The sequence below is a fragment of the Lampetra planeri genome, unplaced genomic scaffold, assembly GCF_965212315.1.
Source record: "Lampetra planeri unplaced genomic scaffold, kcLamPlan1.2.h2 scaffold_189, whole genome shotgun sequence".
Taxonomy (NCBI): Eukaryota; Metazoa; Chordata; class Hyperoartia; order Petromyzontiformes; family Petromyzontidae; genus Lampetra; species Lampetra planeri.
Window position 1 is genome coordinate 1 of NW_027614638.1, and position 57,500 is coordinate 57,500.

Below are 57,500 nucleotides of genomic sequence, written 5' to 3' on the forward strand. Positions count from 1 at the left end.
GCGAGGCCCCCCAACACGAGGGGTGCGGGTACTCCGGGATTACGGGGCCTTCGAGTGACGGGGTTCTCTCTCGCCGGGGCCGCTTTCCACGGTTTTAAGCGGCGGACGTTGACCACCGTCTCTCGATCCCTCTCCCCGCCATAAATTAGTACCGTCCAGGGGGAGATCTGTCGCACCACGGTCCAGGGTCCCCGCCAGTAGGTCGTCAGTTTCCCCACCTGCCCGGCCCCGACGCGAGGGGTGTGTAGCCACACCTTAGCGCCTGTCAGGAATAAGGGGGGTTCCATGCGGGGTCGGGTGCCCTGTTCCTGCCGCCGATGCGCGGCTTCCCCTTGCGGGTATGCTCGACCTCGGGCTTCTCGCAGGGTCTCCAACAGGTGTTCCACGGGGCGGCTTCCTTCCTCCGGCTGGGGGGAAGGGACGCCGAATAGCAGATCTGCGGGTAAACGAGACTCACGGCCGAACATCATTAAAAACGGGGTTTGTCCCGTCGACGTGTGTACGGTGGTGGCGTAGGCGAAAAGGGCGTAGGGGAGGTGTTCGTCCCAATCCCGTTGATTTGCGGCCGCCATACGTTTGAGTTTCCCCGCTAGGGTCTGATTCATGCGCTCCACCATACCGTTCGCTTGGGGGTGGTACGCTGTGGTTCGGTCCTTCTGGATTCCGAACTCTCGGCACAGTGCCTGGAACAACTCGGCCTCGAACTCGCTACCCTGGTCGGTGAGGACTCGTTCTGGGATCCCGTGCTTAAGTACGTAGTGTTCCACGAATGCCCGGGCCACCACCAAGGCCGTTTTATCAGGGATGGCCACTGCCACGGGGTAGCGGGTGAAATACTCTACTGCGACTAGGATATATCGGTTGCCTCGATGGGATCGCGGGAATGGCCCCTGTAGGTCAATCCCGACCAGCTGATTCGTGCGGCTGACGCGGAACGGCCTTAGGGGTACCTGGTATCGTGCCGGTTTCGGCCCGCACTGCTGACAGGCGCGGCAGCCCTGTACCCAGGCCGCCACGTCTTGTGCCAATTTGGGCCAGAGATACTGGCGACGCAGGGTCTCTCGAGTGCGTCGTTCCCCATCGTGGCCCCCGAGTGGGTGGTCATGCACCAGCCGAAGCAGCTGGGGTCGCACCTGGGCAGGAACACAGATGCACCCCGGCTGGCCGGCCTCGGTTAACTCCCGTACCACTCCGTTCTGCACACACAACCGGGCATACAAACCGCTCCAGGGTCCTGGCAGGGCGCTCTTTTCCTCCCGCAGTGCCGCCTCCACTGCCGCCAGATCGGGATCTCGCTGCTGGGTCTGTCTCAGCTGCTCGTCGTTCAGGCCCGGGAAGGCGCAGCCGACGTCCTCCTGGATCCGTCCGATCGGGTCCCGAGCCGCGGGTCCCGCGCTTGCCGGGCGGTCGACGGGATCCTCGGTGCCACCTGTGAGGGCCTCTGTGGCGCACACTGCACTCTCTCTCGCTGGGGGGGGGTCAGTGGCCGCGGCCGCTCGGGGGTCCGTTGCCTGCCGGCAGCGTCCCCCCGTGAAACACGGGCAGGCCTCCTCCGCCCTTGTCTCAGCGTCCACCGTGGGTCGCCTCGACAAGGCGTCCGCGTTTGCATGCGTCCGGCCAGCCCGATACTCGATTTGCAGGTTGTACTCCTGCAACTGCGCCAACCACCGGGCCATCTGCCCCCGCGGCTCCTTGAATGTGAGAAGGAACTGCAGAGCATAATGGTCAGTGCGTACGCGACATTTCCTGCCGTACAAATACGGCCGGAACTGCTTACATGCGAAAATCACGGCGTACAACTCTTGGCGGGTCACGCAATAGTTCAGCTCGGCCCCACTCAAGGTCCGGCTGGCGTACGCGATGACTCGTTCCGTCCCATCCTGTACCTGTGACAACACCGCGCCCAGCCCGCTGCTGCAGGCGTCGGTGTCCAAAATAAAATCGGTGGTAAAATCGGGGAAAGCGAGGGTGGGGGCGTGGGTGAGGTGGTCTTTGAGAGTGGTGAAGGCCGTCTGGCAGGCCCCCGTCCACTGGTAGGGGTGCTTAGGGGAGGTGAGTTGGGTGAGGGGGCGTGCAATCTCGCTGAATCCCTTTACAAATCGACGATAATAGGTGGCGAGCCCCAAAAATGATCTGATCTCCGTCAGATTCCTTGGCCGTGGCCACTCCACTACGGCGCGTACCTTCTCCGGATCAGTGTGCACGCCTGCCTCGCTGACGCGATGCCCGAGGTACCCCACCTCGCGTTGTGCGATGTAACACTTACGTGGCTTGAGCTTGAGATGAGCCGCTCGCAATCGCTGGAACACCTCTCGTAGCCTGGACCAATGCTCAGACAAAGATCTACTGAACACTATCACATCGTCCAAGTAAATCAGGCACTGTTCCCATTGCAAGCCCCGCATCACCAACTCCATCAGCCGCTGGAACGTCGCAGGCGCATTGGTGAGTCCGAACGGGAGTACTCGAAACTCGAATAGTCCCATCGGGGTGGTGAATGCGGTTTTCGGCCGATCCTCCTCCGCCATCTCCACCTGCCAGTACCCGGACGCGAGATCGAGGGTGGAAAAATATCGCGCTCCGGCGAGGCTGTCGAAGGTGTCATCGATGCGGGGTATGGGGAAGGCATCGCCGAGCGTGACTGCATTTAGTTTACGGTAATCGACGCAGAACCGGGTTGACCCATCCTTTTTCGTAACTAGTACCACTGGGGCTGACCAGGGGCTCGCCGAGGGCTGAATTATGTTATCGCGAAGCATGTCCCCAACTGCCTCTTTGATTTGGGCGCGTTCGGGTGCGCCCACTCGGTACGAAGGGAGTTTGATGGGTCGGGCTGCACCGGTGTCAATTTGGTGCTTAACAAGATCGGTCCGACCCACGTCCGAGTCGTGCTCACTGAATACGTCGGCATACTCCCGCAGTAACTCGCGCAGCCGATCGGCCTCTCCCTTAGGTAAATCCGCCCATGGTACATGTAACGCGTCGAGCAGGGGAATGACCTCGGCTCGGGGAGTCGGGCCGACTCGCCAGGCCAGGTCCTGGTCACCCTCAGGACGACCGGGGTCTTCAGCCCAGAGTGCGAACACCGAGTCGTTAGAGTGGCGTGCGTGCAGGGGGTGTACAGTGGCTATCGGGGTGCGCCGCCGCAGTATCGCTGGGGTACTGTGGGGGTTAAACATCCGCATAAACAATCGGCCCCCATCTGCGTTTACCAACGTGGCGGATCCCACAACCCCATACCGTTTTGCCAACTCCGGGTGAGGAGTTAGCATTACCTCCCCTGATGGTCGGAGCGCGGGGTCGGTGGGGAATGTTGCCACCGGCACCAGCATTTCGGTGAGCGGGCCGATGGTGACTGCCGTCGCCAGGATAGCGGCCACAGGTGCGAAGCGGAGGCGCGTCGGTTCTCGTCCCAAGAACGGTATCCGCTCGCCGTTGCTCTCCATGGTGGCGCATCGCTGGCGGGGTTGCACGTTGAGTCCCAGCCGTTCTAAGAGGTCGGTACCTGCGATACACTCGTGACACAACGCACTCGACACGTAGAACTCCTGGGTGCACACCTGACTGCCTATGCGGACCTCTAGGGTGGCTCTCCCCAGCAGCCCCATTCCGGCTCCGCTCGCCGTGTGCAGCGCGCGGTCCGGTGCCTGCAGGTGACGCACGTCGACCCCGATCGCGCTGCAGTGCGCTGCGCTCACGAGCGAGGCCACCGCCCCCGTGTCCAGCAGAATTCGGGTACGCACTCCGTTTACCTCCCCTTCCACCAGCGACGTGGCCCCCGTGATCCCCGCCACCAGCTCCCGCAGCCAGTCGTCAGGAGTCACCGTTTCCGTTGGCATTGTTGCTGGAACCTCTGTGGAGATCACTCGCTCGCCATTATTCTCACAGCTTGTTTGTGTCGGGGCTACGTCGATTTGACCCCCCGGTGGTCCCCTCTCTAGGGGGGCCTTAGTGTTTGACCTTAGCTCTTGTCTAGCTCGGGCGACCTGCGGACAGTCCCTCCTGAGATGCCCTCGCCGATCGCACACATAACACGCCCGGGGAGGGGTGGCGGTTCCGTAGCGGGTCCCCTGTCCGCTCCCTCTCCCTCCCCCAGTACGCAGTTGCCCCACATCGGACTCTAATTGGGACACCCTCCCGGCTAGTCCCCCTACTGTCGAGCGTAGTTCACCCATCTCAGACTGGAGGGTCTTCATATTTTTATTTGCTTCCTCGCGTACCTGGGTTACCCTCTCACCTACGTGGGTTACCTTACCGTCCATTCGGTCTACCCGGCCAGCAATATCTCCAATGCCGGTCTGTAACCCGGCTACCCACCCCGGGGTAGTCTCGCTGGGTCTCTGGGGCTCCCTTGCCCGTCCCCTTACTGCAATGGCGAGCTCTTCCTCCTCGTCGGAGAGTAGGCTCGCTACGGCGCACTCTCGTCCCCTCCCTCGAGGCTGCGCGCGCTCACCCGAGAGTTTCTCGCATTTACGCGCGCGCTCGACGAGGGTGCTAAAGGAGAGGCGTGCACCGTCTACATTTGGCTGCCACCACGGGGTGCGTGCCAAATATCGCTGGATTTTACCGGCGGCGAGGCCCTCAATTATTTTTGCCTCGTACTCTGGGTACGCGAGCTGGGTCAACATGCGCACATCCTCGGCGTAATCTCGTAGATCTTCGCCGGGTTGGCGGCGGCGTGCCTCTAAGGCCGCCTGCGCATCCTCCTCGTCATAGGCGCCGAAGCGCCGTTCGAGTTCGCACATTAATTTTTCCCACTGAGTTTGTACGCTTGCGGGCAAAGCTTCCACAAAGTCAGCTGCCCGTCCATCTAAATGTAGCTCTAACTGCTGCAACGCCTCCTCATCTGACCACCCATTAACCTTTTTCGCCCCCCTGATGCTGCGGGCAAACGATTTCCATGTTGGAATTCCTTTGCCCGTAAATGTGCATTTGATTTTAATCTGGGTTGGGGGGCCTCTTTCCCTTGGGGGTGCGGGGGATCGTCCCGTTTCTGACACCAATATGTGGGGGTCGCTAGCCCCCGAGATCCCTCCCTCGGTACCCCTAACGGCCGGGTTAACCTCATTACTCGCCCCCTCGCTGCTAGGCGAACCGCTGCTGCGTTCTTCACCCATGGGGTGAGAGCCGTCGCTCCAGGATTCTCCTCCCCCGCGGGTCCGCGTAGTAGGCATGTTTAATTACGTACGCGCACACCCACACACAGCTCCGCGCGGCACTCACTCAACCCTGACCACTCACGCTAGGATCGCGCACCTGTATTATACACGTCGTGAACGTGCGCGCACACACGCCTACAGCTCCACACGCGATACCCACTCTTGCGCCGCTCTGCGCCGCGCTCGCCGCTCACGTTATGATCGCGCACCTGGAGTACGCTGATTACGCACGCCGCGAGCTTACGCATACACAGTACCACACGCGTTCACACTTATAACACGAGATCACACGAGGCCACGATCAGCTATTAATGATTTATTATCCGCTACCTGGAACTAGATGTTAAATCAGTGAGTCGACGAGGCTGGCCTACGCTGGTACCTCTATACCTATTCCCGATTTATCTGCTATGATTCTAATTCACCTTCTTACTCACTGTTAAGGGTCCACGGCGGTCCGCTGATCCTTGTGCTAACAGCGTACCTCGGTGCGTCGCACGGACGTCCGGGTCGCTGGCTGGAGCTGTGTCTCGTCGCCTTGCGCTGGAGTAAGAGCTATTTCCCCTTTTTGCCCCACTATTTATCCTCTCTACATCAAAGGGAGGCTGCGCTGAACAATGGGCTCGTGCACCTCGAGCCCGCGCACGGCGGTTCCGGCGCTTTTGATATGCTAATCAGTGAGCGGCGTTGGCGGCGTACATCCTAATTACTCCCTTACCCTTCCTAACAATGGGGCCTGTGCGCTCAAGCATAATGTTCCCAACCCTCCATGACTATGCGCAAGAGTCCATGCGGTCCCGCTATTCATGCTGTCCCCTCCCTCCTCCGCCTGTCTCGTCGACCCGTGGGGGTGTGTGTGGGGGGAAAATGCGCCTCCACCGCGGTGGCCGAATGCCCCATGCCGCGACCCCACCATATTAAGGCTGGTCGCAGCGCCGCGGCGCCACGTAGCACGGGGGAGGTCGTCCAATTCCCTGATCGCCGGAAACCGTGAAAGTTTAATCCCGATAAGGGCTTCTCGGATAAAAACCGGTCGGCCAGGTGACCTCCCCACGAGCTCTATGGGGGGGGGGGGGAATGCGTGCGGGTGTGTCCGTGCGAGGTGAGGTGAGGGGGACACGGGGTCGGCTCCGTCGCTTGGTGGTGGCGAGGTCTTAGATGGGGCGCCTGCTGAACGGCTTCGTGGCGGCGGCATGACACCTGTTCTTCATTTGAGGACAGCTGCTTGCGTTGTGGCCGAAACGTCGTGAGAATTATTATGTTTTATTTTTATTATTTCCATTCTACGTGACTTTACCGAAAGAACCAAGAAGATGAGTACATGTAGCCGTAAGATGCACCTAGCCTGGCACAAGCGCTGTGGTGACGTCACCACCACTGAGTGGCGAACGGCAGCTCTCTTGGAAATCAATTGTCGTCGGCTTCGAATCGATTCAAGTGTTGTTAATCGATGTCTCCCCACTCGCGTCATCACGCCGAGATGGCGTGCAAGCGGTTGTTTTCCGCCTCCGGGACAAAAAATGAAGTGATCTTGTCATACGCTCAAATGTTTTTAAAGGACGTTCTCAGAGTTTGAAAATATTCAGTTGAGTCAAATCGAATTACAATTTACGTTAACTCCAAAGTCGCATTCAATGTTACAAAAGTAGTGCGCACAACCTGCTGGGGTGGGGGTGTGGCAAGGCGCTGTGTGAGGCGCCGCTCGCCCATTGATCGGGACTCGATGCGTGACGTCGCCGCGCGGTTGGTTGCCGGAGAGACGCGGGGCGAGTGGAGACAGCGGTGCAGGTAACAGTCAACTAAAACTATTCAAAACTATATTCAGTATGTTTTATATTTTACCAGCTAAGGCTCCACACAATTATAGCTCTTTTTCAGAATCGACCTGACTACCACATTATACCTCAACGGAAGTGGCGTATCATCGCGTGTAAATTTATAGCAGCCAAACGCGCGTTGATTCTTAATGTGGAGGGGAAAACCCGGAAAAAAATCCACGCGAACACGGGGAGAGAGAGAGACACGCAAACTCAAAATATACAGCCGAAGTCGGGGTTGGGATAGAACCGACGACCTCATGTATACCAAGCGACGTAGCTACCATCTCGCCAGCGCGTCCACACGCGGTGCGACACGAGAACACCACGGGCAGTGAGCGTCCCGCATCAGTCAGAGCCAGAATTGTGTGTGCGTGGGGAGGAGTAGCGTCGTGGTTAGCGGTCCTGGGCCTCTCCTAGGTCGACTCGGTTTCAATGTAAGAACCTGGTACGGTGTGTAGAAACATCGCCACTGGGAGACAAACGCGGTCGCGCGTGGTGTTGGCCGCCCCCTCGTGTGGCCTTCGTGGGTGCTGCTCGCTACCAGCACTTGCCCCGACAGTCTGTTAAGGCGACATGGAGGATCTTTTTTGCGTGCTACCAGATGTTGATTGGCGAATGGACGCTCTGTTCGAATCGGGTCAACCTCGACACCTGTAAATACGCGACACACAAATGAGCACTCGTCGACAGTGGAAATTGCTACTAACCATTTAGAAAGTTTCAGCTGTGGTTTCTTCCAAATCGGACTGCTGATGGAGACACTGAATGTCAAAACCGGTCCAGAGTTTGCTTGCGTTGAACCCATGCTGTCTGAGATGCGCTCCCAAAAGGCCGATATACATAGTTGTTTTGTACGTAGAGGGACATATATATGTGGAGGAGGCGTGTAATGTCTTTTGTTACAGCAGAAATCCAATAATTCGCGATGTGGTAATCTACAAATCCCTGTAATTCGGGGATTTGTGATTCGCGATTTGCTTCCGTAATCCAGCAATGTCGTCTTTTGGGTTTGTATCAGTATAGACTAGCTGTGCTCACGCGATCTGTTAGGAAGTATTTAGCATGTATTTACTTGGATATCAAGTATCATAAATACAACACCGGTACAGTATAACATAACGGTGGTCACTCTTTGGTTCTTTCGGTAAAGTCACGTATAAAGATAAAATAATAAATTAAATAATAACATACAGGTATAAATGAGAACCTCATTTGCCAGTAAAAATATGATAATTGGTTTTTTACCCTTCTATCTGGCAACAAAACTGACACCTTTTTATCAACTTCAAGGACAGTGCACATTATCAGAGTTATGTCTTTTGTTTGTATTATGACTGCAGGTATTGCGGTCTATGCAAACATGACTCCTTGTAAAAAGGTGTCAGTTTTGTTGCCAGATAGAAGGGTAAAAAACCAATTATCAGGTATAAATGAAATAGCAACAAAAATCTAATCAGAAAACTATAGACAGACATATAAGCAGACAGATATAACCAAGATACATAGAGAGAGAGTAACACATAGGCACAGAGAGGAAAGTAATTGTTGGAGGCAGTACAGAAAGTAGGCTTCCATCCTCTGTGAATGCTTCTCAGGCTCATGCTCTGCACCCTGCCTCGTCAGAATCTACGTTCACTTAGCTGCCCTAGGTAAACTCGGCCAAAAATGTATACTTTATACAGTCGGGTGTGTCAACATTAGAAAGACATTGTTTTGCAACAGCAACCCAATAAACATTCTGCCAGCCTTCAGGGTTGCTCGCCTAGAATACCCCCCCCACCAGCCAGAAGGCTATATGGCTTAAAGGTGGATCTTATTATCCCTTTTATGATTTAGCATTATCCCTGCTGGGTCCACCATCGGAGATCCATCGCTCTCATTTACAGGCACGCCGAGCCGGGCTGGCCGGTCGGCATGGTGCGGTGAAGTCGCTTCGTGAACCAGCCACGTGCGGGAGAATATGGCGAAGGCACGAACACTTATTGACCCGTAGTGGGATGTTTTTGTTTGTTTTATACCGGGTCACTGGGGTTGTCTGCCGCTTTTATCACAAAGAGCCACGGGGTCTTCTTTAATGTCCACGTGGGTAGACGCGAGATCGGTTGAAACGTCTCGCGTGAAGGATGGCTCCGCTGACTCTGCGCACACACGGGTTGTTCGAGTCCAGGCCAGGGGGGAGAGACACCAACCGACTACCGATGATGTCATGGCACAGGGCGATGGGCGATCGTGCGCGTGGTGGGCGCGTGTCCACTGTTGGCTGTGGTGGTGGACGCGGTAGCGTGCGACTTGGCGATTGTTTCAACGATCTGGGCGGCGTCTGTGTAGAAGTATGGCGGATTTTGCACTGCGCGACAAATCCGTTGACCTGATTCCCGCTCACGGCCAACATTGGTGGCAAATATTTCCACCGGTGCTGAACTCCCCCGCCCCCCCCATATATACTCAAAGTGAAATGAGTTCCTGGTGTGGTGTGTAATATCACTAGATAAATGTGTCCAAAACACCCCATTTTATGCCGTGTTGGCGTTCATAGGTGTTCAATAACAGCACTTGCCCCTGCGGTCTGTTGAGGCTATGCAGGGATCTTTTGTCTTTGTTACATTCTGCCCGACTGAAATGCCCATATACCGTAGCAGTCATTGGAATCAACATGAATGTCAGAATATTATAGCTTAATGAAACCGGTTGTGTGATTTTTTTTATATTCTAGGAATACCTGTTTTAAATACAACAGGATGTTTCACAGATAAAGTTACGTTAGTAATGATGATGTTGATGGTAGTGATAGCATTGTGAGTGATGATTGTATTTATTTTGGTAGGGGTAATGATGTTGATGATGGTGGTTGTTGTTTGGGGTAGTTATGATGGTGTTGGTAATGGTGACAATCGTTCATGATTTACATGATTATGATAGTCACAATAATGATTATGACGTTCATGATCACGATGATAATGGCGGTGATGACTATGATGATGTTGATTGTTGGAGGAGGTTATGAGGATGCCGACAATGGGGGAGATGATAATGATGTCATTGTAATGACAACAATAGTCATGCTGTTGGTATTGGTATTGCATTGTTATGGTAATCATGATGATTTTCCCACGTGTACACGTGCAGCCCTTTGATCAATCCACAGCTGAATGAGTGCTTTCCCACACCATACAGATTATGGGGACTATTTGACGATCGTCTCTGTGGCAAGGCCTTAAATAGACAGAGGGGGCGGAGAGAGGGAGGGGTTAGAGAAACGTCGTATGCTAGTATTTAATTTATTATTTTATCTTTATACGTGACTTTACCGAAAGAACCTAAGAGTAATTCCTGTAGTCACGAAAGCTCCAAATTAAGATAACGGTGGTCCTCATGAAGCAGTCTGACGATGTCGCTGTTGCCCCTTGAGTGAGCTGCAGAACTCTCCATCACAAGGTGCACTTAGATTCAGTGGCTACTTTCCCCATTCGAACATGTGATGACACCCCGAGTCCTATAATATTTTAATACCACCGTCCGACGAGCAATGATTCCGGAAATTATTCGAAGAACCGTCCGACCAAGTCTAGGGCACGAGGAGTCAAATCTTGCCTTTGGAACACGGAGCCAGTCAATCGCAATCAGACTGGGTGCTGCTATACGGCAACAGACTGTGAAGCTTTGTGTTCAGCTGCTCATAACATTGGTCTTCCGATTGATTTTGACGCACAGACGCAATATTTTCTGACCGGGGTTGTGAATTGCGGGAAAATAAAAATGTATTCCAATTTTTTTGTTATGATACTGTACCGCGCACCAGCGGTGTACCGCCAATACGGTGTAATGCAAGGACATCTTCTAATATAGACCCACATGAAACATTTAACACGTAGGCTTTCGCGACCAATATAATTCATAATAGAGGTTTTTGGGAAACGTCGTACTCAGATTGTCAACGTTGTGGCTTGGCTCTCCAACAAACTGGTGTGATGTACTCGTGACGTATTGGCATGTTCTGTTTACGTGACAACCCTTACTACTTTGCTGTGTCGGGTGGTGGCGGGTTTAACGACACATTTCTGTATTTACGTGATCTAACCCAAAAAACCTCTATTATGCACATGGAAGATGTTGCACCATTTGGGTGTTAGAAAACGCGTAATAAAAAAATCAGTGATTTTATTTCATGTAATGAATGCAACTGTGCAGTTAATTCATCCCATAATCCATAGCATACGTCAGCGTAAACATGTTTTCACGGGGATTGTTTAACGACTCTCCACGGTGTACCGCAGGTTATAGGACCCACGATTTGATCCCCCACAGGAACGCGGATTATTGGATTATTATTGGACTTACATTTTTCACAATGACGATACAGTATTAATTATTTTATTTAGTATACTATATAATATTGTATATGTGTACAGCTAATTATCATACTCCACATGTACATTACTACTAATATAGCACTATATAGCACTTTATAAGTGGCTCTACATGTGGAGAATGTTATGCATGCCAGACAAAATTATTTGTAGCATCGTTGTGCAGAATATAAGTACAGTAATAATAAATAAGCAATGTTTCCTTCAAATATCTGTCCCTCTACGTAATTTTATTTTTTATATTAACCAAGTGTACTGATGTACCAATGAGCTCAAACAACAATAATTAGCACGTTAAATGCTTGTGGACATGACAATTCACCTTTTTGGAGAGTCTTATGACATAATCTTGGCTAGTTTGTTATGTAGTCTAACCAAAATAACTATTGTAAATAACCACCCAGGAATGTCTGTCCTTAACGCTCGTGACCTCACACCACATCGACCAGCCCGCCTCATTAATATTCATGAGCAGGTGACGTCCTCCAAATGGACCCCCCACCCCTCCTCACTGGCGGAGCTAGTGGGGGGTGGGGTGGCACGTGCCCCCCCAATGATCCGATCTAAATCCCTAATTTCGATCGGATCATTGGGGTTTATTAGTAATAAATCGGCATTTTGCGACCCCCACTGCCACTGTATAGCATACTATTATGTGCCAGGGACTCTATGAGATGATATGACAATAGTCTGAGTCCATAATTGGCAATAAGTAACGTCAAAGCAGTTATAAGTGACTCACAGAATTGTGCGCAGTTGCGTATACAGTACACGACATCCCTGAAGGCATATCTTAAGTGAGCGCGATGCCGATCACACACAGTTCGAATTCGACCCTCGATTGATGGCTGCACACATCGCCGCACACGCGTCAAATAAAAAGCAAGGGACAAGTCCTTACTTACTAACAACTATCATTTTTCATTGCTGGAGGAGTTGCCACCCCTACCTGAAAATCCTGGCTCCGCCATTTCCCCTCATTAATAATCCAAAACGGGTAACTTCACTCAATATGGAGTACTCCCCCTGCCCCTTACTAATAACACTGTAAGAAAAATTGTCCCTGGGTCGTAAGTATTATTTTCTAATTGCGTATGCCTCAAAAGTACAGAAAATGGCTATTCCCCCCAAAAACTTCGCTTTTGTGACCAGGACAGTGATATTTTTAAATGTACCTATTTTCATTGAGCATTCCAGATAGATTCAGTGCGGAGTAAACTTGGAGTAACTTCGAGAACATTCTAGAACTTTCCAGTAATATAAATACTAGTATAAATACAGGGGCCTTAAGCCCACCAGTTCAGTTTGGTTCCAGCTGCCGAAGTGGATATATATCTGCATTTTTCTGAGATGGCATTAAGCGGCTGCAAGCATCCGGCAGACGCATTTTGCTATGTCTGCGGCCAATTTATCAATACAAGAGCGAAAAAGTACCTGTTGAAGCATCTGCTAAGATGTGTGAGGCCCACAAGGCATATTTACGATATTTCGGCATGCCTGTCGGGGATCAAGACAAACCCTGGGCACCTCATTTCACCTGCCAGCAATGCAAAAAAACTATGGAATGTAAGATGGACAATTGTTGCTCGGAATTTTATATTATAAAATATAAAAAATTGTAAAACTTTTTTATTTTAAAATGTTTTACAATTTTCAATGCAAGTCAGAGAGCGAGGAAGATGTAGATCCAGATGACATTTTCAGAGGTGGAGCCGAGGAGAGAAACCAAAAAGACCTCAACGACTTGATCAGAGATCTTGGTCTCACCAAGTCCAATGCTGAGCTTTTGATGTCTCGGCTCAAGCAGTGAAACTGGTTGAATGCAAGTGTGCAAGTCGCAGATCAGAGGAAGCGTCACCAACCTTTTTGCAGCTTCTTCACCCGTCAAGATGGGCTCTGCTTCTGCCACAATGTGACCAGTCTGTTCGAGGCAATCGGAATCGCCTGTAACCAGAATGAGTGGCGCCTCTTCATTGACAGCTCATCCAGGAGCCTCAAAGCCGTGCTGCTCCGTAATGGTAATAAGTACCCGTCTCTTCCCCTGGCTCGCTCGGTGCACCTCAAAGAGGATTACAACAGCATCAAGACCTTGCTGGATGTCTTGAAGTATGATGAGTATGGCAGGGAGGTCATCGTAAACTTAAAAATGGTGGCATTCCTGAAAGGTCTCCAAGGCGGTTTTACCAAGTTTCCCTGCTATTTTTGCCTTTGGGACAACAGGGACACCAAGGCGCACTACCACAGGTGGGACTGACCACAGCGGACCGAGTTCTCTGTGGGGAGGAACAACGTCAAGTGGGAGCCACTGGTGGACCCCCGGAAGGTGCTGATGCCACCACGGCACATCAAAGTGGGCCTTATGGAACAATTTGTCAGAGCTGTAGATAAGGAGTCGGCAGCCTTCAAGTACCTTCAAGACTACAGTGGAACCTCGGTATACGTCGTTAATTCGTTCCAGAAGGTAGGACTTATACCGAAAATGACGTATACCAAACGATTTTTTCCCATAAGAAATAAAGGGAAAGGAAATAATCCGTTCCAGAGGAAAATAAATGATATTTTATATGGCATATTATACATTAATGGGTTGTATAAAATAATTTAGACACTAATTACGAAAATGCTTACAGAAGCCACGTGACCGCGCTGCTGGCAGCTGCGCTGGCCACGTGGCGTGTCTCAACCCCGCAAGTAGCACGCGCCTCGACCTGGGGCCCTCCATGGGGGCAGCCCTCCACGTCCCCCGCCCCTCTCCTCTACGTCCCCCGCCCCTCTCCACCACGCTACCCTGCCCCTTTTCCCCACATCCCCCGCCCCTCTCCCCCACTCCACGCCACCCCGCCCCTCCCCCCCCACGTCCCCCGCCTCCCCCCGCTACCCCACCACTCTCGCTTTGTTTCAGTCGTGAACGGGGCATACGCGGGTACTGTACGCGGTGACTCATCCCGACCCACACAAGTTTTAGCAAAGGCGTCGTATCCCAAGCAAGACGTCGTATCCCAAGATATATTTTTTATACGTATACGACGTATACCAAATTCGACGTATTCCAAAGCGGTTGTATACCGAGGTTCCACTGTACTTCCCGAAGCTGTCTGAGGCAAAGGTGAAAGCTGGTGTTTTCGTCGAATCACAGATAAAGAAGATCCTGGAGTGCAATGAATTCCCCAAGAAGCTCACAAGTAAGGAGAAAGCGGCTTGGAACAGCTTTGTCGCAGTCGTTCGGGGCTTCCTGGGAAATCACAAGGCCGAAAACTATGTGGAGCTGGTTGAGACTGGTGAAGAACGATGGCACAATGGGCTGTAGGATGTCCCTCAAAGTCCATTTCCTTTATGCTCATCTTGATAAATTCAAGGAGAATATGGCAGCGCACTCGGAGGAAATGGGCGAGCGCTTCCACCAGGATATACTGGACTTTGAACGCCGCTACCAAGGACAGTATAATGAGAACATGATGGGAGGCTAACATTTGGGGGCTGATTCATGAAAGTAATTTACAGTATAATTGTAAATCTTCAAAAACTACTCACTTCTAAATCTTTTGTAATAATTTTTGTATTACTTTAGTATAAATACATGTTAATTTCGATTCATATGTTTTTTTTCTGACTTTATGTGAACGAAAAGACACAAATTCGCCCGTTTTCTCATTGAAAATAGGTACATTTCTAAATATCACTGTCCTGGTCACAAAACCAAAGTTTGTGGGGAATAATAGCCATTTTCTATACTTTTTAGGCAGAAGCAATTAAAAAATAACACTTACTACCCAGGAACAAAAATTGTGTTACACATAGTGTAGTCATGCGTAAGTGATGTCACTCCACATCGAACAGCCCCCCTCATTAATAATCATGAGCAGATGACATCACTCCACATGGAGCACGCACCCCCATAATTAATAATCATGAGCAGGTGACGTCACTCCACATCGAACAGCCCCCCTAATTAATAATCATAAGGTGACGTCCTCCAAATGGACACCTCCCCCCATTCATAATAATTAGCGGCTGACGTCACTCCACATGGGGGGCCGAGGTGCCTCCTCCCCCCTCCTCAGCGTTAACTTACAAACCTCACTACAAAGGCAAAACCCTCAAGTCAAGCAATCTCCGTAATGCTATTGAGACATCAAAGTAAAAAGGACGTCATGATGAACAAGGGATTATAACCTTAAAATGAAATAGGTCTGTGTCACTGCGCCCTTACAGATTGCACACGCATTGATGCAATGAATATCACGTCGCGGTCTGCTTTTCACTTGCAAGTTTCAGATTAACTGCAATACACCCGTCCTTGGACGGGCTAAAGGCTAGTTGTAAATAATTGAGCAGTTTTACATACAGTGAGGGAAAAAAGTATTTGATCCCCTGCTGATTTTGTACGTTTGCCCACTGACAAAGAAATGATCAGTCTATAATTTTTATGGTAGGTTTATTTGAACAGTGAGAGACAGAATAACAACAACAAAATCCAGAAAAAACGCATGTCAAAAATGTTATAAATTGATTTGCATTTCAATGAGGGAAATAAGTATTTGACCCCTCTGAAAAACATGACTTAGTACTTGGTGGCAAAACCCTTGTTGGCAATCACAGTGGTCAGACGTTTCTTGTAGTTGACCACCAGGTTTGCACACATCTCAAGAGGGATTTTGTCCCACTCCTCTTTGCAGATCTTCTCCAAGTCATTAAGGTTTCGAGGCTGACGTTTGGCAACTCGAACCTTCAGCTCCCTCCACAGATTTTCTATTGGATTAAGGTCTGGAGACTGACTAGGCCACTCCAGGACCTGAATGTGCTTCTTCTTGAGCCACTCCTTTGTTACCTTGGCCGTGTGTTTTGGGTCATTGTCATGCTGGAATACCCATCCACGACCCATTTTCAATGCCCTGGCTGAGGGAAGGAGGTTCTCACCCAAGATTTGACGGTACATGGCCCCGTCCATCGTCCCTTTGATGCGGTGAAGTTGTCCTGTCCCCTTAGCAGAAAAACACCCCCAAAGCATAATGTTTCCACCTCCATGTTTGACGGTGGGGATGGTGTTCTTGGGGTCATAGGCAGCATTCCTCCTCCTCCAAACACGGGAGTTGAGTTGATGCCAAAGAGCTCCATTTTGGTCTCATCTGACCACAACACTTTCACCCAGTTGTCCTCTGAATCATTGACAAACTTCAGACGGGCATGTATGTGTGCTTTCTTGAGCAGAGGGATCTTGCGGGCGCTGCAGGATTTCAGTCCTTTACGGCGTACTGTGTTGCCAACTGTTTTCTTGGTGTCTATGGTCCCAGTTGCCTTGAGATCATTGACAAGATTCTCCCGTGTATTTCTGGGCGGATTCCTCACCGTTCTCATGATCATTGCAACTCCACGAGGTGAGATCTTGCATGGAGCCCCAGGCCGAGGGAGATTGACAGTTCTTTTGTGTTTCTTACATTTGCGAATAATCGCACCAACTGTTGTCACCTTCTCACCAAGCTGCTTGGCGATGGACTTGTAGCCCATTCCAGCCTTGTGTAGGTCTACAATCTTGTCCCTGACATTCTTGGAGAGCTCTTTGGTCTTGGCCATGGTGGAGAGTTTGGAATCTGATTGATTGATTGGTTCTGTGAACAGGTGTCTTTTATACAGGTAACAAGCTCAGATTAGGAGCACTCCCTTTAAGAGTGTGCTCCTAATCTCAGCTTGTTACCTGTATAAAAGACACCTGGGATCCAGAAATCTTTCTGATTGAGAGGGGGTCAAATACTTATTTCCCTCATTGAAATGCAAATCAATTTATAACATTTTTGACATGCGTTTTTTCTGGATTTTGTTGTTGTTATTCTGTCTCTCACTGTTCAAATAAACCTACCATTAAAATTATAGACTGATCATTTCTTTGTCAGTGGGCAAACATACAAAATCAGCAGGGGATCAAATACTTTGTTCCCTCACTGTATATAAATTGCATTGGCATATGTGGTCATTGACACGGTAAAACTAGTCAAGATGGTGTGGTGATGTTGCAGTGTCAAGAAAAGTGCTTCATGGTGTCTTAAACTCTCTTCTCATTTGACAGCAATTGGAGAGTACAGCCATGTCTTTAGCTGCATGCAGTGAGGCATGGGGCGTCTGCGAGAATGCCGGCAATTCACGGAGCAAGACCAGAGGTCGAGCCATGCTGCCCACGTCTAGAGAGGTATTTGTATGCTTGAATAATAATAGTGAAAATTATTGTACAGGCAGACCTCGCTTAGCGCTCAAAATGTGTATGCTGGAGAAGTGGCCACTAATCAAATCGGCGCATAAAGGAGTTCATTAGACAATTGTATATATGGGGATGCATTCCCAACAGCTTTAATTCTTACATGTGTAATGCGAGCGTAGGCTGGGGCTTCGCCGCCCCAGCCCCTAAGCCATCAAGGCGACACGAGCCATCGGGTAAAGGGTTCAAGGGTGGAGCCCGCGGGCGCTAGGGGGTGGTATTATCTGGAAAGTTCTTAAGGGTCTGGGTGACGCGGGAAGGGGATATAATGGAGAGCCGGAAGGGGCTCGAGGTCAGTTGGTGAGAGCTGGAAGCTGGACCACGTCGCGGGTCTCCGTGAGCCATCGGCCACGTGGCGACGCGGAGACGGCTCCCAGCGCGCCGTCTGCCAGCGGTGCGCGGGAGCGGGGAAGCGGGACGCCAGCTCACGCGACGCGCCGTGAGCGAGAGAATGGCGTGAGAGCGGGACGCCAGCTCACGCGACGCGCCGCGGAACGTCCGAGAGAGCGGAACGCGAGCTGTCCATATAACGAAGAAATAAACAGACGGAGACACAGTCGCTTCTTCTTGGTTCTTTCGGTAAAGTCACGTAGAAGGGAAATAATAAAATAATAAAAATAAAACATAATAAAATACAATTTTCACGACGTTTCGGCCACAACGCAAGCAGCCGTCCTCAGGTGAAGAACAGGTCTGTCGGAAAGACAGCGTCTGAATGAACACAGTCGCTTGTCATCGACCTGTATTATTGCACATGTATGAGCAATATATGAGGGCTTCATTGAGGTATTGGTAACAGCACTAATAATACAGATGCTAAAACTTCTTTTGAATAAGTAATATTTTAAAATACTTTTTTTTAAACACGCTTTAATGAAATGTACCGTATGAGTAATGGCAGAACTCCACAACTCCAGGAAGTGGCCCCGAGGCTTGCCATAATATAAGGGACCGTGGTCAATTACAGCCTACGTAAGTTGAGCGTTGACAACTAGACCCAAGCCGAAACATAACATATAAAAAAAGATTGTTTCAAAATATATTTTTTATTTTTTTTGATAGAATATAGTATTGTCATTGATACGGCTATTTTAATACACACAATGGACTGGAAGGACAAGATTAAAGGGCTCGTATAATGCACATGCATAATGTACGTTGACTCATTAATCGCCCCCCCCTCCACTTTGCGCAAGAGCGTGAAGTGTGGTCACCACATCTACGCCTCTATATAAGGAACAAAACAGGTGGACTTCTCCACAAATCTGTCTGTCGCCTGATGAAGCTAGTTGTAATACTGGCAAAACATCGTACTCAGATTGTAAATGTTGTGGCTTGGCTCTCCAACACACCAGTGTGCTGTACTAGTGACAAATTGGCATGTTCTGTTTACATTACAACCCTTACTAGTTGGCTGTGTCGGGTGGTGGTGGATTTTAACGACACATATATTTACACGATCTAACAAAACAAACCTCTTATGGATGATATTCGTCGTGAAAGCCTACGTGTTAAACGGGATATTCGATGTCCCCTGTGAAGCCGATGGCGTTTATTTTACGGCTCGTACATCTTAGTATTAACCAGGACGGCCTGTCGGAATAGAACCGCAAACCTCTGCAACAAGTGGCAAATGCACTACCGCTGAGCCACGTCAATTATTTTATTCATAAACTTAGGTTTCCACGGCCAGCGTTATGATGCATAGTTGATTTGTGGGCTTAATTGAGGAGTGTGTATGTTCTCCACCTGCTGTACATGGACGACTCGTAGACTGAACTCTTAGTAAGGGCTTGCGCCAGTTTATTAACACAGAGGTAACAAAACACACCAGAGGTAGGTGTCCCTACACTCAGTCCTTGACGCGGACGTCAGGCTCTATCTATTCCTAGCCTGGGCTATCTCTTGGCCTCTCACTCGAGTTGGGATGGGGGCTTATCCAACACCACCCGACTGAGGAGAGCAGCACCCCACGTAATATTAACCGGCTCTTGCAGACTTCTCTGAGCCCTACCCCTGGCTGTATCTTCGGCTCTCCTACTCGTAGAACCCGGACGGGGGATCAGCCAACACCGTCCGGTCACGAGCAGGAGAGACCTTCTTAAGACGCTCACCATCCCGGGCTCCCACAACGACCCCGCTTTCGCCACGGGGTCCCCCTTAAGTATTTCCCGTGACATGACGTCATTGCGCCTCACAGCGCTTATGATGTCATGTCGTCATACTACTCTACACATGTGTAGTGAGTGACATTGGGGATGTCACTGTATGGTGCCGGACAGCATCGTGTGTGTTGCAGAGTGATGCCGGCTCTAGCAGAGCATGGCGTGCGATGCACTGTGTTGCCTCTGAAGAAGAACTTCTGCAACTCAGTTGGACTCACTACACATGGATTTCCTCCCAGAAAATAAAAAACCCCTTCCAATTGAACATGTATTGCTCATCTATCCCAATGCTGGAAATTACTTGCAAAATTACTGAATTCGGATGACACATGCAATCATCATCCCCTCCTGCTGCCAAAAAAATGGCATGACCCTCGTTAAAAATATTCTTGAGACTTAGGATTTTCTGGGTCAGGAAGTGTAACAATAATAAAAATGTCCTTGTCCCTAACTCTTGTTTCTGTCCTCCTGACAGGTGGAGGTGAATGTGAGTGTGCGCCACATGTACCTGTACAGCCGCGAGGTGCGTGGGGTGGTGGCACGTCTCCGCGCCGAGTGTGGGTCACTGTCCGTGCACGCAGTTGCCTTGGCCCACACTCAAGGTGATCTGAACAAGGCCTTGGGACACGTTCGTAATGAGAAACAGGCAAATGTGCAAGCTTCTAGCATGCGATCGCGACGACCTACACGTGAGGTGGTAAGTCTTGAATAATAATAATTTAGTTGACAGTAATACCCCGGTTTATGTCGGGGATGCTTTGCTTAAATGTGCGACAACGAATACCGAAACGACGTAAATCAACGCAATTTTGCCACGAGGACTAAACAATGCTGAAGCCGTGTTAATGCGTGCATCTTCATCCTAGACGTATCCGCAACATTACATTCAATTACTAAAAATACTACACTCAATACTAGTTTCGGCAGTAAACGTTAAAACATTATTAGCAGTACATTATGAAAATAAAATCACTAAAATATCATGCATAATTACTATATTGTACTCCACAGTACAGAACATTTCTTTATGCGCGATACAAAGTAGTTTGTGTACAGGGTTAGGTGGAGGTGAAGGTTGAGAGGCGACGGTTACGAGAAAGGGCAGACGATGCTGTCAGCGACATGAGTGTGGGTTGAGGCAACGCTAGTCGGGTAGCGGTGGTGTTGATAATGAAGTGACAACGTATTTTCTAAACGATATAAAAGGGGGAGGTGTAAAATTGCAAGGCTTACAGCGCAAGGCTATCACGAAGGCGCAGTACAGCACATACAGTAGTCTGCAGTAGCTACATGTTGTGATGTTGCTTTGTGGAATGCCAATTGAGGAATTTGTCGGTCATTTGTGAATTTGGAAAATTTGAACCGTGACAGCAACACACATTGGCCTACTCTTATCAAAATAGCTTCTTTGCCCTTCCTAGGACGGAAGCTGTAATATTTACGAAAAAAATTAGCAGAGTATAATTGTATCTTGTGTTAATTGAATGGCAGTGAATCTTGCACGAAATTATGTCATAAAACACTTCACTGCATTTCACTGTAGCACTGTATATAACTGACCTTCAATTTGTTCTAATTCACTGCTCTGATACTTTATTATTTTCTGCTTTCGGCCGCTGGGGTGCAAATAAATTGGATTGCAATACAATATCTGGAAAATCACCGAGAAATGTCTATTTAACCAAAATGTAGAAGCATAAATTAGACTTATCTTAGGAATAAATATAGACCCCAAATCCAATTTGTTGCCGTGTAGAATTATTTATTAGATTCATTTTAAATAAAGAATCGTGAAACTTAAAGCGAATTTGCAACAAATAATAATTCTGCTCTACCTTAATGACGGGGGTGCGGCATGTGGAGTGACGTCACGCGCGGGACACAAACTCCCTAATTAATAATCATGAGCGGATGACGTCACTGATGTGGACCACGCCACCCACCCCCTCATTAATAATCAAGAGTGGATGATGTCATTCCACATGGAGTTCCCCCCCCTGATCAATAATCATGAGCGGATTCCATCACTCCACATGGAGCTCCCCCCCTTCATCAATAATCATGGCATGATGACGTCACTCATGTGGACCCTGGCCCCACCCCCTCATTAATAATCATGAGCGGGTCTTTATTTTCGATTGAATATTTCAGATTAACTGCAATACACCCGTCCTTGGACGGGCTATAGGCTACTTTTATAATAATTTAGAAGCAAAAATTAGACTTACCTTTTGTTTCAAGTGCTGAAGAAATAAATAAAGACACCAAATACACTTTGTTGCTGCGTAGAAATATTGATTTGATTACATTTCAATAAAGAAACGTCAAATTTAAAGTTAATTTGCGTAAAACAAATTATTTCCAATCAACCTGCGGGAATGTAAAAATCCACCCGCTCATGATTATGAATGAGGGGGGGGGTGTCTCTTTTGCAGTGACGTCACGTACGGATTTAGCACTGCTGCGTATATTTATTTTTTACTTTCTGTAAAGAAACGTCATATTTGAAGCAACTTTGCGAAAAAACTATCTTTCCACTCGGCCTTCCGCGTGAGTGTAAAAATCCACCCGCTCATGATTATTTTATTATTAATGATGGGGGAGGGGGTATGTGGAGTGACGTCACGTGCATTACACACATTTCTGGGCTATTATAGTAGTAATGCCATCAGCGGGAATTGTAACGTCCACTGTGAAGCGTCACTTTCATGTAAATTGCATCATCAGAATCGCTGATTTAGATCTCTGTGTCGCGAGAAGAAAGCTCAAAGTGGTCCATGGGCGACCGGGATTTTGCTTCGGTGGCCATTGGACTTTGGAACTCTCTGTCAAAGTTGGTCAGGGAGTCTAGTTCAGTTTGGGCCTTCAGGTCCCCCCTAAAAATATTTATCTTTTAAGAAAGCATCTCGAATTTTAACTTAGCCACTTCTTACCCCCCCCCATTGTAAGGCACCTTGATGTTTTATGCATGGGGTCAGTAAAAGAGAAGAAGCAGAAAGAGAAGTGTTGTGAGCTGCGGTCGTGAGTGAATGTGTGTACAGGTGAGCGTGTAGCTCGGTGAGTGAGCGTGTGGGTGATTTGCCACAGTGTAATGGTTAGCACACTGGATTTGCGATGATCCTAAGGTCACCAATTTGTTTCTATGGCAGTTGAAACAACGGTGCAAGTCTCTCGAATTCCCCCCCCCCCCCTCCACTTGTGTAAGAACTCATCATTCATTCATCGAAAATGTAAAAAAACAATTCAGGACCTGACTGTGACTCAGTGTGGATCTCCTGGAGTAAGTCTATTTTATTATTATAAAGAGTTAAAGGGGCTGTTTGATGACACGACTAGAGAGCTGGCTTGCACTGCAGGGAACTTAATATTCAACTTGGATTCCGCAACCCTCAATGGCCTTTTTAAGTTAAATTTGTGCATGTAAGACTCGCACAAACAACCATACCCAGAAACCCATAGACTCCAACAGAGACTCATACATTACTACAGACACTCAGACTCACACAGCGACCCCATACTCACAGAGACCGATAGACATGCACAGAGACCCATAGCCTCACACAGAGATCCATACACTCAAAGGCCCAAAAACTCACAGAAATCCATAGATTCGCACAGATGTCAATAGAATTTTAATTTGAATATTTATTTATACTGGATGAATCTGATGAGCTATAACGATGTTTTCACAGACGTCCAATCGGGTGGGTCAGAAAATAACAACAAAAATACAATACAAAAACATCACAGGAAAAGTAAACAAATTGTTTCGAAATATACAAATTAAATTGAACTCTTTTTATCTTACCATTGACTCATACAAACATGTTGGACTCGCACAGAGACCTTAACCACTAAACCTCGAACAATTAAAACCCTCTAAACCCCTAACTATCTAAATCCATAACCATCTAAACCGCTAACCCTCTCAACCCATTTACCCTTACAACCCTAATCTTTAAACCCCTCGCCCTCTAAAAGCTTAAACTCTAAACCACCAAAACACTAACCATCTCAACCCCTAACCCTCTAAATTCCTATACCCCTAACCCTCAACCCCTTTACCCTTAAAACCCTAACCCACCAAAACCCTCACTCTCTAAACCCCTTATTCTTTTAACCCTAACCGTCTAAGCCATTAAAAACCAAAACTTCTAAACCCTCTGAATCCCTAACCCTCTAAACCTTGAAACCCTAACCTTCTAAAACCCTAAATCCTTAACATTCTAAATACCAACCAATCTAAACCACTACCCTCTAAAGAACTAACCCTCTAGACCCCTAACCCTCTGAACTCATAACCTCCTAAATCCTCAACCTCTAAAACCCTAACCCTCAAACCCCTAACGTTCTAAAACCCTAAATCTGTAACCTAATCTCAATACGTTTAAACCCCAACCCTCTAAAGAACGAACCCTCTAGACACCTAACCCTTAAAACACCTATGCCCTAAAATGCTAACCCTCTAAACACATAATCCACTACTCCCGGAACCCTCTAAACCCATAAAGGTTTTTTTTGTTAGATTATGTAAATATAAACGTATCGTTAAACCAACCACCACCTGAAACAGCCAATTAGTAAAATTTGTCACATCAACAAAAAGTGCCATTTAGTGTTGGAGACTAAACCAAAAAAATACTTTATTATGGACAATATTAGTTGTGAAAGTCTACGTGTTAAACCCTCAACTCTCAAACCACTAAACCCCTAACACTGTAAATCACTAACCCTTGAAACCCCGATACCTCTAAACCCCTAAACACATACCCTTATAACCTCAACTACTAACCATCTAAACCATTCAACATCCAACAATCGAAACACAAAAACCTCTAAACACGTAACTCTCTAAACCCCTAACCCTCTAAAACCCATAAACCTCTAAACACGTAACTCTCTAAACCCTCTAAACTCAAAACGTTCTAAACTCTAACCCTCTAAACACCAAATCCTCTGAAGGACTTTCCCCTTAAGACCCCAACCGTCTAAACACCTCACCCTATTAAACCGCAACCCATAAACCCCCAACACTCTTAACTGCCTAAACCCTTAACCTTATAAACCCCAAACCGTCTAAACCCCTCAACCTGTAAAACCGTAACCCACTAAACCCCTCACCTTATAAACCCCTAATCCCCTAAATATCAAAACCTCTAAACCCATAACCTTCTAAAACTCTTCTGTGAACAGGTGTCTTTTATACAGGTAACAAGCCGAGATTAGGAGCACTCCCTTTAAGAGTGTGCTCCTAATCTCAGCTCGTTACCTGTGAAGTATTGGAAAATGACGGCAGGAAACTCCTTGACGGGAACACACTTCTTTTATTAAATCTTGACTTGTAACGATACAACGCGTGGCCTCTCTTCTTCACAATGCGGTCACCATACAACGGTACAACTCGTGACCTCTTCTCTCCGCCCTACGCTTCTCTTGACTCTCTTAGATTCTGTGCTGCTGGCTCTCTGTGCCTCGTGTAGACTCCGCGCCTCGGCTACACTCTTCTCTCGTCTCGTGTAGACTCTGCGCCTCTGCTACACTCTCCACTCGCCTCGTGTAGACTTTGCATCTCTCTCTGGCTACACCGTATGCATACTCGGCTCGTGTAGACCTTTCTCTCTCTCTGGCTACACCGTATGCATACTCGGCTCGTGTAGACCTTCCTCTCTCTCTGGCTACACACTATACATCACTCAGCTCGTGTAGACCGTTCTCTCTCTCTGGCTACACACTATACATTACTCAGCTCGTGTAGACCGTTCTCTCTCTCTGGCTACACACTATACATTACTCAGCTCGTGTAGACCGTTCTCTCTCTCTGGCTACACACTATACATTACTCAGCTCGTGTAGACCGTTCTCTCTCTCTGGCTACACACCTATACCTTACTCTCCTCTGCTCTCCATTACTCTCCTCTCCGGGCTCTATCTCTGCACCTTCGTCTTCATTCTTAGATGGTTCCACTTCTGCCCCCCTACTCCTCTGTGCATCACCTTATATATCTCTTCTTCCCGGGAGACGGAGCGGATGCGGACCTCAACGTCGGCACCGCTCCTCAGTTACCCAATCACCACGCGCTATCTCTACGATCCGGTTCCGCCCAGCGCGTGTTTCCACTCCCCGACCAATCACACCGCGCTGCCACCCGATCACTCCCTCTCAGCGCGTCACCGGCACACAGCCAATCAGCAGCACTACCCCCACCCGCGCACTGACGCCTGCTCCTCCCCGTCAGCGCGCGTCACCACACACACACCCGTACATACGCGCTGGCACACGACGTATACACCCAGCGCGTATCACCACTACATCACCCCCTCCCACATAGCTCGCAGCCGGCCCGGCTGCTAACAACAACCAACCGCGACGATAAGACGACAACCAACAAAAAAAACCCGTAACCCCCCGAGTGTGCCCCGTAACATAACAACAACAACAACAAGAATAACTATGTACAGATTGACAATGAAAACGAAAAGTCAACAATAACACGATACAAGCAAATTCCAAAAAACGAACGCGCCCCACGTCCCTGCGACTACACGCAGTGACGAGGCGCTCCAACTGCCCCGACTCCTCACGAGGCAGGTCATGCAAAGTAGCACGACCTGGCGCGAGTCCGTCTGGCTGGTCCGTCGTATGGGGCGGGACACTGACGACCGTCCGGCGGTTCCGGCTGCTCCAGACGGCGCGGAACGGGCCTGAAAGGGCCGGCCCCGCCGCGGAGATCCGGCCGCCGGTGATCGGCAGCTGTCAGTTCCGAGACACCTGGGAGCAGATCAGGCGAAAATACGTGTGGATCAGGCAGAGACATTTCCCCCTCTGGGTCGCCGGTCACGTCACACGCCCGGCCATCACGACACAAGGGGAGGCCATATGGAGGCGAGAACGGTTTCAGTCGGGAGGGGTGAACGTACCAACGGCGCTTTCCCCACTTTATCTGAACGCACTGGGGCCGTGCAACGCGCACGACCTCCACGGGTCCCCTCCACGGTCTCAAAAATTTAGGCGACGTAGCCAAGGGTGCCTGAGGGCAATGCAGCCAGGCCCTGTCACCTGGTTTCCATTCGTGCATGGACACCTTCCGTGCCCGCAACCGTTCATTAGCAATTTGGCGAGCCCGCGAATTAAGCCGTGCGGCCTCCCTCGCCTCTGTCAGCTTGTGAATATTAAACTTAATATGTTCTGCCAAATTAGAATTAGTTCGTGGAGCGGACAGGCCAAGTTGCGTTTCCATTGGCGGGTCAGCTTCCCGACCGTACATCAAATAGAATGGGGAAAACCCCGTAGCTGCATGGGGGGCCATTCTATACGCGGCAAGGACTCCCGGGACCTGCAGGTCCCAATCTACATGTGCCTCGCACACCTGCTGGCACAGCATGGAAGTCAAAGTTTTGTGGAGTCTCTCCACCATCCCGTCTGTCTGCGGGTGGTACGGGGAGGTACGCACCTTCTTGGTACCCAACAGATCGCACACCTCTTGCAACAATTTACTCGAAAAATTTTTACCTTGGTCGGTCAGCAGGCGTTCGGGAGCCCCCTTGTCCAGGACATAGCCCTGGACGAAGGCATCCGTCACAGCCGCTGCCGACTGGTTAGCGAGAGGCCACGCCATAGGCCATCGGGTAAAGTATTCGACCCCCACTAACAAATATTTATTCCCTCTCGGCGTGACTGGGAAGGGCCCCAAAATATCGAGTGCAACGAGCTCGTTGGTACGCGAGACCTGAATAGATTGCAGCGGTGGATTAGCTGCCACGGGCGGTGGTTTACGCCTGGCGCACTCAACGCACCCCTTCAGAATATGTACCACATCACTTCCCATTCCCGGCCAGTAATAGTCACGCTGAAGCAGGGCAAGCGTCTTGTTAACTCCCAAGTGCAAGAGGCGTTCGTGTGCCGCCAAGACAACCCTCCCCCTCACAGCGGAAGGCACCACGAGTGCGTTCCGCCGGGACAAACTGTCCCATCTCAATAACATGCCCTGCTCAAGTACATAGGAGCCGGTACGCTCCTGGTCCCCCTCGGGACCCCCAACCTTGCGGCGCAATGCTAGCAGCGAGCTGTCCGCCATCTGGAGGCGGCCCCATTCGCTGAGCGACAGCGAGAGCAGCGAGTCCCGACCCTGAGAGGCAGTGGAATCATCCACGATCGGTGCGCCCGCTGTCGCAGCCAGTGCCCCCATCTCCCCCGCAAGCGTCGGTTTACAGCGCGCCGATCCCGACAAACACGCGCATTCATCACAAGGCAACAACCGCGACAAGCAATCGGCATTTGTGTGTCGCAACCCCTTACGGTACGTAGTCGTAAACTGATAGTCCTGGAGGACTTCCAACCAACGCGACAACTGGCCCGAGGGCTGGGCGACCCTCAATGAATACTGTAGCGCCGCGTGGTCCGTTCGGACTGTAAAGTGACGACCATAGAGATATGGCCTAAACTGCTGCACAAAAAAGACAATGGCAAGCAGCTCGCGACGGGTGACGCAGTAGCGCTGCTCCGCCGGAGACAACACCCTACTACCGTAGGCGACAACTCTTTCGACACCCCCAACGACTTGGGATAGCACCCCCCCAATGCCCGTGTTGCTAGCATCCGTGTCCAGCAAAAAGGGACTGGCAAAATCGGGATAACACAAGGGTGGGGCACCCACCAAGGCGTCCCGGAGGGAGCGAAACGCGGCCTCCTCCTCCGGTCCCCATTTGAACTTCACTCCCTTCGCCGTTAGAGCGTGCAAGGGTTTTGCAATAGTGGCGAAGTGCTCAACGAACCGCCGATAATAAGAAGCAAACCCGATAAAACTACGCACGTCGGAAACGGACGTAGGTGTCGGCCACGAACCGACACAATCCGTCTTCGCGGGATCGGTGGAGATCCCCGAAGAATCGACAATGTGACCCAAGTATCTAACCGACCTACGAAGGAGGTGACATTTGGCCGGTTTAAATTTCAACTTAGCCGATCGCATTCGCAAGAACACCCCTCTCAATCGCTGGAGGTGTTCTTCAAACGTTTTACTGAAAACAATGACATCGTCCATATAAATCAAGCATGTATCCCACTGCAAGCCCGACAAAACCAGCTCCATAAGTCGCTGAAACGTCGCTGGAGAGGAGTGAAGTCCCATGGGTAACCGGTTAAACTGGAACAGCCCCCCTGGAGTCCGAAATGCTGTCTTAGGTTTCGACTCTTCGTCGAGCGGCAACTGCCAAAACCCCGATAACAAATCAAGAGTCGAAAAATATCGCGCACCAGACAATGCATCGAGGGACTCATCCATCCTGGGGAGCGGATACGCGTCAGCCACAGAGATCTTATTCAGGCGACGGAAATCAACGCAGAATCGCAGGGACCCGTCCTGCTTCTTAACCAGCACAATAGGCGCTCCCCACGGGCTAGAGGAGGGCGAAATAATATCGGCTTCTAGCATATCGTTAACAGCCGACTGAACATGTTCCTTCTCCACGGGACTCAGTCGGAAGGGATTTAGCCTGACCGGCGCCGCATCGCCCGTTTCAATGTGATGGTGCAACAAATCCGTGCACCCAATGTCATACTTATGTTTACTGAATACATCAGAGAATTCAATGAGCAACTCGCGCAGCGCACCCAACTGCGCCGCCGACAAATCGTCCGAGGCGGCACATAGCGAATGGACCCACTCAAGGTCTTCCCTTGGCTCAACGTTCCGCGCGGGGCTCGAGCCCACCTGCGCAACAAACCATCATCCACAGGGACCTGCGCCGCGTGAGCCAGCACGGTGCCCTGCGGAATGACAGCTGGCCGCGACCCCGCGTTCAAAACCATCACAAACGGATCCCTGTCAGCCCGCACCAAAGTGTGAGCCACCGATAAATCAAGACCCCCGACAGCCTTGTTAGAAGGACCCAAAAGCATACTTTGTCCCGAAGCCTCCCTCACCCATGGTTTCCGCAACCGGAGGGGAATCAACATCTGTGAACCCGGGGGCACTTGCACTGTCTGCGTCGCCACCGCTTGTATCGTAGCGCACGCCGTCCGAATGTCAGTAGGGCCCGTCAAAAATGAAATCCGGCGACCCGATGGCAGTTCAATGCATCGTTGATCGATAAGAATTTTAATAGGCATTTTAGCCAAAAAATCAGTGCCCAAAAGACACGGAACTGCCAAAGAAGACGAAACGAAAACGGGTCCCGACAATTTGATATCTCCAATGCAAATGGACGCCCTAACCTGACCGATAATGCCCAACGATCCCCCATTAGCGGCGTAAAATGGCACATCCACTGGAAGCAGCGGACGACATTGGACTGGAAGAATATTATAAATGAGGTCCGATATAATAGTTGCCGATGCCCCCGTGTCCACTAACACCCTAATCTCAACCCCATCAATAGATCCCGTAACAACGGACGAACCCGCCGAAGCAGCCACAATTCTATGCCCCAATTCCGCCCATTCAATGTCTCCCTGGTCCCGGCCGAACCCCCCTCGCCGAACCGAATCCCCGAACCTTAACCGGCCCTCCTCCGCCGCAACGCGGCGTCCCATGTGTGCCGAATAAACAGGCCGAGCGTGTGAGGTGCCGCGACTTGCCGGGGATTGTAGAGATGACTTGGGCTCTCGGTCGTCGTCCAGCCGAGCTCCCATGGCGCGCTGCCGCGGAGCGCGGCACCCGGACGCCACGTGGCCCCGGAGGCCGCAGTTATAGCACGTGACGAGGGTCGGAGTAGATCTTGGTTGCTCCGACTTTCGGCCCGATCGCAGAGGCGACCGGGCCCCCGGCCTCCAGTCCCCTGGTCGTCCCGTGGCGAACGCCTCCTCTCGTGGGCTGACGACTTGGGGTTCGGCGACCACCAAACCCGGGGCTGCGACGACAGCAGCGTTGCAACCAACGCCTTGCTTCCGTTGTAGGGCCTCGTGCGCTTGAATACTCGTGGCGACTCTCAAAGAAGAAATATCAATCTCGTCAGCTGTGTTGATAGGGACCCCCAGGTCCTGCGCCAACTTGAGCAGCTGCTCCAAAACCATCGCGTCTTGGCCCTCCTCGTCCATCCGAGGGAACGCAGCATCAGCAAGAGCCAGCAACGCCGTGCGATAGGCCAGCGCGGTCTCCGTGGCCGCTTTCCGTCTTGCGTAGAAATGATGGCGGCACGCCGAGGGAGGTCCGTAGACCCTGGCCAACAAACCCAGCGCATCCTTCAGCGTGGAGCGGTCCGACTTCCGTGCAGCCCTGAAGGCCGCGAGCGCATCGTCGTCCAGCATGGCGGGCAACGCCCGCAGCGCCGTAGCATCGGACCACGCTGACATCTCTTGATGCGCCAAAAACCTTCGCTGAAATTGGCCCCAGTCTCCGCCTTCCGCCTTGAAGGCTGACAACGTGGGCAGGCGCTGCTGAAAAATGAAGTCATCCGCCTCGTGGTTCCTCTCCGCCTCTCCGTCGGTGTGTAAGATGGCGGCTCCAGCAGCAGACGTAAAATGGCGGACCCCCTCGCGCGCTGATGACGTCGATGCGCGCGCTTGGGAACCCACCACCACGTGGCGCTCGCCGTTCCCGCCAAAAGTAGGCCCAGGCGCAATGGCGGGAATCCCCCATTCGTTTTGGCGGGAATCTGCGGGGCGACCTTGTAAAATGTCCCCCACCGTCCCCGCTCCTCCCGACGAGCTGATCTCTGCCAAGATGGACGCGGCGGCGAGCAGCAGCTCCGCCAGTCGGGAGTGCGCCTCACGAAGCCCGGCGTCGGTCCCCGGTCGCTCGGCCGGCGCCGTCGACGGATCCTGTAGCGTGGGCAAGTCCTCCTCCTCACCCCCCGCCACCAGCGGCCCCGAGTCGTCCAGGTTTTCCTCGCGGTCAATCCCGTGGGTCCTACGGGTCTTCCTTGTCTCCATGCTTGGAAGCCCGTTTCACTTCTGACGCCAGATGAAGTATTGGAAAATGACGGCAGGAAACTCCTTGACGGGAACACACTTCTTTTATTAAATCTTGACTTGTAACGATACAACGCGTGGCCTCTCTTCTTCACAATGCGGTCACCATACAACGGTACAACTCGTGACCTCTTCTCTCCGCCCTACGCTTCTCTTGACTCTCTTAGATTCTGTGCTGCTGGCTCTCTGTGCCTCGTGTAGACTCCGCGCCTCGGCTACACTCTTCTCTCGTCTCGTGTAGACTCTGCGCCTCTGCTACACTCTCCACTCGCCTCGTGTAGACTTTGCATCTCTCTCTGGCTACACCGTATGCATACTCGGCTCGTGTAGACCTTTCTCTCTCTCTGGCTACACCGTATGCATACTCGGCTCGTGTAGACCTTCCTCTCTCTCTGGCTACACACTATACATTACTCAGCTCGTGTAGACCGTTCTCTCTCTCTGGCTACACACTATACATTACTCAGCTCGTGTAGACCGTTCTCTCTCTCTGGCTACACACTATACATTACTCAGCTCGTGTAGACCGTTCTCTCTCTCTGGCTACACACCTATACCTTACTCTCCTCTGCTCTCCATTACTCTCCTCTCCGGGCTCTATCTCTGCACCTTCGTCTTCATTCTTAGATGGTTCCACTTCTGCCCCCCTACTCCTCTGTGCATCACCTTATATATCTCTTCTTCCCGGGAGACGGAGCGGATGCGGACCTCAACGTCGGCACCGCTCCTCAGTTACCCAATCACCACGCGCTATCTCTACGATCCGGTTCCGCCCAGCGCGTGTTTCCACTCCCCGACCAATCACACCGCGCTGCCACCCGATCACTCCCTCTCAGCGCGTCACCGGCACACAGCCAATCAGCAGCACTACCCCCACCCGCGCACTGACGCCTGCTCCTCCCCGTCAGCGCGCGTCACCACACACACACCCGTACATACGCGCTGGCACACGACGTATACACCCAGCGCGTATCACCACTACACCTGTATAAAAGACACCTGGGAGCCAGAAATCTTTCTGATTGAGAGGGGGTCAAATACTTATTTCCCTCATTAAAATGCAAATCAAGTTATAACATTTTTGACGTGCGTTTTTCTGGATTTTGTTGTTATTCTGTCTTTCACTGTTCAAATAAACCTACCATTAAAATTATAGACTGATCATTTCTTTGTCAGTGGGCAAACGTACAAAATCAGCAGGGGATCAAATACTTTTTTCCCTCACTGTATATAAATTGCATTGGCATATGTGGTCATTGACACGGTAAAACTAGTCAAGATGGTGTGGTGGTGTTGCAGTGTCAAGAAAAGTGCTTCATGGTGTTTTAAACTCTCTTCTCATTTGACAGCAATTGGAGAGTACAGCCATGTCTTTAGCTGCATGCAGTGAGGCATGGGGCGTCTGCGAGAATGCCGGCAATTCACGGAGCAAGACCAGAGGTCGAGCCATGCTGCCCACGTCTAGAGAGGTATTTGTATGCTTGAATAATAATAGTGAAAATTATTGTACAGGCAGACCTCGCTTAGCGCTCAAAATGTGTATGCTGGAGAAGTGGCCACTAATCAAATCGGCGCATAAAGGAGTTCATTAGACAATTGTATATTTGGGGATGCATTCCCAACAGCTTTAATTCTTACATGTGTAATGCGAGCGTAGGCTGGGGCTTCGCCGCCCCAGCCCCTAAGCCATCCAGGCGACACGAGCCATCGGGTAAAGGGTTCAAGGGTGGAGCCCGCGGGTGCTAGGGGGTGGTATTATCTGGAAAGTTCTTAAGGGGTGTGGTGAAGGGCAGAGTCTGGGTGACGCGGGAAGGGGATATAAGGGAGAGCCGGAAGGGGCTCGAGGTCAGTTGGTGAGAGCTGGAAGCTGGACCACGTCGCGGGTCTCCGTGAGCCATCGGCCACCTGGCGACGCGGAGACGGCTCCCAGCGCGCCGTCTGCCAGCGGTGCGCGGGAGCGGGGAAGCGGGACGCCAGCTCACGCGACGCGCCGAGAGCGAGAGAATGGCGTGAGAGCGGGACTTGCCAGCTCACGCGACGCGCCGTGGAACGTCCGAGAGAGCGGAACGCGAGCTGTCCATATAACGAAGAAATAAACAGACGGAGACACAGTCGCTTCTTCTTGGTTCTTTCGGTAAAGTCACGTAGAAGGGAAATAATAAAATAAAAAAAATAAAACATAATAAAATACAATTTTCACGACGTTTCGGCCACAACGCAAGCAGCCGTCCTCAGGTGAAGAACAGGTCTGTCGGAAAGACAGCGTCTGAATGAACACAGTCGCTTGTTGTCGACCTGTATTATTGCACATGTATGAGCAATATATGAGGGCTTCATTGAGGTATTGGTAACAGCACTAATAATACAGATGCTAAAACTTCTTTTGGATAAGTAATATTTTAAAATACTTTTTTTTAAACACGCTTTAATGAAATGTACCGTATGAGTAATGGCAGAACTCCACAACTCCAGGAAGTGGCCCCGAGGCTTGCCATAATGTAAGGGACCGTGGTCAATTACAGCCTACGTAAGTTGAGCGTTGACAATTAGACCCAAGCCGAAACATAACATATAAAAAAAGATTGTTTCAAAATATATTTTTTATTTTTTTTGATAGAATATAGTATTGTCATTGATATGGCTATTTTAATACACACAATGGACTGGAAGGACAAGATTAAAGGGCTCGTATAATGCACATGCATAATGTACGTTGACTCATTATTCGCCCCCCCCCTCCACTTTGCGCAAGAGCGTGAAGTGTGGTCACCACATCTACGCCTCTATATAAGGAACAAAACAGGTGGACTTCTCCACTAATCTGTCTGTCGCCTGATGAAGCTAGTTGTAATACTGGCAAAACATCGTACTCAGATTGTAAATGTTGTGGCTTGGCTCTCCAACACACCAGTGTGCTGTACTAGTGACAAATTGGCATGTTCTGTTTACATTACAACCCTTACTAGTTGGCTGTGTCGGGTGGTGGTGGATTTTAACGACACATATATTTACACGATCTAACAAAACAAATCTCTTATGGATGATATTCGTCGTGAAAGCCTACGTGTTAAACGGGATATACGATGTCCCCTGTGAAGCCGATGGCGTTTATTTTACGGCTCGTACATCTTAGTATTAACCAGGACGGCCTGTCGGAATAGAACCGCAAACCTCTGCAACAAGTGGCAAATGCACTACCGCTGAGCCACGTCAATTATTTTATTCATAAACTTAGGTTTCCACGGCCAGCGTTATGATGCATAGTTGATTTGTGGGCTTAATTGAGGAGTGTGTATGTTCTCCACCTGCTGTACATGGACGACTCGTAGACTGAACTCTTAGTAAGGGCTTGCGCCAGTTTATTAACACAGAGGTAACAAAACACACCAGAGGTATGTGTCCCTACACTCAGTCCTTGACGCGGACGTCAGGCTCTATCTATTCCTAGCCTGGGCTATCTCTTGGCCTCTCACTCGAGTTGGGATGGGGGCTTATCCAACACCACCCGACCGAGGAGAGCAGCACCCCACGTAATCTTAACCGGCTCTTGCAGACTTCTCTGAGCCCTACCCCTGGCTGTATCTTCGGCTCTCCTACTCGTAGAACCCGGACGGGGGATCAGCCAACACTGTCCGGTCACGAGCAGGAGAGACCTTCTTAAGACGCTCACCATCCCGGGCTCCCACAACGACCCCGCTTTCGCCACGGGGTCCCCCTTAAGTATTTCCCGTGACATGACGTCATTGCGCCTCACAGCGCTCATGATGTCATGTCGTCATACTACTCTACACATGTGTAGTGAGTGACATTGGGGATGTCACTGTATGGTGCCGGACAGCATCGTGTGTGTTGCAGAGTGATGCCGGCTCTAGCAGAGCACGGCGTGCGATGCACTGTGTTGCCTCTGAAGAAGAACTTCTGCAACTCAGTTGGACTCACTACACATGGATTTCCTCCCATAAAATAAAAAACCCCTTCCAATTGAACATGTATTGCTCATCTATCCCAATGCTGGAAATTACTTGCAAAATTACTGAATTCGGATGACAGATGCAATCATCATCCCCTCCTGCTGCCAAAAAAATGGCATGACCCTCGTTAAAAATATTCTTGAGACTTAGGATTTTCTGGGTCAGGAAGTGTAACAATAATAAAAATGTCCTTGTCCCTAACTCTTGTTTCTGTCCTGACAGGTGGAGGTGAATGTGAGTGTGCGCCACATGTACCTGTACAGCCGCGAGGTGCGTGGGGTGGTGGCACGTCTCCGCGCCGAGTGTGGGTCACTGTCCGTGCACGCAGTTGCCTTGGCCCACACTCAAGGTGATCTGAACAAGGCCTTGGGACACGTTCGTAATGAGAAACAGGCAAATGTGCAAGCTTCTAGCATGCGATCGCGACGACCTACACGTGAGGTGGTAAGTCTTGAATAATAATAATTTAGTTGACAGTAATACCCCGGTTTATGTCGGGGATGCTTTCCTTAAATGTGCGACAACGAATACCGAAACGAAGTAAATCAACACAATTTTGCCACGAGGACTAAACAATGCTGAAGCCGTGTTAATGCGTGCATCTTCATCCTAGACGTATCCGCAACATTACATTCAATTTCTAAAAATACTACACTCAATACTAGTTTCGGCAGTAAACGTTAAAACATTATTAGCAGTACATTATGAAAATAAAATCACTAAAATATCATGCGTAATTACTATATTGTACTCCACAGTACAGAACATTTCTTTATGCGCGATGCAAAGTAGTTTGTGTACAGGGTTAGGTGGAGGTGAAGGTTGAGAGGCGACGGTTACGAGAAAGGGCAGACGATGCTGTCAGCGACATGAGTGTGGGTTGAGGCAGCGCTAGTCGGGTAGCGGTGGTGTTGATAATGAAGTGACAACGTATTTTCTAAACGATATTAAAGGGGGAGGTGTAAAATCGCAAGTCTTACAGCGCAAGGCTATCACGAAGGCGCAGTCCAGCACATACAGTAGTCTGCAGTAGCTACATGTTGTGATGTTGCTTTGTGGAATGCCAATTGAGGAATTTGTCGGTCATTTGTGAATTTGGAAAATTTGAACCGTGACAGCAACACACATTGGCCTACTCTTATCAAACTAGCTTCTTTGCCCATCCTAGGACGGAAGCTGTAATATTTACGAAAAAAATTAGCAGAGTATAATTGTATCTTGTGTTAATTGAATGGCAGTGAATCTTGCACGAAATTATGTCATAAAACACTTCACTGCATTTCACTGTAGCACTGTATATAACTGACCTTCAATTTGTTCTAATTCACTGCTCTGATACTTTATTATTTTCTGCTTTCGGTCGCTGGGGTGCAAATAAATTGGATTGCAATACAATATCTGGAAAATCACCGAGAAATGTTTATTTAACCAAAATGTAGAAGCATAAATTAGACTTATCTTAGGAAAAAATATAGACCCCAAATCCAATTTGTTGCCGCGTAGAATTATTTATTAGATTCATTTTAAATAAAGAAACGTGAAACTTAAAGCGAATTTGCAACAAATAATAATTCTGCTCTACCTTAATGACGGGCGTGCGGCATGTGGAGTGACGTCACGCGCGAGACACAAACTCCCTCATTAATAATCATGAGCGGATGATGTCACTGATGTGGACCACGCCACCCACCCCCTCATTAATAATCAAGAGTGGATGATGTCATTCCACATGGAGTTCCCCCCCCTGATCAATAATCATGAGCGGATTCCGTCACTCCACATGGAGCTCCCCCCCTTCATTAATAATCATGGAATGATGACGTCACTCATGTGGACCCTGGCCCCACCCCCTCATTAATAATCATGAGCGGGTCTTTATTTTCGATTGAATATTTCAGATTAACTGCAATACACCCGTCCTTGGACGGGCTATAGGCTACTTTTATAATAATTTAGAAGCAAAAATTAGACTTACCTTTTGTTTCAAGTGCTGAAGAAATAAATAAAGACACCAAGTACACTTTGTTGCTGCGTAGAAATATTGATTTGATTACATTTCAATAAAGAAACGTCAAATTTAAAGTTAGTTTGCGTAAAACAAATTATTTCCAATCAACCTGCGGGAATGTAAAAATCCACCCGCTCATGATTATGAATGAGGGGGGGGGTGTCTCTTTTGCAGTGACGTCACGTACGGATTTAGCACTGCTCCGTATATTTATTTTTTACTTTCTGTAAAGAAACGTCATATTTGAAGCAGCTTTGCGAAAAAACTATCTTTCTACTCGGCCTTCCGCGTGAGTGTAAAAATCCACCCGCTCATGAATATTTTATTATTAATGACGGGGGAGGGGGTATGCGGAGTGACGTCACGTGCATTACACACATTTCTGGGCTATTATAGTAGTAATGCCATCAGCGGGAATTGTAACGTCCACTGTGAAGCGTCACTTTCATGTAAATTGCATCATCAGAATCGCTGATTTAGATCTCTGTGTCGCGAGAAGAAAGCTCAAAGTGGTCCATGGGCGACCGGGATTTTGCATCGGTGGCCATTGGACTTTGGAACTCTCTGTCAAAGTTGGTCAGGGAGTCTAGTTCAGTTTGGGCCTTCAGGTCCCCCCTTAAAATATTTATCTTTTAAGAAAGCATCTCGAATTTTAACTTAGCCACTTCTTACCCCCCCCCCCCCCATTGTAAGGCACCTTGATGTTTTATGCATGGGGTCAGTAAAAGAGAAGAAGCAGAAAGAGAAGTGTTGTGAGCTGCGGTCCTGAGTGAATGTGTGTACAGGTGAGCGTGTAGCTCGGTGAGTGAGCGTGTGGGTGATTTGCCACAGTGTAATGGTTAGCACACTGGATTTGCGATGATCCTAAGGTCACCAGTTTGTTTCTATGGCAGTTGAAACAACGGTGCAAGTCTCTCGAATTCCCCCCCCCCCCCCTCCACTTGTGTAAGAACTCATCATTCATTCGTCGAAAATGTAAAAAAACAATTCAGGACCTGACTGTGACTCAGTGTGGATCTCCTGGAGTAAGTCTATTTTATTATTATAAAGAGTTAAAGGGGCTGTTTGATGACACGACTAGAGAGCTGGCTTGCACTGCAGGGAACTTGATATTCAACTTGGATTCCGCAACCCTCAATGGCCTTTTTAAGTAAAATTTGTGCATGTAAGACTCGCACAAACAACCATACCCAGAAACCCATAGACTCCAACAGAGACTCATACATTACTACAGACACTCAGACTCACACAGCGACCCCATACTCACAGAGACCGATAGACATGCACAGAAACCCATAGCCTCACACAGAGATCCATACACTCAAAGGCCCAAAAACTCACAGAAATCCATAGATTCGCACAGATGTCAATAGAATTTTAATTTGAATATTTATTTATACTGGATGAATCTGATGAGCTATAACGATGTTTTCACAGACGTCCAATCGGGTGGGTCAGAAAATAACAACAAAAATACAATACAAAAACATCACAGGAAAGGTAAACAAATTGTTTCGAAATATACAAATTGAACTGAACTCTTTTTATCTTACCATAGACTCATACAAACATGTTGGACTCGCACAGAGACCTTAACCACTAAACCTCGAACAATTAAAACCCTCTAAACCCCTATCTAAATCCATAACCATCTAAACCGCTAACCCTCTCAACCCATTTACCCTTACAACCCTAATCTTTAAACCCCTCGCCCTCTAAAAGCTTAAACTCTAAACCACCAAAACACTAACCATCTCAACCCCTAACCCTCTAAATTCCTATACCCCTAACCCTCAACCCCTTTACCCTTAAAACCCTAACCCACCAAAACCCTCACTCTCTAAACCCCTTATTCTTTTAACCCTAACCGTCTAAGCCATTAAAAACGAAAACTTCTAAACCCTCTGAATCCCTAACCCTCTAAACCTTGAAACCCTAACCTTCTAAAACCCTAAATCCTTAACATTCTAAATACCAACCAATCTAAACCACTACCCTCTAAAGAACTAACCCTCTAGACCCCTAACCCTCTGAACTCCTAACCTCCTAAATCCTCAACCTCTAAAACCCTAACCCTCAAACCTCTAACGTTCTAAAACCCTAAATCTGTAACCTAATCCCAACACATTTAAACCCCAACCCTCTAAAGAACGAACCCTCTAGACACCTAACCCTTAAAACACCTATGCCCCTAAAATGCTAACCCTCTAAACACATAATCCACCACACCCGGAACCCTCTAAACCCATAAAGGTTTTTTTTGTTAGATTATGTAAATATAAACGTGTCGTTAAACCAACCACCACCTGAAACAGCCAATTAGTAAAATTTGTCACATCAACAAAAAGTGCCATTTAGTGTTAGAGACTAAACCAAAAAAACCTTTATTATGGACAATATTAGTTGTGAAAGTCTACGTGTTAAACCCTCAACTCTCAAACCACTAAACCCCTAACACTGTAAATCACTAACCCTTGAAACCCCGATACCTCTAAACCCCTAAACACATACCCTTATAACCTCAACTACTAACCATCTAAACCATTCAACATCCAACAATCGAAACACAAAAACCTCTAAACACATAACTCTCTAAACCCCTAACCCTCTAAAACCCATAAACCTCTGAACACGTAACTCTCTAAACCCTCTAAACTCAAAACGTTCTAAACTCTAACCCTCTAAACACCAAATCTTCTGAAGGACTTTCCCCTTAAGACCCCAACCGTCTAAACACCTCACCCTATAAAACCGCAACCCATAAACCCCCAACACTCTTAACTGCCTAAACCCTTAACCTTATAAACCCCAAACCGTCTAAACCCCTCAACCTGTAAAACCGTAACCCTCTAAACCCCTCACCTTATAAACCCCTAATCCCCTAAACATCAAAACCTCTAAACCCATAACCTTCTAAAACTCTTCTGTGAACAGGTGTCTTTTATACAGGTAACAAGCCGAGATTAGGAGCACTCCCTTTAAGAGTGTGCTCCTAATCTCAGCTCGTTACCTGTATAAAAGACACCTGGGAGCCAGAAATCTTTCTGATTGAGAGGGGGTCAAATACTTATTTCCCTCATTAAAATGCAAATCAAGTTATAACATTTTTGACGTGCGTTTTTCTGGATTTTGTTGTCATTCTGTCTTTCACTGTTCAAATAAACCTACCATTAAAATTATAGACTGATCATTTCTTTGTCAGTGGGCAAACGTATAAAATCAGCAGGGGATCAAATACTTTTTTCCCTCACTGTAAACCCAAAACCCTATAAACTCCTAACCCTCTAAACCCCTTTACCCTCTAAACTCCTTTACCCTTAAACCCCTTTACCCTGAAAACCCTAACCCTCTAAACCCTATACCCCAAATAGCCTAATCCTCTAAACACCTAACCCTCTAAACCCCAACCCTCTAAACCCCTAACTCTCGAATCTCCTCAACCCCTAAACCCTATAACCCTCGAAATCCCTAAACCTCTAAATCCCTTATCCCTGAAATAACCCAAAACCTCTAAACCCTTAACTTTATAAATCCCTAACCCTCTAAACCCCTAACCATTTGTGTGGAATGTGGTGGGGGTGGGATCATGGGGTGGTTGGGTGCATTGTGTATGTGGTGTGCGTTGGGTGGTGGGTATCACAGGGGGGTGAATGGGTGCAGGGTGTGTGTGGTGGTCATGGTTCACAACGATCCGTGACCACCACCACCACCTCTACTGTGTGGTAGACCGGCCACCACACAGCAGCACGCGTCGGAGGAGTGAACGGATGGTTCCCCCTATGCGGGCCTGACTCCCTCGCTTCCTCTTCTCCTCCTGCATCACCATCACCTGATCCTCTTTCCTTGTCATCTCCTTCTCCACCATCTTCTCCACCAATGTCTCCTCCACCTGCACCACCATCTCCTCCTCCTGCTCCTTCGTCCATACCTCCTCTGTCTCCCCCCTCATCTCTTCTTCCTGCACCACCAGCTCCTCCACCAGGGTCTCCTCCTCCAGCACCACCAGCTCCTCCACCAGGGTCTCCTCCTCCTGCACCAACAGCTCCTCCACCAGGGTCTCCTCCTCCTGCACCAACAGCTCCTCCACCAGGGTCTCCTCCTCCTGCACCACCAGCTCCTCCACCAGGGTCTCCTCCTCCTGCACCAACAGCTCCTCCACCAGGGTCTCCTCCTCCTGCACCACCAGCTCCTCTACCAGGGTCTCCTCCTCCTGCACCAACAGCTCCTCCACCAGGGTCTCCTCCTCCTGCACCAACAGCTCCTCCACCAGGGTCTCCTCCTCCTGCACCAACAGCTCCTCCACCAGGGTCTCCTCCTCCTGCACCAACAGCTCCTCCACCAGGGTCTCCTCCTCCTGCACCACCAGCTCCTCCACCAGGGTCTCCTCCTCCTGCACCACCAGCTCCTCTACCAGGGTCTCCTCCTCCTGCACCAACAGCTCCTCCACCAGGGTCTCCTCCTCCTGCACCACCAGCTCCTCCACCAGGGTCTCCTCCTCCTGCACCACCAGCTCCTCCACCAGGGTCTCCTCCTCCTGCACCACCAGCTCCTCCACCGGAGTCTCCTCTTCCTCCACAACAACCGTCAGCCATTTAGAGGCCTGGGCGAGCGCGGAGGATGGGGGCAGCGCCGGCTCCGCTCTGTTAAGAGATGCGCACGACACCGTTCCAACTTCCTGCTACAGCAGAGATCGCACTCCCCCCCCCCCCCCCACCATCGTGCGGAGATAGATTAACCAGGTTAATAACGATGCTGCAGTAACACAGCATACCTTTGCCCATCGTGGGTCTGGTTACAAAATGGGCATTAGTCTTGCGATATCACACTGGATGAAAGGCTACATGGCAAAGATATGGCTGCTTCATTATTTGTCCTCACCCAGAAACCAATTATAAAAATACATCCGTATATAACCGAATGTACACGTGGGGTTTGAACTGTACATGTGTTCGTTTGCAGGCGGCAGGGCTGGAACTCACAGAGGGACCTGGGTTTGATGCCCAAACTTGGGCCACTTTCTCCGTGTGGAATGTGGAGTGTGTTCTACCCCCCCCCCCCCGTTTTATCCTGCATTGGTTTCCAAAATCAGAATAAATTATTTAGACTGGATGAAGAGGAATCCGATAAGCTATGAAGCTCTTCTTTCACAGATATGCAGTCGAGGCACAGGGTCAACAAGTTACAACAACAAACAAAAGAAAATGAGTGCAAAGTGTAAAAATGTAAGCAAGCCACAAAATAACTGAGCATATAAGCACAAAGTACGTAAAATCCTGCCAGTTTTTCAACACTAAATACAAATTTAGGGGTTGTTACGGGAAGAAAGGCGGACAAACACAAGGGTGATAATTGGTTCTTTACCCTTCTATCTGGCAACAAAACTGACACCTTTTTACAAGGAGTCATGTTTGCATAGACCGCAATACCTGCAGTCATAATACAAACAAAAGAACATAACTCTGATAATGTGCACTGTCCTTAAAGTTGATTGATCCACACCCGAGACAGCTTTCCTTAGAGCCTAGTCTCATATGGGTTGGACCAGATGACGCCAAAAGGCGCACAACTCAAAGACAATGCACCATCAGAGTATGAGAGCTCGGGGCAAGCATCTACACTATGGGAACCTCATTTGCCAGTAAAAATATGATAATTGGTTCTTTACCCTTCTATCTGACAAGAAAACTGACACCTTTTTACAAGGAGTCATGTTTGCATAGACCGCAATGCCTGCAGTCATAATACAAACAAAAGAACATAACTCTGATAATGTGCACTGTCCTTAAAGTTGATTGATCCACACCCGAGACAGCTTTCCTTAGAGCCTAGTCTCATATGGGTTGGACCAGATGACGCCAAAAGGCGCACAACTCAAAGACAATGCACCATCAGAGTATGAGAGCTCGGGGCAAGCATCTACACCAATTATCATATTTTTACTGGCAAATGAGGTTCCCATAGTGTAGATGCTTGCCCCGAGCTCTCATACTCTGATGGTGCATTGTCTTTGAGTTGTGCGCCTTTTGGCGTCATCTGGTCCAACCCATATGAGACTAGGCTCTAAGGAAAGCTGTCTTGGGTGTGGATCAATCAACTTTAAGGACAGTGCACATTATCAGAGTTATGTTCTTTTGTTTGTATTATGACTGCAGGTATTGCGATCTATGCAAACATGACTCCTTGTAAAAAGGTGTCAGTTTTGTTGCCAGATAGAAGGGTAAAGAACCAATTATCATATTTTTACTGGCAAATGAGGTTCCCATAGTGTAAACACAAGGGTGTTTGGACCCACACACGGGTGTCTACATCCACATCCGCATCGGTTAACCCTGGGGGGGCATGGGGACGTTGTGATCCCCCATAGCCCCACCCCTCGGAGAGGATTCTTATAAAAGGCGGGGAGCCAGAGAGCTCGGGTCCAGTGTGTGAGATGCTTACCAGGGAAGACTGAAGACCGGCAGAATAGGCCCTGGAACACCCCTGGCTCGCTGTCCTTGTCAGGACCGAGCAGGGCAAGCCAGTGGCGCGGCCCCAAGAGCTCCAGGACCGCTGCTCTTGTAAGAGCACGGCCTGGTTAGCTGGGTGCCGGGATCCGTGCTTGACCAGGGCCGGATCAGATAGCCTCCCCTAGCACTCATAGCGGAGGACTGGGAATAGGAGAAGTCAGGGGATAGTGCTAGGGGTGTTTCCCATTGAGTACGGGTGAAGGGGCCGTTACCCCTTCAAGTAATGTTACCGCCTTTTGGTTAAATAAAATAGTGTGCCTCAACTACGTCGTCTGTCTCCCTGAGAACTCACTACACTTGTATAAGTGTAGTGTATCGTGTAGTGTATCGTGTCGTGTATAGTGTAGTGTGTAGGTTAAACGTTGAGTTTTATAAGGGCACCACGGGGTGACCAGCCCCTCCCCACCCAGCCCCACCCCTCCCACCCCCCACCCAGCCCCACCCTCCCCACCCAGCCCCTCCCCTCCTCCCCCAGCCCCTCCCCACCCTCCCCTCCCTCAGCCCCTCCCCACCCTCCCATCTCCACCCAGCCCCACCCCTCCCACCCCCACCCTCCCCTCCCCATATGCACGACAGACAAATAATCCCTGGTGGGCAGTGTGGAACCTGTTGTTCCTACCGGTATAACAGTGGGAAATATCTGAACCGGTCCTGGGCCTCCCCTTGATCGACTCAACCTCAAATGAGTACCTGATACAGTGGGTACACATCACCACGAGGGAGACAAATGCGTGGTGTTGGCTACCCACTCCCCTGTGTACTGTGCCCGTCCTCTGTAGGTCCTCACTAACACCACTTGCCTCAAAAATCTGTTCAGGCTATGAGGGGGATCTTTGTCTTTGTACAGTGGCATTGGCTACGTATAAACTGATACTTTGAACGGAGTTTATAATACAGCATGGCCTATGTGTAACGCATCATATACCGTGAACACAGCACCATGAAAGTGTGTGCTGTATAATACAGAGTATGTGTAAAGGAGCATAGCCTGTGCACGTACTGCAGCGTTACTTTGAACTGAAACGTAGCATGGCCGTTATGTGTAGAACAGCATTTCTTGTGTATATGTAGTGGGTTTCCACAGAGACTGGAGACGTTGCTTAGAGGCAACACGGTTTATTTAAATCTTATAACAGAAGCCCCTTTTACTCCCACTACTTGGGGAGGTATGGCCTCTGGGCTAACGTGCCCTATCACTGGGGCTACGGGCTCTGAGTCCTCCGACTAAGGGTGGCCTAGGGGAGGCTATGCTGACCCGACCCAGCCAAGGTGCGGGTCTCGACCACTGGTCCGTGCTCGGCCCTGGCCCGTAAAAGGACGTCGGGTCCCAGGGTCCCAGGGTCCCAGGGTTCTAGCCTAGCCGGTCTTCAGTCTTCGTCTTCAGAGCACTGCCTCGGGCCGTCCTGGGGTCCGTCTTTTATACCCACCTCGGGGACTCTCCACCTCCGGTACCGCCCCCTTTCTGGAACCTTCCAGGTGGCTCTGGAATAACCCCCCAACCCCTCACCTGGGGTCGGGGGGGGAACTCGGCCTCTCAACGGTCCCGGTTCTCTCTATAACTCAGGGTGGCACCCTCTGTCGACTCGTGCCCGCAACTACAGATAAGCATACAGTGTGGTGTGTGCTTTGCATTTCCGACGCTACATCTACAGCAAGAAATACTCTACATAGAGAGAGCATTGCATCTGTGTGTGTGTACTGCATGACACACGGTGTACGGTGTGTAATGCACAGTGATGGGCTGCTGCTGCTGCACCTGTTGACGTTGATGTCGGGGCAGGCATAGTCCTCGCTCCGGGTCCCGGTGGCGTTGCTCCGGGGGAACGTGCAGAAGAAGGCGTTGGCCAGGAGGCAGGCGGCCTGCTCCTGAGACATCGTCAGCATCAAGCCGGTGTCCCGGCGGAGCAGCGGCAGGGGCTGGGGACACGTGCGGTGCACAGGGCGCAGCGACGTCACACGCGGCAACGGGTTGCACGGGTTGCAGAGGAGCAATGGCGCAATGGTAACACCGATGCAGAGCACTGAGCCTGCAGCACTGGGATGCTGGGGTCTGGATCAAGGAGTTCTGAAATGCACGTAAACCAGATGATTGTTGTACACGTGAGGTTAATGGTGCAGCCCTGCAATTACTTGCTCATGCAACTGCTAGTGAAAGAACCTCCACTAGAGGGAGGTCTAGAGTGCCGATCCGGTGGGTATGTTTTGGCCAACTTTTCCACACTGACCATTCGTCTTGAAAGAGGTGGGAGTACTCGCCATTTAGCCCACTGCACGCGACCCACCGATGGACTGTGGGTGGACAAAACAGGGAATTGTAAGAACCCTGGTCAATGTTTTCAAGGCCAGGCTGGGAGATCGAACCGCGACATTTAAAGTCAATCGTGACAACCATCCCACAGTCATGGCAGCAGCCCTTTTGCAGAAATAAAATAAAATATTGGAGAGGGCTTCACACAAGAAACAAGAAGATTTAGTGGTTTGTACGTGGCTCTCCAATGAGTACAGAGAGGGTACCGTACACAAGTAGCGGTGCATACTCGGGCGCAAGGAAATAGAAACAGAGACAAAGAATGAGATAGATCGATGCAATTGTAATGTAGTAACTCCACGGGAGACGACTTCACGGGTAACACACTCTTTATTTTATCAAACTTGGTTACAGGTGACTAACACCTACTTTGTATCTCGGGTGACAAACACCCACTTCGCTACTTGGCGACTAACGCCCACTGAGTTACTCGGATGACCAACATCCACTTAGTACTCGGGTGACAAACACCCACTTAGCTACTTGGCGACTAACGCCCACTGAGTTACTCGGATGACCAACATCCACTTAGTACTCGGGTGACAAACACCCACTTAGCTACTTGGCGACTAACGCCCACTGAGCTACTCGGATGACCAACATCCTCTTAGCTACTTGGCGACTAACGCCACTGAGCTACTCGGATGACCAACATCCACTTAGTACTCGGGTGACAAACACCCACTTAGCTACTTGGCGACTAACGCCCACTGAGCTACTCGGATGACCAACATCCACTTAGCTACTCGGCGACTAACGCCACTGAGCTACTCGGATGACCAACATCCACTTAGCTACTCGGCGACTAACGCCACTGAGCTACTCGGCTTCACTAGGTCTTCAGCTCCGTCTTCGGGTCTTCAACTGGGTAACTCTCCCCGAGTGCTCTCGCGCGTCCCCCTTTATACCCCACCTGCGGACGTCGCTGCGAGCACCCACTTATTCGACCAATCGCCGGGCGCTGGCTACGATCCTCTTTTCCCACATCTCATCGTGCCTCACCACTCACTCCGCGCCGCCTCGTCATCTGTCACTCCCGGCGCGCGCGTCCACACCACGCCCACAACGCGTGCCCAACCCCGCACCCCGCGCCGCCCCGTGATCCATCACTGTCACAGTCGGCGCACGTCAATACCACCACTACATCACCCCCTACCACATAGCTCGCAGCCGCCCCGGCTGCTACAAAAATATACAAACCCTCCCTGTGTGCCCCGTAACACAACACAACAACAAGAACAACAACTAAGCTAACAACACAACACGACGCGAACACCACCATCCGCAACCCTCAACCAATGCCACCGCGACAATAGAACAATATATACAAACCGGCGAGTGACAATAGCAATGTGTATACAAAAAAAATAAATGGAAATTTTTTTTTTTTTCTTTCGACTCGTGCAGTGTCCCCTTTTCTTCCGAGCGTCCCTACAACGGGACATTACCCCGGCAGAGGGGAACACCGGGCGAGCTCGGTGTAGAGCACAAAAAAACCGTCCTCATGAAAATTGTTGAGACCTAGCCCGAGTCCGCCTTGCCGGTCCGTCGTACGGCACCAGACGCGGTTGAACGTCCGGTGGTGCCGGCGGTTCAGGAAGACATCGGCCAGGCATCGAGGACTCGTGCGTGCCCCGGGGTTCAGGCTCTCGACGGTCAGCAGCCGTCAAGCCCGAGGCACCTGGGGGTGGGTCAGGTGGAGACACGTGAGGAGCAGCCTGCGACACCTCCCTCCCCGAGTCGACGGTCACATCACACGCCCGGTCGTCACGGCACAGAACGGGGTCACACGGTGCCGCATAGGGCTTCAGTCGGGAGGGGTGCACATACCAACGGCGTTTCCCCCATTTAATCTGTATACTCTGGGGTCGTGCAACCCGCACAATTTCCACCGGTCCCCTCCAAGGTCTCAACAACTTGGGGGACGTAGCCAACGGTGCATGTGGACAATGCAGCCAGGCCTTATCGCCTGGTTTCCAATCATGCGTATGCACCCTCCGCTCATGCAATTTCTCGTTTGCAATTTGCTGCGACCGCGAATTCAACCTTGCCGCCTCCCGCGCTTCAGTCAATTTGGCGATATTAAATTTGATGTGGTCTGCCAATTTAGATTTTGCACGTGGCTGGGAAATCCCCAGTTGGACGTCCATGGCCGGATCGGCCTCCCGCCCATACATAAGAAAAAATGGGGAAAACCCCGTCGCCGCATGAGGGGCCATTCGATAGGCCGCAAGTACCCCCGGCACCTGTAAGTCCCAATCAACCTGATCGTCGCAGACCTGTTGGCACAACATAGACGTAATCGTCCTGTTCAGACGCTCAACCATCCCGTCAGTCTGCGGGTGGTAGGGGGAAGTACGCACTTTCTTTGTACCCAACAGGTCGCACACCTCGCGCAACAAAACGCTCGAAAAATTCTTCCCTTGATCCGTCAGCAAGCGTTCGGGGGCGCCCTTGTCCAACACATAACCCTGGACAAAGGCGTCCGCCACCGCCGCAGCCGACTGGTTGGCGAGCGGCCATGCCATAGGCCATCGGGTGAAGTATTCCACGCCAACCAGCAGGAACCTATTTCCCCTTGGTGTAACCGGAAAGGGCCCCAAGATGTCCAACGCTACCAATTCGTTTATACGCGAAACCTGAATGGATTGCAGCGGTGGATTAGCTGCCAATGGTGGCGGTTTCCTTTTTGCGCACCCTACGCATCCCTTAAGAATATTCGCCACGTCGTTACCCATCCCCGGCCAATAATAGTCTCGCTGGATTAGGGCGAGCGTTTTGTGAAAACCCAGATGCATGAGCCGTTCATGAGCTGCCAGAACAACCCTACCCCGCATAGCAACAGGCACAACGAGCACGTGACGCCGGGACATGTTGTCCCACCTCATCAAAAGGCCCTGTCTGCACACCCAGGAACCGACCCGCGCCTCCCCTTCTTCGGGAGCGCCAACTTTCCGACGCAGCGTAAGTAGGGAGCTGTCGGACATCTGGAGGCGGCCCCACTCAATGAGGGGCAACGACAACAGCGAATCCCTCCCCGTGGGGGCGTCCTCTCCCGGGGTGTCAGTGGCGGCGAGCGCAACTCCCGGAGTGCCGGCGACCGGGGGTTTGCACCGCGCTGATCCCAACAAACATGTGCAGTCCGTGCACGGCGGCAACCGCGACAAGGCGTCCGCGTTTGAGTGCCGCAACCCCTTGCGGTAAATCGTCGTGAATTGGTAGTCTTGAAGGACCTCCAACCATCGGGACAATTGGCCCGATGGCTGCGCCACGCGCATAGCGTATTGTAGAGCCGCATGGTCCGTCCGGACCGTAAAATGACGGCCGTAAAGATACGGCCTGAATTGCTGTGTAAAAAACACAATGGCTAACAATTCACGACGAGTTACGCAATAGCATTGTTCTGCGGGGGAAAGAACCCTACTACCGTAGGCGACCACCCGTTCAACCCCCCCGACCAACTGTGAGAGCACCCCCCCGATACCCGTATTGCTGGCGTCCGTGTCAAGCAAAAACGGTTGTGTGAAATCGGGGTAACACAAGGGGGGAGCCTGCACCAAAGCGTCACGGAGGGAGCAGAACGCATCCTCCTCCTCTGCCCCCCAGTGAAACCTCACACCCTTAGCCGTCAAAGCGTGCAGGGGCTTGGCTATGGTGGCAAATTGCTTGACAAAACGACGGTAATAGGAGGCAAAACCAATGAAACTACGAACCTCCGTGACCGAGGTTGGCGTTGGCCATGAGCTGACGCAATGCGTCTTAGCAGGGTCCGTCGAGATCCCTGAACGACTCACGATATGGCCAAAATACCTGACCGATTCCCGAAGCAGAAAACATTTAGCCGGTTTAAATTTTAGCTTAGCGGAACGCATCCTGAGGAACACCGCTCTCAGTCGCTGGAGGTGCTCCTCGAAAGTCCGACTAAAGACGATAATATCGTCAAGATAAATCAAACAGGTATCCCATTGGAGGCCCGACAAAACCAATTCCATGAGTCTCTGGAACGTGGCGGGAGCGGAATGTAAGCCCATGGGCAAACGGTTGAATTCAAAAAGGCCCCCAGGTGTCCGGAAAGCAGTTTTAGGTTTAGACTCGTTATCGAGTGGCAATTGCCAAAATCCAGAAAGCAGATCGAGTGTGGAAAAAAACTGCGCTCCCGCCAAGGCATCCAGCGACTCATCCATCCTGGGGAGCGGATACGCATCCGCCATCGAGATTTTGTTTAAGCGGCGGAAATCGACACAAAACCGCAAGGACCCGTCCTGTTTCTTTACTAGGACAATAGGAGCACCCCACGGACTAGAAGAGGGCGAAATGATATCGGCCGCCAACATATCATTAACCGCCGATTGCACATGTTCCTTCTCGGCCGGGCTGAGCCGGAAGGGATTCTGACGAATAGGGGCCGCGTCCCCTGTAGCTATGTGGTGGCGCAACAGGTCAGTGCAGCCGATATCGTACTTATGTTTGCTGAACACGTCAGCAAACTCGATGAGCAAACCCCTCAATGCTCCCAATTGCACCCCGGACAAGTTATCAGAACCCGCACACAGCGAGTCCAACCACTCAGTCCCCTCATCACTTTGAGGATGCGACTCGACAGTAAAATCTGCTTGAGCCACGAGCCGTTCCTCAACGGGCAGCGGCGCGGCGTGAGCCAGCACCGTTCCCTGCGCAATTACGGCCGGCCGCGACCCCGTATTCAGGACCATTACGAACGGCTCACTGTCCCCTCTCACCACGGTTTGAGCAACCGCTAAGTCGAGGCCCTTACTGGCTCTGTTTGACGGCCCCAACAGCACCCCCTGTGCCTCCGCACCCACCTCGAGTGGCTTCCTGAACCGAAGGGGTACTAACATTTGCGATCCCGGGGGTACCCGTACAGTGTGAGTCGCCAGCGCCTGCACCGTCGCACAAACCGTGCGCACTTTGATAGGGCTCGACAAGAAGGCAACTCGCCGACCTGACGGAAGCTCTATGCAGGCCTGATCAATAAGAATTTTGATGGGCATTTTTGACAAAAAGTCCGTACCTAGCAAACAGGGAACGGCCAGCGATGATGATACAAAAATAGGGCCCGCTAATTTAATGTCCCCAATGCAAATAGTCGCCCGAATCTGGCCGATGATCCCCAGGGATCCCCCATTTGCCGCATAAAATGGCACGTCTACCGGCAGAAGGGGTCTACTTTGGACGGGAAGAATGTTATAAATAAGGTCCGAGATGATGGTGGCCGACGCACCCGTGTCAACAAGCACCCGGACCTCAACCCCGTCAATGAACCCCGTTACCACGGACGACCCGGCTGACGCAGCCACGATCCTGTGGGCCAATTCGGACCACTCGACTGCTTGCGGGCCGCGTACGGACCCCCCTCGCCGAATTGAACCCCCGGCACCCAGCCGCGAACCCCCCACCGCGAAGCGGCGACCCGAATGTGCCGTGTTTGTGGACCGAACGTGTGAGGTGCCGCGACTTGCCGGGTTTTGTTGGGATGACTTGTGGCCCTGGTCGTCGTCCCGACGTGGTCCTGCGGCGCGCGGACGCGGGGCCCGGCACCCGGCTGCGACGTGACCCCGAAGGCCGCAGTTGTAGCAGACGACGGAAGTCGTAGGTTTCGGTTGCTCCAGCTTGCGGGGCGAACGTGTGGGCGAACGACCTCCCGTTCTCCACTCCCCCGGACACGATGCAGCGAAGCCCCGCTCCTGCACCGCAGCTGGCTGAGGTTCGGCGATCGTGGCGGCCAGTGCCACATTCCCCGGCCATTTGCAGACGACCCCCGGCTTGCGTTTGAGGACCTCGTACGCGTGAATGCTCGTGGCGATCGCCAGGGAGCAGATCTCCATCTCGTCTGCCACGTTGATGGGGACCCCCAACTCGTGGGCCAACACCAGCAGCTGCTCCGTCACCATGGCGTCCTTCCCCTCCTTATCCATGCGGGGAAAAGCCGCGTCCGCCAAGGCGAGCAGTGCCGTGCGGTAGGCTAGCGTCGTTTCCCCAGCCACCTTCCGCCGATCGTAGAACTGGTGGCGGCACGTGGAGGGCGGCCCGAACACCTTCGCCATCAGGTGTAGTGCGGCCTGGAGCGTAGAGCGGGACGACCTTGCAGCAGATGTGAAGGCTGCAAGCGCGTCGTCGTCAAGCATCGCTGGCAACGCACGCAGGGCAGTGGTGTCGGACCACCCCGACATCTCCTGATGAGCGAGGAACCTTCGTTGGAAGGCTCCCCAGTCGCCCCCATCCGCCTTGAACGCCGACAGCGCGGGCAATCTTTGCTGGAGGACCCGATCGTCGTCGACGTCGGAGAGATTTTCCCGCGCTCCGCTGGAGTTGTGTAAAATGTCGGCTCGGTTGTCAGGCGCAAAATGGAGGGCTCCGGCGCGCGCTGATGACGTGGGCTGCGCTGCGCGGAGGTGTCCGGCCACGTGGCGTCCGTCTTTCCCGCCAATCAATGGCGGCCCCTCAAAAACGGCGGGAACTTCCAGGCTTTCGGCGCGAAGCGCCGTTTGGCGGGATCCCGCCAGCCTCGCTCCTTCCTCCAACCCCGCAGCCGTTTTCCCCGCCCGCTGGAACGGAGATCTCGGCCAAGATTGCAGCGGCGGCGAGCAGCAACTCCGCCAACCGGGAGTGTGCGTCTTGGAGGCTGGTGTCGGAGGCAAGCAGAGCGTCGGCCATCACCGCGAGGTGCTGCATCGGCGGCCACTCCTCGTCCTCTCCTCCCGAGGTTGGTGTCCCCGGTACGCCGTCGTCATCCCGACCTCGCTCGTGGGTACGGGTAGTCTTCCTTGTGTCCATACTTCTTGAAGACAGGTTTACTTCTGACGCCAGTTGTAATGTAGTAACTCCACGGGAGACGACTTCACGGGTAACACACTCTTTATTTTATCAAACTTGGTTACAGGTGACTAACACCTACTTTGTATCTCGGGTGACAAACACCCACTTCGCTACTTGGCGACTAACGCCCACTGAGTTACTCGGATGACCAACATCCACTTAGTACTCGGGTGACAAACACCCACTTAGCTACTTGGCGACTAACGCCCACTGAGTTACTCGGATGACCAACATCCACTTAGTACTCGGGTGACAAACACCCACTTAGCTACTTGGCGACTAACGCCCACTGAGCTACTCGGATGACCAACATCCTCTTAGCTACTTGGCGACTAACGCCACTGAGCTACTCGGATGACCAACATCCACTTAGTACTCGGGTGACAAACACCCACTTAGCTACTTGGCGACTAACGCCCACTGAGCTACTCGGATGACCAACATCCACTTAGCTACTCGGCGACTAACGCCACTGAGCTACTCGGATGACCAACATCCACTTAGCTACTCGGCGACTAACGCCACTGAGCTACTCGGCTTCACTAGGTCTTCAGCTCCGTCTTCGGGTCTTCAACTGGGTAACTCTCCCCGAGTGCTCTCGCGCGTCCCCCTTTATACCCCACCTGCGGACGTCGCTGCGAGCACCCACTTATTCGACCAATCGCCGGGCGCTGGCTACGATCCTCTTTTCCCACATCTCATCGTGCCTCACCACTCACTCCGCGCCGCCTCGTCATCTGTCACTCCCGGCGCGCGCGTCCACACCACGCCCACAACGCGTGCCCAACCCCGCACCCCGCGCCGCCCCGTGATCCATCACTGTCACAGTCGGCGCACGTCAATACCACCACTACACAATAAAGAATTGGCAGTGGTGCACCAAGCACGACCCCTTGCTGAGCGCTGAAGCAGCAGCCCCCCCCCCCATCCCCGGACCCCACCCCCCACCCTCCTCCCACCCCCCACCCACCCCCCACCCTCCCCCACCCTCCCCCCACCCTCCACTTCTCACCCTGACGCCACAACCCGTGGGTAGGCGATGCCCTCTGGTGGACAAGGCGCGGTACAGGCGGCAGCACGAGACGCCAGCAGCGTTGCGCTGCCAGGGTTACTCACCCGAACACCTCCGTACACTTACACACACCTACAAACACCTCTATACACCTCTATACACTCACACACACCTACACACTTACAAAGACAAAGATCCCCGTATAGCCTTAACAGACTGTAGGGGCAAGTGCTGTTAGCGAGCACCTATGAACTACGCAGTCGAAATAGATGTTAAATAATGTGGGAGCCTGAGGACATCCCTGTCATACCCCAAGGTGTACAGGGGAAGGCTCTGATTCCCGGCCACGTAGTTTTACCCGGGCCCGCTCACCATCATGAAGGTCCTTAATGATCGTGAGCAGAGGGTCAGGGACTCCGAAAGCACGAAGAACAATCCAGAGCCCAGGCCTACTGATGGTATCATAGGCCTTGACCAGGTCAATAAAGCAGAGATGAAGGTCTTGTTGGAATTCCCTATACCTCTGCTGTAGCAGACGGACAGAAAATATGGCATCTGTACAGGACCGCCCTTTCCTGAAACCGCATTGGGGTTCTGCAAGCCTCTCCTCAGCGTGCCTAGCAAGGCGATGTTGAATAATCATTGCCAGGACCTTTCCCGGCACACTTAGGAGTGAGATGCCTCTGTAGTTGTTACAGTCTGTGCGGTCCCCCTTCTTAAAGAGGGGGACCACCAGGGCATCCTTCCAATCCTGCGGTACCCGTCCAGCGGTCCAGACTGTTGTTATGATGTCATATAGGGCAGTCTGTGCACAAGCGCCACCCTCCCTCAGCATTTCGCTTGGGAGATCATCTCTGCCCGGTGCCTTTCCTGGTCTCAGACTCCGGATCGCCTTCAGTACTTCCTCAACAGATGGCACCTCAGCCAGCCACTCACAGGGGGTGACCTCCAATATTTGAGGCACCGCAGCCTCAGCAGGGTTATCCCCACTTTGTGCCATGATGTTTTCCTGGCTGAGAGATTTTCCCTCCCCCAGGACCTCACACACACCTATATACACTTACACACACACCTCTATACACTTACACACACATACACACACCTCTACACACCTACATACACACCTCTATACACTTACACACACACACATACACACACCTATATACACTTACACACACCTCTACACACCTAAACACACCTACACACACACCTCTATACACTTACACACACCTACACACAAGTACCTCTATACACCTACACACCTACACAGACACCTCTATACACTCACACACACCTACACACACTTCTATACACTCACACACACCTACACACACACTTCTATACACTCACACACACCTACACACACCTCTATACACTCACACACACCTACACACACCTATACACTCACACACACCTACACACACCTCTATACACTCACACACACTGACACACACCTCTATACACTTACACACACCTACACACACACCTCTACACACCTACACACACCTATACACACCTACACACACACCTCTATATACTTACACACACCTACACACACACCTCTATACACTTACACCTACACACACCTCTATACACCTAAACACCTACACACACACCTCTATACACCTAAACACCTACACACAAACACCTCTATACACGTACACACACCTACACACACACCTCTATACACTTACACACACCTACACACACACCTCTATACACTTACACACACACCTCTATACACTTAAACACACACCTCTCTACACCTAAACACCCACACACACACCTCTATACCCTTACTCACACCTACACACACACTTCTATACACGTACACACACCTACACACACCTCTATACACTTACACACACACCTCTATACACCTAAACACCTACACACACACCTCTATACACGTACACACACCTACACACACACCTCTATACACTTACACACACACCTCTATACACCTAAACACCTACACACACCTCTATACACGTACACACACCTACACGCAGGAGGAGGTGGTAGTGCAGGAACGAAAGGGCCTGGCTCGTGTGGCGAACGCGATCCGTGCGCTCCTCCGCAGCATGATGCTGTTTTGTTGCGACCGGTCGACTGCACAGTTGGGGTGATGGAGGTGGTGCGGTGCTTACCATGACCGCTATCACCACATGCACCACACCATCTACCCACCCACCCCGTGATACACACCACTCACACCACCACACCACTCACACCACACACACCACACACACCACACACACCACACACACCACTCACACCACAAACACCACACACACCAATCACACCACACACACGACAAACACCACACACACCACTCACACCACACACACCACAAACACCATACACCCCACTCACACCACACACACCACACACACCACACACACCACTCACACCACACACACCACTCACACCACACACCACACACACCATATACACCATATACACCACACACACCACACACACCACTCACACCACACACACCACACAAACCACACACACCACTCACACCACACACACCACACACACCACAAACACCACTCACACCACACACACCACAAACACCACACACACCACTCACACCACACACACCACACACACCACAAACACCATACACACCACACACACCACAAACACCACACACACCACACACACCACTCACACCACACACACCACACACAACCACTCACACCACACACACCACACACACCACACACACCGCACACACCGCACACACCGCACACACACACACACCACTCACACCACTCACACTACACACACCACACACACCACTCACACCACACACACCACACACACCACACACACCACTCACACCACACACACCACACACACCACACGGTTCCCCGGAAAGACGGTGCCACTGGGACCGCAGCCGGGGAAGGAAACTGAGCAGCAGATGCCAGGACTGGACTGGACAATGACTGCTGCCAACAGACTATCTCTGTTCAGAGATAGGATCAATCCAATGTATTACTTATCATTGTTGTTTTTATTATTAACGTCATGACATGAACTTATGAGGAAACAATGTAACTTTGCATTGCTTGTGAGTGCTGCCAGGGTTTGTTAAATGTGCCTTGGCTCGTGTGCAGTGTCCCGGCTGTGTGTGCGGCGGTACAATGACAACGATGTCATGAGAGAAGTTTCAGGCAA

General features: G+C 50.8%; 1 long non-coding RNA gene across 1 annotated transcript; it reads left to right on the plus strand.

Annotated features, from left to right (window-relative positions):
* The first annotated feature begins 6,836 nt into the window (after positions 1–6,836).
* Positions 6,837–36,082, plus strand: LOC144740081 (uncharacterized). The gene is made up of 5 exons (XR_013589559.1): positions 6,837–6,947; positions 17,408–17,527; positions 20,234–20,455; positions 33,016–33,135; positions 35,860–36,082. It is a non-coding gene; the product is annotated as an uncharacterized LOC144740081 (long non-coding RNA).
* The last annotated feature ends 21,418 nt before the right edge of the window (positions 36,083–57,500 follow it).